The sequence below is a fragment of the Coffea eugenioides genome, chromosome 10 (genome assembly GCF_003713205.1).
Source record: "Coffea eugenioides isolate CCC68of chromosome 10, Ceug_1.0, whole genome shotgun sequence".
Taxonomy (NCBI): domain Eukaryota; kingdom Viridiplantae; phylum Streptophyta; class Magnoliopsida; order Gentianales; family Rubiaceae; genus Coffea; species Coffea eugenioides.
In genome coordinates this window covers 12,105,332-12,166,279 of record NC_040044.1, presented here as the reverse complement: position 1 = coordinate 12,166,279, position 60,948 = coordinate 12,105,332, and the positions used below count along the sequence as shown (strand labels likewise).

Below are 60,948 nucleotides of genomic sequence, written 5' to 3'. Positions count from 1 at the left end.
TGCATATGTTGCCTTGTTTTTCTTACGAAGTCATAGAAGTCTTCTTATATGTTTTTCCGAGTTTCTCCTTGATATTGCTCAAAAAATTATTTTCTTTTAAACTGATTGTAGTTTGCAAAGAATTCATATCTAAGTTTTTGCATGTCGATTTGGAATTCATGAGGTTTGTTTTTAAGTTTCTTTTGAATGAAAATTGATTACTCGATCCAAACAATTCCGGTTTCCAGATCATTTACTGGTTGGGTGTTTAGAGAGGATTTGAGAAGGTTAGACTTTGTTCTATAAAAAGAAATCATAAAATAAAATAAAATAAAGCAGATTAAACCTGTTAAATGACAATAATCCTCTTTCCTTTGGTACAAAATCCTTCGAGATCTATGGTGTGGCGACCCCACTTCCCCCTAAGGCGAACCAGAGGGTTGGCGGGCCGTCTGCCTAGCTCTCGCCAGGACTCACGCAAGCACACTAACCCAAATCCTTCCGAAAATTAACCTAAACTATTACAATAGCGATTCTTCCAAAATAAATCGATTGCTAACACCACATTAACTTCAAAGATAACAGCATCCGAAGTTAGCCAATCGACGACTCTTAAACATTTCACGCGTTAATTACAAGGATTAAAGCCATACCATCCCAAATACATATAATTTCACACAGACCGAATATATACATACCAGCCAAATGACAGAATTAGGGTTTACACATTTTTCAGGTTCAAGTGGCAACCCAAAACAAAACTATATCGTTTAATTCAAATACATTACAAGCCACAAAACGAAGTAATGAAGTCCAAATACATTCTTAAGAAGATATAAGTAGCTCAGATTTCTCAAACCTCAAGATCTGTCAAGGAAAACAAATAAACGTGGGGTGAGCTAAAACTCAGTGGTGCCCCAAAACATGCAATCAAATAAACAAATAGCAAGTATTGATTTCGATTAACGTAAACAAATAGGAAAGCGAATAACAGCACAAGGTAGGATACAGGGGCTCTCAGGAGCCATTTGCCTCGGTTGATCAAAAGTTATCATAGTTGACCCTCCGTCAACTCTCACTACTTACGGTCCATGTAGATTCTCTTATTTTTCTTTCTCCAGCCACCAGACATACCCCAGCTCCGGGCCCGCACGACAAAATAAAGGAAGCAGTATACTCGAGATATACCCTCAGGAAATTGGGAGCAGTATACTTGCGTATACCCTCAGGAAATTGGGAGCAGTACACTTGCGTATACCCTCAGGAAATTGGTCGAGGGATTCACCCAGCGACGTCACAACACTTGGATTCACTAAAATATTTCACACAAGTCACCGCTCGAAAGGCTAGTGCGATAAAGTACACACTGCTCACTTCGATGGATCAGAAACCATTTTTGCTATTATCACATATCAAGTCAAGAAAGCACTTTAATCACGTAGGCATAGAACAAGCAAGGACACTCACCAAGAGTGAAGTCACAACTCACGCTGGGAATCGAAATCTTCGTCCTTGCTAAAACCTAGAAAACCAAGTTTTTAAAACTATAAGTTTTCTATTAAAGTTCTAAATATAAAAGGTTATCTAGTATATTACTAGTTTATTTTCTCAAAATAATTCGACCATCCACTTAGGATTAAAATTTAGCAAAAGTAGGAAATGTTTTATATGGCTTTCCTTAAAATACTTTTCTTTATAAAAGTGCAGCTAGCACTATTTTATTTAAAGTAGGTTTTCTTCTATTTTTAGTTAGAGTCACTAAAATCTTGTATTTTGGAAATTTTCCTCTAGACAACTAGCCAGGGACAATTTTAAGGAAAAGAAAGGAAATAGATCAAGACTTAGGGTTTTAGAAACTAGTGGAATCATTTTCTAAAAGTAATAAGGCTAGTTTAAGCTTAAAGGAAGAAATATCGAGTCGGCAAGGTTTAGAAAATCCCTACACAAAATTTCTAACTTTAACATACCATACTAAGTTTTATCGTACCATGCTAGAGTGAAGATATATTATAGCTTGTTTAAAACTTTCTCAAGTTCACAGGACCAAAACGGATTCCTTACAATTCCGATTCACAAGCACGTAATATTTCAGATTCGTCAATATAGCCAACTCACATTTCAAATAGAAATCTCACTAGGGCTTCGTCAATCATTAGCCCTAGGTTTTAACAGATTCGTTGTTGATCAAGAATTAAACAAAAGACCAAGGTTTCGTCAATCATTAGCTCTTGGTATCCAACATACTCATATCAGATCACAATTGGACAAAATAAATGCAAGGCCTCCAAACAATTTCATCAACTAAATCACAAGGGTTTTATCAAACCAGTAAAAATAATAACAAGTCACTCCAGCAGTTAAATTCCATCAAAACTGAAATACTTGTAAAAGTTATTCAAATAGCCAAGGGCTTCATCAATCATTAGCCCTTAGCATCCAACAAACATTTCTGACAACGAATAAACAATAAGTTGGTGTTTTACAGCCCCAACATTCATGAAAGTTTAATAAATAGTTTCTTTATCCAAACTCGGCTAGGAATGGAAAATTTTCCAGCAACTACCTTTCTACATTTCTGGTTTAAATCCTCCAGCACATCAGATGTTTCACTACTAAGTATCTTACAAAACTTATGACAACATTTTTCAAACATATCCAATCATTATACTCCAAAAAAACAAATTCAGAAACCACTACAAGGTTCAGTTTCATTCCCGCGGCCATTTGCAAGTTTTCCAGCACTTTGCTTCACCATTTTCAACCAAATTATCAATCGTATCAAAAGTTTCACATCTATGCAGCTTACTAGGCTTAAAACACGCCTTTCTCATGCATTTCTAAACCATTTGATTCCAAGGAAAAATTCCAGAAACAAGTTAAATTTCCGGTTCAACCTCTCGGTTTCCAAAATTTTCCAGCTACTCAATAGTCTTATGTCCAAATTTTCCTTCGGCTAAAACAAGGTATTAGGTACTCAAATTCGACGTGTAAACTCTTAACTTAGCCAATTAACGTTTCCAGTTCAAAATCATATGCAAACAACAACTATAACCGTCTAAATTTTCCAGCTCAAGTCTCTCGGATTACCAAAGAAAATTTCCAGCAGCTTGTTAGTCTTAAATCAAATTTTTCCTCGGCTCATTCAGTGATTTAAGTACTCAAATTCAACATGCAATTACTTAACTAGCTGATTAACATTTCTAGTTCAAAACTCAGATTCGATCAACAACAAAAATCATCCAAATTTCCAGAAATTGGTTCAGCTAGCCTCGGATGAACATGCATATAACAGATTTTCTTTTATTATTTTTTTTCTGTTTTAAACCAACCAAAACAACTGCAGGCAGAGCTTAGTTATCTTGTTAATGACTAGCTAATCACGGTTATTAGCTCAGAACATCCAGATTAAACCAAATAAAGCTTCGTTATTCTTGGTTAGTTCTCGGCAAAAAAAATCAGAAACTTTCCAGCATTTGCTCAATCACAATCCAAATTTTCCTTCGGCTAAAACCCTGTATTTTTCACTCAAATCTCACGTGCACAACTACTGAACTAATTAGCTACCATTTCCAGTCCACAATTCAGTTCGGCAACAACAATATTCATCCATTGTTCCAGAATTTTGTGCAATTACTCTCGGATGAACTTGCATGCAGCAGGCTTCTGCTTTATTCTTACTTCCTGGCTCAATCGAACTAATTTAACCTCATGCAAGACTTAATTATTTAGTTTTTTGTTGGTTAATCACAATTAAAATCTCAGATCATCACAATAGAGCAAATTTGAAGTTGCATTTCCTAATCAATCTCTCGGCCGAGCCATGACTTCCAAACAGATTTTCCTTTTCTTCCTCATTTCATCATCCGAGCATATAAACATGGCATGCATGTCTTAATCATCATGTTTTCACTTAGCTAATCTAAGTTTCAAATTTACCTCGGCTAGGAACTCAGCTCACGCACAAGAAAGCTGCAAAATTTTTCTTTCGGCTCACGCACAGGTTTGGTTCTGATTTTTCTGGTTGCAGCTGAAATGGTGTTGCGGTTGGACTGATGAAATGGCTGCAGCTGGTGGAGGTGAAGGTACAGAAAGAACTCACGCGGTGGTCTCCTGGTTTCTTCCCTCAGCTCGCGGACAGAACAGAAAACTACAGCTCGGCTTTCTTTTCCTTACTCTCGGTTGCAGCAGCAGCTCTCACTCCTCTTGGTCGATACTCACGAGGTAAGGGAATGAGGTGGTCTGTTGTTGTGGTCTGAGGTGAAATGGTGGAATGGAGTTGCGGTTTTGAGGGAGGTTGAGTGCATGGAAGGGTTGAGTGTAGAAATGGTAGAAGTTGCATTGGCCGGATGGGGTGGTGAGTGATGATGTTGTCCGAAAATGTGTTTGGATTGCATGGAAATTTTGAGATTGTATGGAGGGCATTTTAGTCTTTTCACATCTCTTCCTAATATCCACTTGAGTTCCTTAATTCTAACTTAACTCCAAAAAAAAAAAATTATCCCCAAGTGTGATTTAAACGCCTAATTATACGCTAACCTTGCAAGATTTTAATTATCGTAGTTTTTACGTCTTAAATATGTTTAGTGTACTTGTGTCAGGTTTATCTAGAATTTATCGACTTTGTCTTAACGTGAAAGTTCTTATTAGTATTTAACGTTATTCACTAATAAAAATTAATTATTGGAATTCAAGAAATTTTACGTTAAGGCGATAAGTTATTCTAACTCAAGCAATATTAATTTATCTTGACAAGAACCAAGTAATTTAATATTTTAGCACAATTAAGTTGTTTATAACATAAAACTACTTTTACATACTTATTTAAGAACAAGTAAAAGTAAAAAAAATGAAGTTTATTAACAATCTAAAATGCAGGTGCAATACATATATTTTATATATTATATATATATATATATATTTTTTTCCATGCTTGTTTGAGAACGAATAAGGTTAAGAGTAGAATTTATTACAAGTCCAAGATGCAAAGGCAATACGTAAGTACACCTTTATATTTTATATGTATATATATATATGTAGGCATTTTTTCGAGGTTCTCACATATGGAGGATAACTATATTTCTAGACTGATTATAACAAAGATAGTACGAATTTTCTAAGGTTAGATCTGGACTTTTGAAACAAGTTAACTATAAATAACGACTATATTTTCAAACAAATTATAATAAAGTTAGTATATGGATCTAGAAAATAAATTATTCTTTTGAACAGTTCACCGTTTTGGATTTAGAATCACAGAAATCTCAATATTCCTACACGACTTACTGCCAAATCTCATGGTTTTACTGCCTGGACCGAAGGTTGGCAATTACAGGTCCTATACTCATCATCACAGATCTATATTTTTAGATTAGTACTAACAATATTATAATATATGGATTTGAAAATATACCAAGTTAGCCAGTTTCATTAGTTAGATCCAAACTCGTAGATCTTGTACTAACAATATCATAATAAGTAAAGAAAGATAGCCATCAACCTACTTCCTCCTCTGACTCTGATAATATAGTTATATAATACACATATATATAAATATTAATTATACTAATATATTATATAATTATAATATATATAATACATAAAATATAATTATAAATATATTTTAATTATAATTGTAATATATTAGTATATACACAAAATATAATTATAATCATAATCATAAACAGAATAATTAAAACAAGTAAATGAATATGAATATTAGGCAGCTTAGCCCACCATTAGACAGAATATGATTGAATAAGAGAATATAAAAGTTTGTAAGAGAACTGGCAAAGTTTGAAACTTACACAAGGCTTGTTTTCTTATTTGAGTCTAAAAACTAAAACTAGTTTGTAAAGAGAAAGAAGAGAGTTTTCTTCAAACTAGAAACAGAAGTAATCTTGAAGAAATTGTGTATGTTTTGTATTGGATTTGAAGAGTATTTATAGCAAATTTTTTGTGTTAGTACAGTACCCGCTATAGTGATTTTTACTGTTTGCTACAGTGCATAGTTTATCTTTTTGTTATGGTATTTGCACAGTAACTTGCCGCACTGCTATCGTGACTTTTGGCGCTATAGTGTGAATAAATTTTCTCTATTTTTCTAATTTTGATTGAACCGGTTTGTGATTTTACAAAATTTGTAAAAAAATTTCGTAGCAATCATCTTCGTTTTGTTGTCCTCCGTATTAATCGAAATTCCTTTCAGAACTTATTTTTAAAAATTTTGCTTTTCCTTTAATTGGCCAGTTGTAACCCTTAGATCTATCCATAGATCTATCTCAAACAAACCATGAATCCTCTCACGAACTCCCAGCAGAATCAATAGATCCTTCAAAATCAATTCATATAAATTCAGCAAATTCATTTCAAATTATGAATCCATACTAGAATCTATAAACCTATCAGATCCGTAAAAAGTTTTGGAAAACAAATTTATAGATCTATCAAATTCTCCCATAAATCTATCAAACCATAAAGATTTACTAAATCAAGAATCTAACATTCTTGTTTTGAGAGAACCAATGAATAATTTTGATAATACCATTAGAAAAGACATAGGATATTCCATAATAAATGTCTTATCTAAAACTCAACATAGTATCAAACATATAACTGTTAAAGATCTTTAAATAGAAGTCGCTTCTCTCAAAAGGGAAGCTAAAACAATCGAAAAAAACAACCCAACCAACCACTGAAGAAGATATCATTGAAAATCCTCCTCAGTCAAACATAATATCTTACAAAAAATATTTTGTTCTTATAAGACTAATTATTAGTAACAATTATAGTGCAGAAACAGAAGCTTTATTTGACACAGGAGCTGATCTTAGCTATATTCAAGAAGATTTTATTCCAACAAGGTTTTTTGAAAAAATAAAAGAAAGCCTTAGAGGAGCCAATGGTTCCCAATTAAACATTCAGTTCAAACTTTCAAACATTCAAGTTCAATTTTCTTTTGTATCCATCAAAGAAACATTCCTCTTGGCAAAAGACCTTACCAACAATGTTATTCTTGGAACAACTTTTGTTACCAAACTTATCCCTTATTTAACCACTAATGAGGGGATCATACCATAAAAATATGGTCAAAATGCTCTCTTACCATTATCTAGAAAAATAATTCAAAAAACATTAAATTACCTATCCCTCAAACACAGCCAAATCAATTTTTAAAAGAAGAAATTGCCTACAAAAGGATAGATGAACAGCTCAAAAAACCAGAAATCCAGCAAAAAATCCAGAATCTACAAACAAGAATCCAAGGGATGGTTTGTGCAGAAGTTCCAAATGCATTTTGGACAAGGAAACAGCATATTGTTCACCTCCCTTATGAACCTGACTTTAAGGAAAAGGATATTCCAACAAAAGTCAGACCTATACAGATGAATCAAAAACTACTCCAACACTGCCAAAAGGAGATTAATGACCTCCTATCCAAAGGCATTATTAGTCCAAGCCAATTTCCATGGAGTTGTCCAGCATTCTATGTCAACAAACAATCAGAGATTCAAAGAGGGGTTTCAAGGTTCGTAATTAATTACCAAGCCTTGAATAAAGCTCTTCGGTGGATCAGATATCCTATACCAAACAAGAAGGATTTGCTTCAGAGACTTTATTCTGCCAAAATATTCTCAAAATTCGACATGAAATCTAAATTTTGGCAAATACAAATTCATGTTGCAGACAGATACAAGACAGCATTCACAGTACCATTTAGACATTATCAATGGAACGTAATGCCATTTGGTCTTAAGAATGCACCTTCAGAATTCTAAAGGATTATGAATGAGATATTCAGTCCTTACTCCTCATTCATCATTGTCTATATTGATGATGTCCTGATTTTTTCAGAAAATATTGAACAGCACTTCAAACACCTAAATACTTTCCTGCATGTTACCCATAAAATGGTTTGGTTGTATCCCAAAAGAAAATATACCTTTTTCAAACAAGAATCCGGTTCCTTGGACATTATATTCATCAAAGAACCATTACTCCCATCAATAGGTCAATCCAGTTTGTTGATAAATTTTTTGACCAGATTCTTGATAAACAACAGCTCCAAAGATTATTGGGTTGTTTAAACTATGTCTCAAATTTCATTCCAAATCTTAGCAATATAGCTAAACCTCTATATGATAAACTAAAAACCACTCCGCCCTTATGGACGGATATCCATACAGAAACAATTAGAAAAATTAAAACCCAAGTCAAAGCCATTCCTTGCTTAGCACTTCCAAATCCAACAATTCCAAAAATTATGGAAACAGATGCTTTTGATCTAGGATATGGTGGTATTCTTAAACAAACAAAAAATAATAAAGAACAGATAATTGCTTTTGCTTTCAAACACTGGAACAATTCTTAACAAAACTATTCTACTATCAAAAAGGAAATCTTAGCAATAGTTTTATGTATTACAAAATTTCAAACTAAACTATTAAACCAGAAGTTTTTACTTCGAGTTGATTGTAAGTAAGCTAAAGATATTTTACAAAAAAATGTCAAAAACCTTGCCTCTAAACAAATCTTTGCAAGATAGCAAGCGATTTTATTGATCTTTGATTTTGACATTGAATATATTAAGGGGTATTCAAACTCCATTCCTGATTATCTAACCAGAGAATTTTTACAGGGAAGAAAAGATGCCCAGGAAAAAGAAACAACAGGAGAAATCCTCAGAACAAACAGAGCCTTCCTCTCAAGCAATCAAACAAGACTCTTCAAGTTCATCCAGTCCATCCAATAAGGAAAAACAATTCTCTTCAAACTCACCATCAAATAGATTCCAAATTCTTTCCTCAGCTCAACCCATATCCATAACCTCTCCAAAAACATGGGCAAACATAGTTGAGGAAGAAGATGAAAAACAAGCATACTCTGACCATCTCAAACAATGGGCTGAATCTCATGGATATCAACCTGATCCACTAGGATATCCTGTTTGGGATACACCAAACCATTTTAAATTGGCTTTAAACCAAAACATCAAGCCCAAACAGTCCAAACCTATTGTGATCCAAGAATCTAAGACCTTGGCTAACTTTGAACCAAAACCAAACAAAACTTCTTGCCCATATGTCAAATCAAGTACCCACATTCCTGTGGTCCAAACCGAACTAGATTATTGGCATGATGACCCAAACATACTGGCCTGAACTATTCTTCCAAACACCTACAATTTCATACCTCAAACTCTTACCAAGACACTTGAATATTATAAACTCATTCTCACATATTCAAAGTCTCTGATCCTTAAATCCCACAAAATTGAAATGAAAGAAAAAAATGGAAACCCTACCGGAAAATACATCAATACTCATTCTAGTACCCAAATTCTAAAGGTTATCAAACCTTTAGAATGGGGAACAAATATAAGCAAACCTAAACCTTAACCTTTTTCCACTTTCTTTAATCCCCCAGATTATACTTATTGGGATTATAAGACAGCATGGTTCTATACCTTCACTTTCCAAAACAAATTAAGGTAACATTCTTATCTTTTCTATTTTTTGAAAATAAACAAGTATGATTTTCTAGCATGGAATGTAACATGGTGGAAAGCACTTGGACCTAATCTGAAAATTCTTCCTCCAGATATCCAACAAAGTCACAAATTATTCAAAGATAGATTTGAACTCTCAAACAACTATATACCAATCAGCCTGCACTTCTTTTTCATATTCTCGGTCATATGGGTCTATCAGTGGAAATACGAATACATACAACAAACACAACTCCCTCCATTATTAGTCCGACAAGGATATTCAAAATGGTGACCAACATTAAATAAAAGTTTCATTCAACCAGCAAACATCCAAGCATGGTTTCAGAAGAATTCTCGTTCAATAAAATCCGGATACAGTCAAACAAATCAGTTTTTGTAGCAGAAGTCTATCTCAACAGCCAAACTGTCATCAATCACTGATAAACAAGAGTATATCAAATAACTCAAAAATATACTTCTACAATTGGATCATTCAAAAGAAACTTCAAACAAAGAGAAGACCTCCAGTTCTGGAACAAAACTTAATGAATATGAAAGTCCAGAAAATGAAGACGATTGTTATGAAATTTTCTCACAAATTTCATAAGGTCACAAAACAACAAAGAAGAAAACAAGAAAACAATTTTTACTGTAACATCGGAAGCACTGTAGTAGTCCGGCAAGTTACTGTGCAAACACAACAACAAAAGACAAACGATGTACTATAACGCGCACTGTAGCAAACACTGTAACTGGTACTGTGGCAACACAAAAATTTTGCTATAAATACCCTTCAAATCCAACACAATGGACACATCATTCTGAACACCATTCTTACATCATTCTTCAAACTCTTCCTTCTTTCTAGATTTGAAGAAACTCTCCCCTTTCTCTCTACAAATTAGTTTTAGTTTATAGTTTTTAGAATTAAATAAGGGAGCGAGCCTTGCAAGCTTCCCAAACATTGTAAATCTTTTTACAAACTCTTATTCAATCAAATGGTCGGTTGAGCCGCCTCATATTCATATTCATTTATTTGTTTTATTTATTTTGATTATACTAACCATACATGGTTGGTTTACCTGTCTATACTAATTAGTGGCAGTCCAACTGCGACCCACTTCCTAACCTTTATACGTTCTATTTAAGAAATTCCTGAAAAAGAGAAAAAATAACTCTACCTAAACAAATTCAAAGAATCCTTGAACCAAACCTCAACCTCTTTAAATCCATTAGCCAAAGATCCAAAACTTCTCAAAACCTATAATCTCACAGACATTCTTGATAGGTTTCTCTCCAAACCTACCAAACCCTTAACCCTTCAAAATCTCCAAACAAAAATTGATCATTTTAAAGAAGAAATTAGGGCAGTCAAAGCTAAACAAGAACTTGACAGCCTTGTTCTTCAAAATCTAGTACCAATCAGAGAACCTATTGATTCAAATATTCAGGATGATACTAAATTCTTAAACCAATTATCCAAAAAATCCAAGAAAAATAAAGATCACTTGGTCCAAATTCGATTACTAATTAACAATAATTACGTAATCGAAACTGAAGCCTTATTTGACACTGAGGCAGACCAAAACTGTATTCTTGAAAATCTTGTTCCATCCTAATTTTTTGAAAAAATCAAAGAAGTTCTTAGAGGAGCTGATGGAGCTAAACTTGAAGTTAGTTTCAAACTAACAAATATTCAGATCCAATTCTCCTTTGCATCAATCCCAAATTCCTTTTTTCTAGCCAAAAAACTAACCAACAATGTCATATTAGGAATGTCCTTTATTCGACAACTAATTCCTTACCTAACCACAGAAGAGGGCATAATACCTCAACTCCTTGATCCTAATACTATCTTACCCTTCTCTAAACCATTTAAACTAACAAATTCTGTTTTGCAGGAAAATGACGAGCTCAACATCTAGAAAAATCAGCAACTGGAAGCCAACCAAGCTTGCTGATAGTACAATATTTTATATTTCAAAAGATTATTATTCATATAAACAGGAGTGTAGGAAAAACAAGATCAGATACTTTGATGTTGTATTCTACAACACAAAGACTAGACAACGAATCCCCCCATATTTCAGGCATGAACATGACAACATTGCTACAAAATCAACAAACAATACTGTCCGAAACTTGAAAGATCAAAGCTTCATGAAACGGAGAAAAATTCAAAGATTAATTCTCAACAAACATTGGCTCAAGGAATGAGAAATACAAACACCTGAATATGACAAAATGATTCAGGAGACAAAACAAGAGTTATCTGTAACAATCTGCTAAAAATACAAACAACTGGCTTAATCGAAACAAAATTCAAAAAAATTATTTTATTGTAACACCGAAAGTATTGTAGCAGTCCGACAAGTTACTGTGCAAACATGGCAACAAAAGACAAACGATTTATTATAGCGTACACTGTAGCAGTACTGTAACAATCACTGTAGCGGTACTGTAACAACACGAAAATTTTGCTATAAATATCCCTCAAAATCAGCAGAATTCACACACCATTCTGAGTACCATTCTTACATCATTCTTCAAGTTCTTCCTTCTCTCCAGATTTGAAGAAACTCTCATCTCTCTTTCTACAAACTAGTTTTCGTTTTTAGTTTTTAGAATCAAACAAGAGAGCGAACCTTGCAAGCTTCTCAAACATTGTAAGTTTTTTTACAAACTCAAATTCAATTTTATTCAATGAAATGGTCGTTTGAACTGCCTCATATTCATATTCATTTACTTGTTTTATTTATTTTGATTATACTAATCATACATGGCTGGTTCAACCGCCTATACTAACTAGTGGCAATTTGACTGCGATCCACTTCCTAACCTTTATATTTTCTATTTAATTTATATTATTTACTTTCATGATTTAAGGGGCTAACCCCTCGTTCCGTCGCTTAAATTCGTGATTACCATATTTCTTTATTTATGATGTTGCTAGTGTAGATCTACAAATTTAGATCTCTCTGATGAGACTGATTAATTTCGTGATTACTATATAATGTATTCAAATTTATTATATTATTGATAGTATTGATTTTTTGACTTTGGATCTGTCCGAGGGACATGGAGTCTGTAATTGCTAACCTCCGGTCCAAGTTGAGCCATGAGATTTAGCAGTTCTGTAGGGATGTTAAGATTCCTGTGGTCCGAGATCCAAGACGGTGAAGTGTCGAAAGATCAGATCTGATTTCATAAATTTTTACTATCTATATTATGATTTCGTTTGAAAATATAGTCGTCATGCATAGTTAATATTTTTCAAATGTTAGATGCATTCTTGTAGCCTCATCACTATCTTTATTATGATGAAAATATGGTCATTATATATAGTTAATCTTTCTCAAAAAGTTATATCTTTTCTTGTAGTTCCCTCATTATCTTTGTTATAATCGGTTTAGAAAAATTGTTATCCTCCATGGATCCCGAAGGATTCTGTGCCAAAGGGAAGAGGATTATAAGTTGTTTAAATTATTTATTTGTCTAATTATTTATTTATTTAACTTGTCTCTGCTTATGGCTTCATTTTTCAAGACAAACTCCAGATCTCCCATTTCTTCTTTAAACAATAAACCACTAGATGACCTTTAAACCAGAATTGCTCGAATTGAGCAATCAATCCTTATTCAAGTAAAACTAGAAAACAAACCTTCTAAATTTTGGATTGACAAACAATACCTTAGATCGGAATTCTTTGCAAACCACAATCATTTTAAAAGAAAATAATTTTTTGACAAATATCAGGGAGAAACCCGAAAAAATATACGAGAAAACTTTTATGACTTTTTAAGAAAAACAAAACAACATATTCATTTCTTTGACTGGTATGAGTCTCAAACTTCTCAAGAGTCCACAACAGAAATAAAAAATTCAGTCCAAAATATTTCAAAACATGCATCCTCTATGTCAAAAACTATAAACACACCAACTTTTATACAAGAACCCTTAGATCTATTCATAGATCTATCTCAAACAAACCATGAATCCTCTCACGAACTCCCAGCAGAATTAATAGATCCATCAAAATCAATTCATATAAACTCAGTAAATTCACCAAAATCTTTTTCAAATTATGAATTCATATTAGAATCTATAAACCTATCATATCCGCAAAAAATTTTGGAAAACAAATTTATAGATCTACCAAATTCTCCTATAAATCTATCAAACCATAAAGATTTACTAAATCAAGAATCTAACATTCTAGTTTAAACGAAATCATAATATAGATAGTAAAAATCCATGAAATCAGATCTGATCCTTCGACACTTTACTGTCCTGGATCTCGGATCACAGGAATCTTAACATCCTTACAGGACTACCAAATCTCATGGCTCAGCCTGGACCGGAGGTTATCAATTACAGGCTCCATGTCCCTTGGACAGATTTAAAATCATAAAATCAATACTATCAATACTATAATAAATTTGAATACATTAGATAGTAATCACGAAATTAACTAGCCTCATCAGAGAGATCTAAACTTATAGATCAACACTAGCAACATCATAAATAAAGAAATATGATAATCATGAAATTAAGTAATCTCATCAGGAAGATATAAACTTGTAGATCTACACCAACAATATCATAATAAGTAAAGAAAGATAGCCATCACCCCACTTCTACCTCTGATTCTGATACCAGACAGAACGAGGGATTAGCCCCTTAAACTAGGAAAATAAATAATATAAATTAAATAGAAAGTATAAAGGTTAGGAAATAGGTCGCAGTCGGACTGCCACTAGTTAGTATAGGCGGTCGAGTCAGCCATGTATGGTTAATATAAATAAAATAAATAAAACAAGTAAATTAATATGAATATGAGGCGATTCAGCCGACCATTTGATTGAATATGATTGAATATGAATTTGTAAGAAAAGTTACAGTGTTTGGGCTGTTTGCAAGGCTCCCTCCCTTGTTTGATTCTAAAAATTAAAAACTAAAACTAATTTGTAGAGAGAGAGGGGAGAGTTTCTTCAAGTCTAGAGAAAAGAAAAAACTTGAAGAATAATGTAAGAATGGTGCGTCTATTGTGTCAGATTTGAGGGGTATTTATAGCAAAATTTCTGCGTTGCCACAGTATCCGCTACAGTACTGCTACAGTGCGCGCTACAGTACATCGTTTGTCTTTTGTTACTTTATTTGCACAATAATTTGGCGGACTACTACAGTGCTTCCGGTGCTACAGTAAAAATATTTTTCTTGTTTCCTTCTTTGTTGTTTTGTGGCCTTCTGAAATTTGTGAGAAAATTTCATAACAATCATCTTCATTTTCTAGGCCTTCATATTCATCAAGTTTTATTTCAAAAACTGGAGGCCTTCTTTTTGTTTGAAGTTTCTTTTGATTGATCCAATTGTAGAAGTATATCTTTGAATTGTTTGATATACTCTTGTTTATCAGTGATTGAAGCTTGCTTGACTGCTGAGATAGATTTCTGCTGCAAAAATTGGCTTGTTTGACTGCCTTCAGATTTTATTAAGCGAGAATTCTTCTAAAACCAAGCCTGAATGTTTGCTGGTTTAATGAAATTTTTATTGAATGTTGGCCACCATTTTAAATATCTTTGTCGGACTAATAATGGAGGGAGCTGTGTTTGTTGTATGTATTCGTATTTTCACTGGTAGAGCCATGCTATCAAGAATATGAAAAATAAGTACAGGCTGATTGGTATATAGTTGTTTGGGAGTTCAAATCTATTTTTAAATAATTTATAACTTTGTTAGATATCTGGAGGAAGAATTTTCAGATTAGATCCAAGTGCTTTCCACCATGCTACAAACCATGTTGAAAAATCATACTTGTTTGTTTTCAAAAAATAGAAAAAATAAGAATATTGGTTTAATTCATTTGAAAAAGACTGATTTTCTTTTGGAATACAACCAGACCATTTTTCTGGGCAACATGTAGGAAAGCATTTAGGTGTTTGAAGTGTTGTTCAATATTTTCTCAAAAAATAGGAAAATACATCAATACTCATTCTAGTGCCCAAATTCTAAAGGTTATCAAGCCTTCAGAATGTTAGTATAATCAAAATAAATAAAACAAGTAAATGAATATGAATATGAGGCGGTTCAGTCGACCATTTGATTGAATAAAATTGAATATGAGTTTGTAAAAAAACTTACAATGTTTGAGAAACTTGCAAGACTCGCTTCCTTGTTTGATTCCAAAAACTAAAAACTAAAACTAATTTGTAGAGAGAGAAGGGAGAGTTTCTTCAAGTCTAGAGAGAAGGAAGAGTTTGAAGAATGATGTAAGAATGGTGTGTTTGTTGTGTTGGATTTGATGGGTATTTATAGCAAAATTTTTGTGTTGCTACAGTACCCAATACAGTGTTTGCTACATTACTGCTACAGTGCGCGCTACAGTACATCGTTTGTCTTTTATTACCGTGTTTGTACAGTAACTTGCTGGACTACTACAGTGCTTCCGGTGCTATAGTAAAAATATTTTTCTTATTTTCTTCTTTATTGTTTTGTGATCTTGTGAAATTTGTGAGCAAATTTCATAACAATTATCTTCATTTTCTAGGCCTTCATATTCATCAAGTTTTGTTCCAGAACTGGAGGCCTTCTCTTTGTTTAAAGTTTCTTTTGATTGATTCAATTGTAGAAGTATATCTTTAAATCGTTTGATATACTCTTGTTTATCAGTGATTGATACCAACTTGACTACTGCGATAAATTTTTGCTGCAAAAACTGACTTGTTTGACTGTCTCCAGATTTTATTGAGCGAGAATTCTTCTGAAACCATGCCTGGATATTTGTTGGTTGAATGAAATTTTTATTGAATGTTGGCCACCATTTTGAATATCCTTGTCGGACTAATAATGGAGGGAGTTGTGTTTGCTGTATGTATTCGTATTTCTACTGGTAGACTTATGTTACCGAGAATATGGAAAAGAAGTGCAGACTGATTGGTATATAATTGTTTGGGAGTTCAAATCTATCTATGAATAATTTGTAACTTTGTTGGATATCTGGAGGAAAAATTTCCAAATTAGATCTAAGTGCTTTCCACCATACTACAAACCATGTTGAAAAATCATACTTGTTTGTTTTCAAAAAATAGAAAAGATAAGAATATTGGTTTAATTCATTTGAAAAGGCTGATTTTCTTTGGGCATACAACCATACCATTTTTCTGGACAACATGCACGAAAGTATTTAGGTGTTTGAAATGTTGTTCAATATTTTCTGAAAAAATCGAAAAATACATCAATACTCATTCTAGTGCCCAAATTCTACAGGTTATCAAGCCTTCAGAATGTTAGTATAATCAAAATAAATAAAATAGGTAAATGAATATGAATATGAGGCGACTCAATCGACTATTTGATTGAATAAGATTGAATAAGAGTTTGTAAGAAAACTTACAATGTTTGGGAAGCTTGCAAGACTCGCTCCCTTGTTTGATTCCAAAAACTAAAATAAAACTAGTTTGTAGAGAGAGAGGGAAGAATTTCTTCAAGTTCAGAGAGAAGGAAAAGTTTGAAGAATGATGTAAGAATGGTGTCCAGAATTGTGTGTCTATCGTGTTGGTTTTGAGGGATATTTATAGCAAAATTTTCGTATTGCCATAGTACCTGCTACAGTATTTGCTACAGTACTGTTCCGGTGCGCGCTACAGTACATCGTTTGTTTTTTGTTGTCATGTTTGCACAGTAACTTGTCGGATTACTACAGTGCTTCCAGTGCTACAGTAAAAAAATTTTCTTATTTTCTTCTTTGTTGTTTTGGCTCTGAACACCACTTCCCACTACCCTTTGGCTCTGATACAAGACGGGACGAGGGGTTAGCCCCTTAAACCAGAAAAGGAAATAATATAAATTAAATAGAAAATATAAAGGTTAGAAAGTGAGTCGCAGTCGGACTGCCACTAGTTAGTATAGGCGATTCATTTATTTTATTTTTAAAAAATAAAAAATAAATATTTTATTTTTAAAAATGAACAAAATAATAATTTTTTAATAAATAATAAAATATTAGAGATATATATATAATTTTACTATTAAAATAAAAAAATAAAAATATATATAATCGAGCTCGCGAGCCCAACAAACTTAATGTTTTTGAATTCGAACTCGAACTCGACTTGATTAAATCGAGCTCAATATTGACCGATCTCGAATCGAGCTCGTATTCGAGCCGCTATTCTCCGCATGCATAACAACTTAGTTTATTCATATATTTTATATTTAGTTTATATTTTCTAACACGTTTTTCTTTTTGTAAGTATGATTTTCTAACTCTAGATTTTCTGAGATAATATTTCTTCTTAGGATAATATTTTTTCTTTTTGTATTTTTTCTTTTCTGGTTTATCATAATTTTGTATTGTATAAATATTTTTGCAAAAACTATGTTTTCCTTTTAATTGTTTTTGTATTACTATCATTGTACACTTTTCTTCTAGTTCTGTCATTATAAACTTTACTACTACTATTATATTTTTAAGTGTTAGTTCAGTCCATTCTATTTTCTTATATTTTTCATAAATTATTTTTCCCAATTGTTCTGGGAGTTTTAATACTAATTTTTCTATTATTCCTTCATCATAAAAACATCCGACTAAAAGTGTATGATATGTATATTCTTTTATAAATTGTTTTACTTGATTCTAGTTACTAATACTAATTTGTTCTAATTTCCTGATTGCTTCTTGTTGCTGCATTAGAGTTCCTCTATTTGGACTTTGTGCCGTTAATAGTGATTGAATCCTATTTTGTAAAATTATGGAAATTATTTCCTAACATCATATCTTCTGCTAATATATTGGGATATTTTTCTTTATATTTTTTCCATGCTGCTTTAACTGTTTCTCCTAAAAATGCTTCTAAATATGTATACATTTCTGTAGTACTATGATCAAATCTTTTTTGTATATAATGCCTAACTACTTTATATTTCCAATGGTCTATAATGATATTCCAAATTTGAGAATCATGTGCTGTTAAATTTAATATTAAGCCATCATCTATTAAATTCTTTTTATCCAATATTTTTAGAGGCTGTTTTATACCTCTTGGTTTATATTTTAGGGTTAATTCCACTTTGTCCCCCCAAACTTTGGACGATTATCCACTTAAATCCCTAAATTTCAAAATGGGACACTTAAGTCCCTAAACTTATAAATACCTCCCACTTAAGTCCCTGAACTTATAAAATGGGACACTTAAATCCCTAAACCCTTATAAAATGGGACACTTCGACCACCAACGGCATTCAGGATTTGTTAACAATTTTCCTTAAGTGGGAGCTATTTATAAGTTTAGGGACTTAAGTGTCCCATTTTGAAGTTCAGGGATTTAAGTGGATTATCGTCCAAAGTTTGGGGGGACAAAGTGGAATTAACCCTATATTTTACTATTGGTTCTTTATACTCATTATATGTTGGTCTAGATAAGTTTCCTGGGTTATATACTACTGGTTGCTATAGAGGTTGTGCACAACTACTACTACTTGTGTCCATCATTTCTTCTGTATTTATTTCTATATTTTCTATATCATTTTCTTCTTTTATCCGAATATTTCCTTGGTTATCATAATATATTATTTCCGTTACACTTATCTGTCCTATAATTTCTAGTTGTCTTTCTAGGTCAATTAATTCTTTTTCTGTCAATTTTATTCCTAGTTCTTTGGGATATAAAATTTATGTCCTGTCTCAATACTATCTATATTTTCAATATGTTCTTCTAGTAATATATTTTCTTCAGTATATTCTATTTCATCATTTTCATTTCCTAGATTAGTCTTTTCATAGTTTAAAAGCCTCACGCTAGTTCCCTTATTTCCTTTATATATTATACTATCTTTTGGGATTAGAGGAGTTGTTTCTTCTAAGAATTCACTAAGGTTCCGTTCTTCTCTTGCTTATTTTTCTGATTGCTGGTCTGCTTCTCTTTATATAGAGTAAGTAAGAGTAATATGCTCTGGAATATTCTTTTGTTGAAGTCATTGCTTGAGTTAAGAGAGTGCTTGTTGACGTCATTTCTTATGTCATTTTATCTTCTTTTGTTTAGGATTCTATTTTCTGATTGGTCTCTTGAGAATTGTTATCTATCTTTTTTTATTGGCTGGGTTCGGGATGAATAATGATCTTGATAAAATTTCTTAATTATCTGGAAAAATAATTAATTCCTTGAATACTAATCTTGTTAAAATTTCAACAGAAAATTCAGGAAATTCTATTCTTGATATAACAATGGAGTGCAACTTGTTTTTCCGCGTAGTCATTGAAAGTTGGATCCCTTTTGAATAAGTCATAATCTTCGCGAAAATTGAACGCATAATTTCAAAGAGTCCTCCAAAATTGTGCCACTAATTGTAGAACCATATTGAAAAATCATGGGTTACTGACAGTAATGATTGAATGAAACGAAAGTGAGAGAAGGGTCAAAAATAAAATATACATCTCCATGCTTTTATGTAATCATAATAAGTGTAAATTGCAGGTTTATTTGGAGTAAAGAATTAATTTTAGGTTTGATAACCTGATATTGGCCAGTTGTTTGATTTGATGATTCTTTTGCCTTTTATTTTATGATATTTGGCTTGATCTATGGAGTATTATCTGGATATCAAGTTAAAGGCTCTATGGAGTCTATTTCTAAAAGAATTTGTTCACAAAATTTTCTGGCTTTGAAAGGAGTTTCTGTAAAATAAAATAGATTAGGATGAAAAAAGGTTTGAATTGTGAGAGTTCGAAAATTTTCATTTACACTTTAATGCATGTTTACATGTTTATTGCTCCTTTTAATAAACAAATGAATTAATATATCTTAGGAGAAATTGTATCATTATACCATAAAATTCTAATACTAGTCGAATTTTGTTGGGAAGTAAAAAAAAAAAAAAAAAAAGAGCAACAGCAACAACAAAATATGTAGGACATTTGTCCTTACCAACTGTCCAAAAGACATGCAAATGTATTACTCATCATCGAAGAATCAGAGCTAGTGCTCTATATTTCAGTCGATCAAGAGAAATGGTAGAAACTATCCTTAGCTTTCTTCTTCCTTAGTTTCTTAAAGTAGCCTAAAGACAATCAAGAGGAAAAGGAGAGAACCACACACAAGTAGAAACTCATTTCTTACATTTCTTCAACCGTGAAAACCAGTTAAAAATCAAGAAAAAATTTGTAGTCTATCTAACTAAGAGTCGGGAAAAGAGAGACATCAGCAATCTTCCTAACTCAAAGCCATTAAGAACTCGAGGTAATCTACTAAATTTTTTTCAATTTTCTTCTGTGTTTAGTTAGCAATGTCTCAGGTAAAAAAATTTTGGTAAATGTTGCTACAAGCTACCCGATGAACTAAGCTGCAAATTCTTACCTGTTTCTTCCAAAAACTTGTTAAAATTTTATTGCATGTCTTATATATACTCCTTAATTTACATATCTTGGCATGCATGCAACTTATACCTTTAAACGAAACCTATTAAGATGAGATTATAATGAAATGCTGGTTGGAATTCTTGATACAATGAAGAATGACTGCCGATAGAGTAAAGTTGAAAATTTTCAGTTTCTTGCTAAATGTTTTTGTTGAACCTGATTAGGATTTAGTTTAAACAACACCTATGGCTTTAATCTGATCATGCATGTGATATTTGGAGTGTTGAAAGCAAGAAAAGATGGACTTTTAAAGCAGCATCAAATCTAGAATTTCAAGACAGCAAATTAGGAAGAAAAATGCTGCAACTTTGGTCATTTTCTTGAAAAATATTACTAGATCATGATTGAAATTCATGCTTTATGCCTTGTCTAACGTTCCTAGAGTGATGCATGTGAGTTTAGAGCTGGTTTTGTTGTTTTATAGCTGGTTTCTTGCTGGAAATTCCAGTTTTGGCCGAATGAAAAGAAAGCTTATATTTTTTTGATCTTTCTTGCGAAATTTCTGAAAGTTTAAACTAAGAAGCTCCTGCTAAATACTTAATACCATCTTTCAGGATTAACTTTATTTTTTAATTGAAAAAGAGTATGCTTCAACTTGCCCCATGACATGGCGACCTACGTGTTCCTTCGATCTTACAGTTCCATCAGGTTCCAATTTCTCATTTTACACCTTTTCTATTCCTGCCCTTAGTGTACTATATTTTCATCTAATATTCTTGCTTGTCATTTCCACCACCGTGATACCAAGTGGTTGACATTATCCGGTAGGGACTCGAACAAAAGAGATTAGTCTATCGATTTTTTTTTTTTTTTAACTAAAAAATGTCCAAAAGTATTACAAGTAAACTTAAGCAATTTTAACACAAGTAATAATTTATTTGGATTAAATTCGTAATTTGAAGTTTTAAATATGAAACCTCTTTTATAAGTACAATTAATTACACTAACAAATATTAGTGATTTAACTTGGAAACATTTTAAATTGCCAACCACTAATACAATCTAATATGTTAGTTGAAATATTTATTGTTTGTAACATAATATCCACATGGCTTAAGAAAGGCGATCGGAAGACAAGCATTAGGATTAATACTAGGCATTTTTAACTACAGAAAATTTAAATAAATTCTCTTTGCATAAATAAATACATAATACTTATTATAAAAAGATTAGGAAGATTTTCAATTTTCATTACTCTTCACTGGAAGACCAAATGGATTTGGACTACATTTCAGTTTTTAGACGATTTTTTCAGATCTTCCTTCCATGTTTGTCCTGACCAAACCAATCAATTAAAAGCAAGAAAATCTTTCCCACGATCCACCGGAACAGACCAAATCTTTTTTTTTCTTTTTTAACCTTAATGTCCACAAATTACAAGCCCAATAGCCCAAACTGATCCAAAAGGTCTTTCCAGTCAAATTGGTCAAAATAACTAGTTGAGTCAAGAACTCACCTGCTGAAGTGAGAAATGTCGTTTTTGGGCAGAGTCGCCGGCGGAGGCCAAGACGGAAAGCAGGGACGGCTTTCTTCCTCGCTTCTCCTCTTCCTTTCCCGACCAGCGACTCTCCTCTCCTCCCCGATCTGATGAATCCCCGTTCATTTAGCTCCTGCAGCCGCATTCTTTACTTGCCGGAGGCTCTCTCTTTCTTTCTCTCTCGGTGGATGAGTAAAGTTTTGGCATCTATCTAATGAATTTGATTCCATGACTGTTGCGCCAATTATTGTCCTTTGCTGATTATTGTCTAGTGGATTTACTGTTCATTCATTTTGGGATTTTTGTTTTATCATGGGATTTTCGTAGTTTTGTTTTTTCTGAATTGATTCCTGACTATCGTGTCAATTACAACTTTATCCGATGGATTTTACTGTTCATCCTTTTTTGGCTTGTTATCGTCGGTTTCTTTTTTCAATTTTAGAAGAGCAAAAAAAAATTTTTTTTTGCGGGGGCGTGGGGGGGGGGGGGGTGGTGGTGGTTCTCCTGTTGAATCGGGATGACTCGCTCTATTCGTCTGTTTTTTTCCTATCTCACCGAGTCTAATCAGTACCCAGTCCGAGCGGGTAAGACCGCCTTTCGCTAAAATTTGCTACTCTGTATAGGCTTTAGAAATAATTCTGTGGTGGGTTTTATTATTTGAGTTAGCCTCTGTTGTATTGCTCTCTTGGCTTGCAAAGAGATTATAGATGTTATTACATTGCTATTCCTGTTTAGTGATTATTATCTCTCTCTTGATGAATTTTTTTTTCATTTCCTTTTCTTCCTTCAATTGCTGAATTCTTGATTATTTTTTTTTTGTGGGCTTTCTCTTTGGGAAATTCCAGGTGCTGTTATCTGTCTGGGGTCAATCTGTTTTCAAATTTGAGTATGTATGTGCTTAAGTACAAAGCATGCTGCTAGAAACAGCCTCAGGACTTGCAATTTCTCATGCAAGAGGAGAGAAAATCACTGTGCTATTTCATTACGAATGGTGGAGGTAGTCCTGATGCTGCGGGCTGCAGCTGCAGATTCTCAATTCTACGTACTTACAAGTTCAATTTTGCCTGCAATTGAATGTACTTCTTCAGATACCTCAATTCTATGTACTAACAACTTCAATTTGGCCTGCAGGTTCTCAATTCTATGTAGCAACAAGTTCATTTTTGCCTGCAATTGAATATACTTCTTCAGATACCTTATTCATTTCAGTAACCCTGTATTTCATTACGCAAATCTGGTTGTTTTTAAAAAAAATTTCAGTAACCCTGCATTTCTCATTCAGCCAGAATTACGTGATCAAGACTTTAGGCAACATAGAAAAGCACATACATTACGTCCTTATTTGTCACTGTACCAAATTTTATTGCTTCCTAACATTTCTTTGCAGCCATCGAAAGTACAGCTTGCAGTTCGCGGTGACTACATTCTTATCTGGAGTTCCAACTCTTGGCCCCTTTGAGAAAATATTCAATGCAATTGAACCATGGATGCCAAGTGAAGCCTTGTTTTCTAGAGAAATCTCAGGACAAATATTCTGTCATATCTGATTGCATAGTTCTATATCAGCAAAGATATGGCATGTAGATTTTTTTGGATGATTGAATAGCAAGACTGAGACCTTTCTTTTAGAACATCCGGTTGGATGGTGAATTTCTTGGGTGGTTGTATAAAACTTTATTGTAGTTTATTAGTGGATTTTGTAGAAAAAATATTTTGAGATGTGTAGGACTTTCTCTTTCTTTTTCTTTTTCTTTTTCCTTTTCTTTCCTCTCCTCTTTTTCTCCCTCACCCCACCAGTGCTCTTCCTCCTCCCCCCCCCCCCCCACTGCCGGCTGCCTTCCCCAGCACCTCTGATAGCGATCGAAGCTAACAGTCTTTTTTTTTTTTCCTTTCCTTTCCTTTCGCCCTCTTTCTCCCTCCTCCATCCCTCTCCTCCTCAACAATTATGCTCACTTGACCAGAGGCTACAAGGGGAGGGGGAAGGCGGTGAAGGGAGGGAGAGGGTGGAGAGGGAGGAGGAGGAGGAGGAGGAGGAGGAAAAAAGATGGAGGTTGCTTGTGGAGGAGCCGCCATTTTCGGCAAAGTGTTAGCCGACGGTGGAGATGGTGGGTTGAGGTGTTGGGAAGGAAGGTAAAGAAAGGAAAGAAAGTAAAAAATTTTGTGTGTTTTTAAATATTTTGAGGTGTATATTTTAAAAAGTTTAATAGAGATTTTTGAAGTTCAAGGTTATTAAAAAACTCGTAGAATGCCGTACTGGCTCATGGCAACTTCTGCCACTGTTCTCCTGCAGAGAGGTTTGCCTAATAGCATCATATGCACTTCTATTTGAGAATTTTCTCATGCTTATTGAAGAATATTAGGCAAAGATAAAATAATTGTAACTTCCACGGGACATAGAGGATGGGATGGATTCCCATGTTATTTGGATGATGATGATTCGGTGGAATCTTGCATCTGTGATGTATAATCTACGCCTGACACCAGTCAGCTTTGAATCTTTAAAAGGCGATGTTTCTATAGAAAAGATTCCCCCTTTTTAAGTTTCTAAGTGGATCCAGAGGATTTTAATTGGTGCTCGTTGATTCATTAAAGAAGTCTAGAGTCATAAAAAATGGATTAATCTTGAATATAAATGACATAAATTTGAAAATTAACTTTTATACATGTACCGTAGATTTAATTGTAATAATATAAATACTATTAATATATATAAAATTTATTTTAAAAAATATCCATTCAGTCGGTATTTCCCTAATCCAGACATACGAATTAGTTTTAATATTTGGATGATTATATGAATCCAGACATACGCCACAGGAAAGATTCAGAACCAGCAAGATTAGGGAATTTGACCCTTGGGGTTGCATTTTGCAGCCTTTTTTATTAGTAGCTTGCACCCAAAGTGCCCGAATCTTGGCCACAAAAGTGGTCTGCGACAACCAAGACAATCGATGTGCTATTAATTGAAAAGTTGGCTAAAAAGAAAGGAAACAAGTCTTTCTTTTGAAGGAGAAAGGAAACAAGTCTTTTGCCACCCGAACGCAAAGTCTATGAAGAATCCAGCATAGACCACAGCCAGACCTTTCACTCTCCTTTCTTCCCCAGAAGTCCCACTTTTGCATGAGGACCATTTTTGGAGTTCTGCTGTCTTAATCATCAAATTTTTGTGGTTGATGATAAGCATTTATAAAGTTGAAAAACTTTTTTGCAATTTCATAACTTTTTTTTTTTTTTCAGTTTAAGGGCGAGGTTTGTAAGGTGAAAGCAAAATTTTGATAGCGGAATTAGGGACCTTGCTTCAATGACCCTATTAGAATTAATACAATTTGAAGTACATAAGAATTAAATAAATTAATCCTTTGCTTTTTTTTTTTTTTTTTTACTTTGTTAAGTGATTATGAAGCAACATAATGGTTTATTTGTGAAATTTATATTAAAGGAATTGTGCGAAGAAGTATATCAAATTTTCAGCAGGACCTCCCTTACATTGTAGTAATAAAGTTTAACCACCAAATTCAGAATGTTTGGTATGATTTCTCTATGTATAGGATACCAGAACATCGAATTCTAAAGAAGAAAGGGACTAGTGATTATGAGGTCTCAATTTTGGACTAGATTCCTCTTTAGAAATATCCTCTCATTGGCCTTTAATTTGTCAATGCATCAATTGGTCTACTCAAACTTCAATTGTTTACCGATTAATGTAATTATGACATAAAAATTATCTGTATTATGTATGAATTATTGCTCTTTTCATTCCATGATTTGAGTCCTTCATTGAAAAAATAGTTTTTTTTTTTTAAAGAACTTGTAATTAATGATAAGTTAATATTGAAGGAATTTACAATGCAGCTGTATTTAAATTCTATTATTTTGAAGATTGCACTAGTATGTGGGAAGTAACTTTTCTAAGTGACAAAAAATGAGAAAGCTAATAAAAATTTATGCTGACTTTTAAAAGTTGGCTCTTATTTTGAGATATAAAACAGGTGAAAATAGGAGAATAATAATGCGACCAAGGGAGTATCTCATTTGTACTTTTTCATCAAGGATATAAAAAGCTCGAGCACCCTCAGTGTAAAGGTTTGTCTAATCTGTACTTTACAGAAATACAATAAAAGACTAAAAAGGAAAAAGGTGAGCTCACTTTTCAAAAACCTAAGGTTGTGTTTGGATTGCATTTTCTGTCATTTTTCATGAAAACATTACTGTAGCGATTTGATATATATGAGGGAAAAAGGTGATAGTGAAATGTGATCACGGAAAACGACAATATTTTCTTACAGAAACAAGCAATCCAAGCAAGGCTACCATTCACTCTCCTTTTATTGTAAAGTGACATAAAGCCCACGTCTAATATTTGTTGTACCTTAAGGCTACTTAATCGAATGACCCATGACATAATATTTTCTAAACAAACGACGGGTGCAATTTTGCCACGCTAAATGCACGTGTGGCCGTTCTATTGTATAAGAATACATGACCTAGACAAGGCAATTCATCATACAGTCAATTCATACTTCTATTGTTCAACAACAATAGATTATTTTTCAAAAGAAGATAATGACATAACCTAGGCATGGCAATTCATCACACAGTCAATTCATACTTCTCTTGTTCAACAACAATAGATTATTTTTCAAGAGAAGACAATGGTGGTTGGATCAAGTGTCATTGATTTTCATACCACTTTGAGTAAATTTTGGGTTCCAATCTTGTAGAGGGTGTGAATAACATTAGGAGAGCCACTCCAACGGTAACCCGATGGTGCTCGACTTGAGATCAATCGGACCCAATGTAGTCAATCATCCATCGAAAGGAGTCGAGATCAATCGGAATCCAATGCGATCGGTCATCCACACAAAGAAATTTAATAGTGCTCGACTTTAAATTAGTCGGAACCCAACACAATCGTTGAATACAATACGATCAACCACTCTTCTAAAAAGAATCCGATAGTGTTCGACTCAATACAATCATTGAACATCGTAAATTAACATCAAAAAAAATATTAACCTAGCCTAAATATTAACTTATTTGTTTGCTCCAAACTCAAATGCCATGACAACTCTCCTTCTCTATTCCTTTTACCACGTATATCGAAATTGACGGTGATAAACACTAGTAGGAAAGCACACGCTAGTGACCCTCAACTACACTGCCCATCCTCGCATAAATCTTTGAGATATTGTAGAACGTTTCCCTCTCTCACGCTCCATCTTCACTCGCTTCTCCAAATCTCCCATTAATACGGAGCCGAAAACAGCCTCTTCCAGAAGATTCAGATAAAGCTGCATCGTTAAATACAATTTCCATAATCTCGTTGACCATATTACACTAACAGACCATCCGTAATTGGAATTTGGCAGTTACGCGCCCAGCTGCGTGTTCGATTTGATAATTGAAGTGAAAAGTTCGGCGGAAGTGACATTTTATACGTCTGTAACCGTACACGCACCCGTTTCCAATCGGGCTATTGTGCTCTACGCGTGTACCGTTCATCTAAGGGATTGTTTGGAAGGTGATCTACTGTATTTTCATTTTCCTTCTACTCAAAATAGAGTACCAATTATTTGTCCTCCAACTAGTTTTTTTCATTTTCCTTTTGTTTTTCCTAGAATTAGTCTTGCAATTCTTTCGGGTATATGCTTGTTCAAATTGTCCAAGAAGGGCATATAAGAGATTGGCTTCTCAATTTTGAGTTGTCTTTAAGGCATGTGATAATGTAGGAGTATTGAATATTAGTGAATGAACGATTAAAAAATTTAAAATTTTATTTATTTCTTAAAATTTACCCTTCAGTGCAAAAATGAGTTGAGTTCAACCATTTATTACGTGTTTGGAGACTAAAAATAGAAGGATGCAGAATTCCGTGTGATTTTAGAGGAATATCTTGACATAATTTTTGAGTTCTTGTTATTCTTAAAATTTGATATTCTTCTATGTTAAATTCAAGGGATTTTAATATAATTAGGATTTCAAACTGCTCAATACATGTGCTATGAAAATTTTAGGTTATTTTTACGTCCCTTGCCATTTTCATGAAGTTCTTGTGTTGCTTTCGAACTCTCATTTTTAAAAGCTCAAAATCTCCTTGTAACTAAAAAGAAATATATAAAAGAAAAAGAAGAGTTAAAGACTAACTTGGACTTCAAATCTTGAAATGGTCCTTAAGCTTTCTTCTCCATGTCAAAAAGTCAATTTAATTTTGTCACCATTATAGAAAATATCTAAAAACCTTACAGTGTCTTGCTACCCTTCAAATGAAATATTCAAGGAAAATAACTGAATAATTAAGCAAAGATTTGAACAAAATCAAAACTTAAGCATTCTAATATAAGAGTTTGGAGTTGAGATGCATATTTGCATGTAAATTATTGTCCAACACCTCCGCTCCCCCCCCCCCCCCTCCCAAAAATACAAAAAATAAACAACTTGCAATAGTCAAATTGGCTAAAACTTATAATAGAAAATTTTTCTTTTCCTTAGCAAATATATGCTCTTATCTCTTACTCAGCTTCTAGTTTGTAGTTACATCTTTGTATCAGATGTTGCTAAAGAAAAAACTTTGATTAAATTGCAATTTCATTGAATTATATTAAAGAACTCAAACTTTATAAACAAAAGATCAAAACTGAAACCATATATTTGTGTGTATATCACAAAATCAAACAAACACGAAGAATGATCACAACGGATCTTTTGTCCCACACCCTGTGCCATTCTCTATCCCACTTTTTATTATATTGCTATTTCTCCTTCATAAACATCATATTTCAGTTTTTTTTTGTTTCATTAAGATCCAATAAATATTAATTCAGTAATAAATAAATACAACAGCTTCAAAAAAGTAATATATAATAGAAAATTAAAACATACAGCAGAAAATTCATAAAAAATCTCATTTTTTATGCATTTTGATTTTTTGAGTTTGTTAAATTTTGTGTATTACTGAATTAATAGTTATTGGATCTTAAGGAAATAAAAAAGAACTAAAACATGACGTTTATGAAGGAGAAATAGCAATATAATAAAAAATGAAGAAAATGGCACAGGATGTGGAACAGAAGATCCGTTGCGATGAATGACACAATTTGCATGGACTTATTTTTCAAAAACATTTTTTTCAACTAAGTTTTTATCTCAAATACACACTACCTAAAAATCAACTATACTACTACAATTTTTTTCCAAGAAATGAAAAACACCACAAAAATTATTCTTGAAAGGCAAACATGGTGTTCTTAGGCTGAGATCCAATGGTCCCCATCATCGTGTAAAATGAGGTAGACATACACACACATGACCACCCTACGTGTATGCAACACAAAGCTATATTTACCATAAATTAAACTTACCTCCCAAGCGTCCTTCTTTACCACTTTTGTATGAACACGGATAATAATACCCTCCACTCCAGAAAAGAAAAAGTCCAGACACCACCACAATCTAAAATCCAACCTGAAACCAACCAAATAAATAGCGAAATCCCATAAAAAAAAATGATGATAATCAGAAGTACAGGGAGAACTATCTAGTAGAGCTTCATCTTTTTCTCTCTCTCTCTCTTTTTTTTTTTTTTGTTCCCTGGTTTTAGTAGTTAGTTCACTATCACAGGAACTACTAGTAAATTAGTTTGTTTAAAAAAAAAAGTGAAAAAAGTAGCTGAAGAATAAGAGGAGAGGAGGGCAGATGCAACCGGCTGGTGGCGGTGGAGTCGGATTAAGCAGAGGTCTTGGTGGAGGCGGTGGTGGTGGTGGAGGTGGAGGTGGTGGTGGGCTTGCTCGGTTTCGCTCAGCTCCGGCGACTTGGTTAGAAGCACTATTGGAAAATGATGATGACAACGACGTCGTTTTGGACCCACCGGTTTTAGCTTCGAGTAGTAATAAGCCACCTTTGCACCCGCCGGCTTCTTCTCCAGTTCAGTCAACTCAGCAGCAGTCGAGCGCGGCTAGTAGTAGATATGCGGCCGATCTGGGGATGTTGGACACGGTGGGGAGTGGTGGAGGTGGGCTCAGTGGGTTGCTCCGGCAGAATAGCTCCCCGGCGGAGCTTTTGTCTGATGGGTACTTCTCGAATTTTGGGATTCCGGCCAATTATGACAATTTCTTGATGTCTTCTTTGGACGTTTCGTCGGAGTCTCCGTCCAAGCGGCCCAGAGAGGCTGATTCCAATAACCCATCTCCAAAAGCTTCTTCTCAAGTGGTATGTTGTATAATCGAGTACAGTTTAGCTTCATTTATATCTAAGGATTCATGTCCTTTTGTTCTTGTTTTTTATTAGCTTGAAGATTTTGTTTGGTAAATGTTGATTTTGTTAGTTGGTGGGATTTCATTTTTGTAAAGGGAGGCTTTGGCTAGTAGCAGTAACTACCTATTAGTATAAACATTCAAGTGGAAACTAGTTGACAAGTGGGCATACTTAATTTCCAAATTGGAAATCGAGAGAAAGGTGCAAAAAGGAAAAGGAAAGGAAGAAGGAAGTGGAGTGGAAACATCTGAAATTAATTATGAGATCTAAATGCTTTCTTCTGGCAACTTGAATTGCATGTTTTCTCTTTGGATCTTGCCTTTGGTTGATCTATAATATGGACATTGTTTGATGGTTTTTTGAAGGGAAGGTAAAAGACGCAGAAGCTCCAAGGAGTGTAGGTAAATATTAGTAGCTGAAACTGTTTCATTGGATGAGATTTAGGAAGATCATGCAACTTTTGCTTCAGAGGGAGTTGGAGTTTTACCACATATACGTCCATTGTAGAATAGTTGGAGTACTTATGCTACAGATAGTGCTTTTGATGTGAATTGCAAGTTTAGGAGAGCAGAGAAAAGTTTGGTGGAATTTGAGCTGCAAGTTAGGAAGGTGGTGCCTGTTCAGTACGAAATTGTTGTGCCGCATTTTCCTTTTGCGTTTTGCCAATTGAAAAACTTGACTTGTACTAATTACATACTTTTAAATTTGATTTTGAACTCCTTCAATTATGTCACTGTTAACTTTACCCTATAAAGCAAAACTCCTGCTTGATCTTTTCTTTGTATGCTATTCGTGGATTGTGGATTTATGTGTAACTTTGAATACTTCTAGTGATCTTTGATGGTTACCTGTGGTTTGGTTTTTTTTTTTTTTTTTTGGGCTCACTCCTAAAATTCTCCTGTGCTTACATATGTGTTTATGATGCATCCATCATTGTCAATTTGGATGTTTTTCTATTTTTGCTAGATATGTCTTTGGTTTTGTTTCTATAGCTATATATATAAAATCAAAGTTTCAAAAAGAACTCACACAGCTTACATATATCACGTCATATTTTAGAAGATGAATCTTGACTTGATGTATATGTTGATGGTGAGCATGTTTGGCTTTTGAAACAGTAAGAGTGGGATTCTGAAGTAATTACTGTTTGTTCTTTTAATGTAAACTATCTTACCAAATTGAGAAAAACAGAAAGGAGGTTTTCCACTATATATTGTAAACACTAGAATACATTTACCTAGTTGTACCTTTTGGTCTGCACGTAACTACGTATTACTTAACAGAGGACTTTTTCTAACTACTTCCTCTGAGTTGTGTGGTTGATTGGTTACATGGTATGCTTATGAACCTAAATAAGCACCGTTGACCCTGTTGTCTTTGTACAGTCTATTTACATATGCATATCATATATTTCCTGTAAATCTTCATTTTTCTCAAAGTGGATAGTGATGATACCTTCACTCTTCATGTCCATTAACTTGATGATCTAACCTTCTAACCTTAACCTGCCCAGCTTTCCCTTTATATGTATAATTGTGACCAAAACTTGTTTTGCACTTCATAGAAAGGAGAGCAAAGTGAGCAGTTGCATGCTGGAATGGGTAGATTGTTGGACTCTGAAATGGAAAAGCTTTCAGAGGATGCTGTTCTGTGTAGGGTTCGGGCAAAACGAGGTTGTGCTACGCATCCTCGTAGCATTGCTGAGAGAGTAAGATTTTGGCAATTATTCTAGGTTCTGCTTCATTTTATTTGTGTTAAAACTTTGACTAGCAGTTTGTAATTGACAGTTTCCTGTCATTAGTTTGTACATGGGGTCAAATTTTTTTTTTTGGGGGGGGGGGGGTGTTTGTGTGTGTGTGTGGGGCGGTGACAAATAGTTGGGGAAAATTTTTATTATATTATGTTTTCCACTATTTGGCTTGAAGAGTTATTTATTTCTTGAATTAGGTTCGAAGGACACGAATCAGTGACCGGATAAGGAAACTTCAGGAACTTGTCCCCAATATGGATAAGGTAATTGACCATGCTAGCGTGATTGATTTTTTATTAGAGAAATTGGGATTTGTGAAAATATATCAGAAGACCGTCAATGCAGGAATAAAAACCAAATCTGGTTTGCTGGGTGGCTTTCAAAGATTGAACCTAAATGTGGTACTGTGCATTAGATTTTAGCAATTTGAGAGCGGAGCTACTCACTTTGAGTTTACATTTTAATTGAAGGCATTTATATTACAGATATATACCAAGACTGTATCGATTTTCCTAACTTGATGTTGGGAGTTTTTGCTTCTATTGCATGCAGCAAACAAACACGGCAGACATGTTAGAAGAAGCAGTAGAGTACGTCAAGTTTCTACAGAAGCAAATTCAGGTAATGGAGGCACTGGTCTATAAGTGAAACTTATATGAGAAGTTTCTGACTAAAAGACCAGACAGAAGAGAGTGTTAGGATGCAATAATAACAAATTTCGTTACCATCTTCTCTCACCGTTTATGCTTTAGGGACAAACAACTTGACAAGAAGTATGCACTAGTACAGCTGTATATTTTTTTAAAGATATTATATATTGACTAAATAAGAGCAAGAATTTCAACTTACAGATAATTGTAAAATGTGGCAGGAACTCAAGGAGCAGCAAAAGAAATGTAAATGCTTTGCCAAAGAGTAATTGCAGAACCGAAACTTTTTCCGAGTGAACTGAAGTGAATTGGCAATTATGTCGAAGTATTAGCGAAAATATGGTACACTACTGTGCTTCAGTTTCTTCTACACCTGTGGATGCTGCTACTTAAAAAAGAGCTTGGTACTATAAGATCTACACCGTAGTGCCATCACTGTCTACCACCGAGTCTACTTTCTTGGATGCTTTTGTGGTAGATGTCAAATATCATGTAAATTACCTCTTTGCTCAAGCATGTTGTCCGGAAACTATCTATGTTTTGCTTCTTATTTTAGGTGAAATTCGTTTGCCATAAAGACTGAATGTACCATGGCGATATTAATCAATAAAAACTTTTGGTAGTACCAGAAGTTTGTAATCAATTATGTAATCCTTGCATGACATACTTATGTCCCTTTTTGACTCGTTCAAGTGAAGGGGCTTCCTTTGGGAGCTACTCTGTTTCTTGCATCTGCTGCAACTAAAACTGTGAAATTCCATTCAAAACGCGCAGAAATACAAAATGCACTGATACTTTGAAGGTTGCTGTTTGAGAACAAAACGGCAAGCAAACACATCCAATTTGAGACTGAAGCAGTAATATATACAAAGCGAGGAATTTGTCTCATAGTTGCAGTATCCTAGGACCAAATGGTATAGTTACTATTTTTCCCGAAGTACCGTCTATATGTTTTTGTGTCTGTAATGCTTTAGGTCTATATGTTTTTGTGTCTGTAATGCTTTAGCTCTGGACCCTGCTTTTTGATACGTTGATTATAAACTTGGGTGGTTTTATGTGTAAACCTGTTAGGCTTGCAAAGTTAACTGATTGTCCATAAGAGCTTATTGTTGTCCATTCTAAAGTCCAAGTCTCTTTTGAACTGTGGTATCAAATCTTCAATCTTGGGAAAAAGGAAAAGAAGTGGTCTGCATTGGTGAAACAAACGAGTCTTGTTTCTCTATCTTAGTATGAAATTCTGTAACTTGTCCTGAAGCTGCAGAATGTCTTAATAGAGTCTTTACATAAGAAAACGAACGCAAGTAACTGCATTGGTTAAAACTCCAGTATGGTCTTCGTTAGGGTCATCAGATTATACATAGTGATAGTAGTGTTAATAGGTAGGCTATGTGCTAGATTGGTTGAAGACTACAAGCTTTGGGGTTTGACAGTTTAACTTGAGGAATAGACAAAATGGGCGTTTGAGGATCTCAATTAACCAAAATGTAGTGTTGCTTCAAAGATCAAACTGGTAGAAGTAACCATTTTCGATGTCTCCACAGAAATTAATCTTTCGTAACAAGCAATTATTGAAACTGATTGATGTGGGTGATGTGAAAGGCCTGTATCTATGTGCAAAGACATTTCTGTCTTCTAGCTTTTGGAAGTGTAGGTCTTTTTCCTTGCGAAATAATATACTGGCTGAAAGCTTCACGGTCCTATGTAAATTGGGCGACATGATGTGATAAGGAAAGATTTCTGTTACGTTTTTGTTCTCTTTGATATCTGATGCTTAGAAAAGGACCTGACAAGAAAGATCAATCAAAAGAAAGTACACGATCTTGGCGCAGTTGTTTGATTTGCTGCTGGTGAAGGTGAACTAATGTTCTGAATCAGTTAATTAATCAACTTAGTAGAATAACTTGTGCCATGAACAGAGTTCGATAATCAATGTTTTATTATCTAAATACAGCTCAAAGACTTGAAGCTTTTTGGGTCTAGCCAAAGAAATGGGAGCACTGAAAGATGTAGGGAGGGATTGGGGAATTTTGGTTGCTTTTAGTTTCCAAACACAACGCGAATCAAGTTAGAAAGGGCAGTACTAGAAGAGCCTAAATGTTGCCCAGATTCAACAGCTATGGCTCTCATCTTCTTGCTCAGCTCTCTAAGTTCTTGTCCTCTCTCTGAATCCATCAATTCTCTAATCCTTTTTTCGACCTCCTCCGCACTTGCAATGCCATCATTGCCTTGCTCCACTGGAATTGCCATCTTCATGTCTTGGACCAGTGCAGCCATGTTAACATGCTGTTCAGCATGTAGCGGCCAAGCCACCATCGGCACACCTGCAACCACGGCTTCCAAGATTGAGTTCCACCCACAGTGAGTTGCAAATCCCCCCACTGCAGGGTGTCTCAGCACCTGCATCTGAGGTATCCATGACTTCACAACCAGGCCTATACCTTTGGTTTTCTCCAGAAACCCCTCTGGTAGTATGCTGTCAACCTCAAAACCACCTGATCCATTAACCTGTTTGCTTTTGTAGTCGCCTAGAGGTTTTTTGACAACCCACAGGAATCTCTTACCACTTCTTTCCAACCCTTTAGCAATCTCCGTTATCTGCTCAACTGAGAAAGTTCCTCGGCTTCCAAAATACAAGAACACCACACATTTGTTCGGCTGTCTATCAAGCCATGAGAAGCAATCACTCTGATCCAAGTCAATGCCTTCATCACCATCTTCAGCTGGTCTACTATCAGCTTCAGCTATCAATGGCCCAATGTTGTATAGGGGTGGAGTAGGAGCATCAGGAACACACAGACCATCTGTAATTGCCTTCAAAGCAATAGGTTCTAGCTCATCAAATGTGTTAACTATGATACCACTACTCTTAGGGAGATGAACAGAAAAATATAGTATATCATCAGAGGCAGGGTCAACTCTGTCCAGCACTGGCTCAGGCATATGTGTTGCTGGTATAGGAGGCAACCCTGGAACATCAAACTTAGTCTGAACAAGATCTTTAAAGCTTTCACTTGTTTGCTTGTGGATTGTGGGAAAGTACAGATAAAGAGCAAGAGCTGCAGCACCAGAAGTAAAGAAATAGTAAACCGGGGTGCCAAGATTATTGGAATAAGGCATCGCTGATGTGCAGAAAAAATCAATGATCAGAGCCCTAATTGATGATGTCTTAGAATTTCCTGGAGAGCATGGTGGACATTGGGAGCATTCTTGCGGATGAATTTGAACGCAATGGCAGGTGGACTGAGATTAGAAGAGAAATCCGCTTGAAAGCCGGTGGTGATGAGGATGTGGATTCTTGAGAATTTGTTGCTGTAGTGGCGAAGGATTAACTTGGCCAGCTCCAGCATCGAGATCATGTGGCCTATTCCTGGTGCTGGATACAGGACGAGGGTGTTCTCCATCTTCTAGCTTCTGATTTGCAGTTGTTGAGAAGAGGCAGAATGGTACTGGAGATGGGTATACGAGCTTATGAATGAAGATTCTTGCTACCTTAAATGTGCCTAACAACTTTAGTAGGTGCCTGCGAGCGGTCTTGACTCTCCACACGCCTTTACCAAAATAATTTGTACCAGGTAGGAAGTTAGGAACTACCATGACTTCCTCCACCGGTCCGGTCCGAGTGCAGTAAGACAGGAGGAGAATTCCTCGAAAGAAACTAAAAGTTGTGGGCCATGTCCAATGACGTAAACGAGAACATATATTATTTATGAGATGGGATAAATTCGTAAGAGGTTTTTAACAATTTTACTCGACTCCCCTAAGGTTTATATAATTACGGGACCTCTCTTAATGCAATAAAAAGATAACAATATCTTTCATTAATTGTTAATTCATTGAAAAATTTTAACAAAAATTAAAAATTTCTCATCAATTATCAATTATGAATTGATGACTCAAATTACAGTAGTTTACATTTAATTCTCTATCACTTTCCTCTTATATCTTCTTTCCTTCTAATTCATTTTTTCAACTCATCGACCTAATATGTATTGTCGCCACCAACAAAATCACCATGCATACCGACCATCAGTGCATACCTCTCTTAGTGTATATTCTCAATTCTTTCTTTTTCATTACTATTAAACAGATTCTTTGTGCCCATTTTTATTTTCAATTTTTGATAGGTATTAGCAAGTTGAAATTGTCAAATGATAAATGATGATTTCGTTATCAAACTAGATAGTGATGAAGATGGTGGCGGTGATAAAAAATAAAAATTTAGGGGATGGGAAGTGGAAGAGGGACTAAATAAAGATTATAATATTATGGTTGTTATGGAAGCAATGTTCTGGGTATATTTATCATTGCATTGTTTTTCTATTTTTGATTTGTAGTTATTAGCAATTGCATTCCTACAGAGAGAATTTGATTGATTTTGAACTCTATTCTGATTGAGTATATTGGATGTTGGTATTTATGGTAATGACTTAGTATGTTTTGTATCAGAAAGATGGAATTGGAGTTTAGGGATATTGATGAGTATAGTATTGCTAGATATTAAGCAAAATTTGAGGTTGATATGAGATTATAGGTAAATTTTTATGTATCTGATATGACATTTTTAATTGATTCAATGGTTTTCACTAGAAGTCTTTAGGTAAAAGAGAGACTTTACAACAAAGATGAGTATTTACTTGGTAGTGATTTGAATGTTAATGGGTAAGCAATGGTAATAGCACACAAAATGAATGAAGTAGAGCTAGTGAATCATTTTTTTCCTTTTTATTTTTGTTGTGATTTATAACCCAAGCGCATTCTAGGATTTTTGCTAAAAAGTCTAGCCTTGTGGCCTAGAATGTCAATTAAACAATGAAAATGGGGGAGGCAAGTGTAATTTTTAGAACATCAGGGAAGCTTTCTACAATTGTCAAAAACCTTAGGGGAGGTATGCGAAATTGTCCCAACATCTCTTTAGCTTGAAATGTAACGTTTAGGAAGAGCTCGAATGTAAAAGTATAGGCAAGAAAACTCTTACAATATTAAACCATTTACATAACATAAGTGGATTTGATTTTGAGTTTGTATTATTCTGTAAATATTTGATTCCACGATTTTAGGCAAAATCATTAGTTTAAATACACTTTTCAAGGGTAAGGAAAACTGAGAAGCTTTTCCATATTCCTTTTGACACAAACATTTACTCATAAAATTACAAGAGAGGAAAATGACAGATTCAATTGAATATTTGACAAATAAAGTAGAGAAACTGCCTCTACTAATCTAAGTTTTTATTTTGGTAACACAAATGACTACCCACTGTTTTGAGTAATTGATTTGTTGAAATAAAATTTGAAACAATAGTGGTTAGGGAGAAAGTAAAAGTACACTACTAGCCATTTTAAAATTGGAAACCACCTAATTTCTTAAATAATTTGATACCCAAATGTAGTTTTAATCAGATTCAGGCCTATGTTAGTGAAGTTAAAAAGTATTCATTTATGAGTTTACCTAAAAAATCCAATTTTTTTTTAAAAAAACACGATATGTGTAATTTTAGATACAAATATAGAAACTCCTAAAAATTAAAGACGGATTGTCTTCTAATTTAAATCTATTGTACAAGTCATATGTCTTTTAGAGTAAGATTTTTTTTTCTCGTTTACGTGGGGTTTTGGTAAATAAAACTTTAAATAATATTTTACTATAAAATGAATCATGTAAACGGTTAATATTTGACCTCCATTAATAGGGATTATTTATGGTGTGTTGCAAAGGCACTGGTGATAATTGTTTCCCAGCAACAGCATAGGCTAATAATGAGTACCCACCTAGAGATAATTCTAGATAGGACACTTTTTTTTTTTTTTTGGCAAAAAAAACATTTGTAGACCAAAGGGTCACTCCTGACCTGCCGTCCAAAAAGAGATTTAGTTCCTTTTTTTGTGGTCACTGAACCAAAAGTCAGTGGTTCTAAATAGAGCACATCAACATTTATATGTTCTATTTGAGCAGGACTTTTCAACATGGGAAAAATAAAAAATGGTATCTCATGCAATTTAAGTGTTCAACCAACAAGATCCAATTGGTCTACACCTTAAATTTTATTATATTTGTTATTTGATGTGCAATTATATTACATTATTTTTTTGTATTCTTATTGAAATAAAATATTTCATAATAGTCACTAAGATAATGTGATTATTTACTTCTCGTCAATCATTATAATATTAATCACATTATATTATTTTATTATATTCGTGTTGAAATAAAATAGTTTATATTAGTCACTAAGATAATGTGATTATGTGCTTCTTGTTAGTTATTGTAATATTAGTCACTAACGTAATGTGATTACATACTTCTTATTAGTCATTGATTAATATAATGTAATTGTACACCCTCGAGATAACTGTTCAAATACAACCAGAGGCACCTTTGTAACAGATGCACAAATTCTCGCAGCAAATGTACAATCTGGTTTATATACGTACACATTTTATACACAACTTTTGTATTTTTACGTCATCTCACAAATTAAGTGAAAACTAATGGCAGAGAAAGCTAATAGTATTGTTGCAAAAGTGTGATTACCTGATAATCATTCCATTCCCTTTTTTCTAGAATTTCATTTTTATTTTTCCTGCAAAAAGAAGCTTGGATAAATAGAAGATTTAATTGGGCAACAAATCTAAATTACTCTTAAATTATATAGTTGGTCGACTTTTAACCCTCCAACTATTAAATATATGTTTTTTGCCCTCTAAACTTGTAAACTTTCTATCCTTTTGATTAGAAATAATTTAAATACCTCCTCTAAAATTCATAATAATATCACTCAACACCCTTAAAATTTTAGACATATCACTATCATACATGACAACAAAATTATCTTCATCACTTTAACAAGGCTTTACAAACAAATTACCTACCACACAAGAAGACATTTTTTGAAAAAAAAAAATTTCCTAACAAGGAAAGGATGAAACTTAAGACAAGAGGATTTAAACCCAGAATCCCTAATTTCTAGGACTTCAATCTTAACTATCAGAACCAAGACCAAGACCTCCTCAGCCAACTAAGGCTCTTTAATTAAATTCTCAGACCAAGACCTCCTTAGCCAACCTAAGGTTCTTTAATTGAATTCAATGATTCATGCATGAAATGTAACTACAAGAATTTGATGCAACTGGATCAAAATGATTAAATATCATACAAACACTAAATAACATACATTACCATAAGTTGGTTCCTTTTGCAAGAAAATTTTCATGCTTCACAAATTCTAACAAATCAATCAGCTACCCCAAGTAAATCCTATAGCAAAACGTAGACCATCTATAGAAGGCTACAACTACGATAAAGTTATACAACAAAAACCAACATTGTATCGGCATTCTTATCAACTAGATGCGTGAAAGCAGCTGTCCCAAATGTACAAGGTGCCAAGTGAGGGCCATTAGAGTCAAGACATTGAGGAAGGATGAAATTGTATTCAACTTCCTCAGTGCCTCACTCGATCTGACTATCTCACATTGTGAAGCTGCAGCTTCTGGCCTTTCATGAGGAGTAGAGGAAGATGGACTCGTCTTAGTTGCGGTGCTTGATGCCTTTACAGACGATGGCTCGGTTATTGAATCAACCACTCCGTCAGACTGTTCTTCTTTAGAGCTCTCTACTCCTCTACCTTCTTCTTTCTCCAATTTCATCCTCTCAAACATAACCTGCAATTAGTTCAAAGTGAAAATTAGTAGAGCTACAAAATTGTCTTTGATTAACCCTAAGCTTATACTAATCAATCTACAATAAATGGGCATGGCAAATTAAGACCGTTGTTTCTCCTGCAAGGATTAAGGATCCCTACCTTGCACATAAGGAATAGGATTCTTGAAATTGAGACAGGAATCTATGTGCTACATATCAAAGTTCAATTGTCTAATCATTTGGTTCATGAATATTATTGACCGATTGATGACTGTAACATTTGAGATTCGAAAATCGATCAGTGGATTTTAAAATTTCATACATAACTGATCAATACATCATTGAACAATGCAGCACCAAGTCCAAATGGATAATTAAAGACCTCCAAAATTTTGGTTAGGCCCAAGTAGTAGTCCCAGAAGAACCACATTCATGAGTGAAATGATGTATCCCTGTCACATACAACCGTGTAGTACTACCCCCAAAAATTTGCTTTTCAAGGTTTTCAACGCTAAAAACATAGCCCACAAAATGAGAACTAACTTTAGACTTGGGACAGCACCGCAAAAGTGAATAATCATGCATTTATTTACACCAAAAAAAAAAAATTAGAAATTAGCCAAATCCAATATTAAAACCAAAAAATAATCAGAAATCCGAGTAAAGAAATCAAAACATACCTTAGTCGCAAGAGGCTCCAAGTACTTCAAATTTATCAAAAGCATCAAAAGAGAAGCAAGAAGATTGAAGCCTTGCAAAGTGTCCCCTGCGCCAGAGGACACTCTTTTTCTTCGACTTAACAAATGCCCTACCAACAGCAACCCAACGCTATAAGCCATAGCCTGGAAATAAACAGGATATATTTTGCTTTGCAAGATAGCAAACTGCTGCCTGGGCAATGCCCTAGCCAGAACATAACTAGAAATAAATGTCACCCAAATACTCATCCCATATGCACCCGCCAATCCCAATAACTGCAATATTCTTATACCGAAAGCCAAACTTTCCGGTGAAAAAACATAGCCAAAAGAGCCATACACAACTTCTCGGCCTCGCCGGAGAATTCCTTTCAAACCTTTCTTTCCCTTCTCCTTAACCCTTTCTATAACTTCTTCACCTTCTTTTGAAATCCCTTCAACCTTTTCTTCTGCTTCTTTTACCTTTCCTTTTGTAGCCTTCACTAGTTTCGACAAATTTCCCTCTACATCTCCTTGGAGGGTCTTGGCTGTATCAACCGCTTCTCCCACTTCTCCTTTAACTTCATGCACTTTTTCCGCTACCTTTTCTTTCGCCTTACCAGAGACCTCATTCGCAGCATCCTTCACCCTTTCCTTCGCTTCTTTTACTTTACTAGCCGCACCAGTCGCGGCATCCATCACCGACTCCTCCGCTTCACAAGCCTTTTCACTCGCCGCATCCTTCACCCTTTCCTTTACTTCATGAGCCTTGTCTCTTGCAGCATCCTTCGCCCTCTCCTTTGCTTCATGAGCCTTATCAGAAGCCTCGTGGGCTTTTCTTTCAACCGTACCTTTCACTCTGTCATAAGCATCCGTCACAGCCTCCTTGGCTTCTTCTTCAACTTCATAAACTTTATCAGCAGCTTCATGGGCATTCTCAGACACCATCTCCTTCGTTTTCCCAATTGCACTCGCTATCTTATGCTTACACCTGCCCAAAGCATCACAAACAAGTTCTCTAGGAGTTGCCTTATGAGGATCACCGGCATCTTCTTGCTCATCCTTCAAATTCTCCTTGACATTTTCCACCGAGTCAGAAACCTTCCCTTTTACAGACGAATCATGAGGGCCCTTTTCATCAACTCTTGAGGAAGAAGGTTTGTGAACAAAACCCTCATGCACAGCCTCTTGAGGAGAGATTGAAACTTTGGTATTCCCATCATCTTTCTCAAACTCAACTACCACAGTTCTGTGGCCTTCCTTCAATACAACATCTTCTTTGTCGTTGTTTACTTTTTCTGGGGTTGGAGACCATACACCAGCAGTTGCAAGTGTAGTTAAGACCAGACATAATGCAACAATGTTCATCATTTTTCTTATTGGTCTTTTTTTTTCTGTGTTTATCTGGACACTAGATTAGATCTTGAAAATCTCTGAATTGGGGATGGAATTAATGGAAGCTAATCTTTTGCGAGGATCTTGGTAGTGTTGCGAGGGATCGGTTGGTTGAACGTGGAAATAGAATTAGGAGCCCACGTAGCATACGAGGGTTAAACATGCAACACGTATTCTGCCACATGGCTGAGTAGAATTCTACGTGTCTGTGAAGGGCGTTTTATGATTTTGGTGAAAGTAGAATAATATTTTTCAAAAAATGTGGATTCCAATGTGGTGATTATGCTTTGACAAAAAGTGGTGATTATGCTTTAATCATATCAATTCTCCACATACACACAGATCAACTCTCCCCCCACACACATATATATCAACTCTTTCACACAAAAAAGGAAAAAGAAAAAGAAAGTACTAATAGTAAATCTTATATACACTGACAATGTATACACTATTAACGTTGGATCCATGACATATGTACAAAAGTTGGAGTTCAAATTCAAATTTTGCATAATTATCATCCATCCAATGCTGACAATGTATACACCATTAATACAGGAAAGATTAATTCAAATACTAATAGTATTACTCCCTCCATTCCAATTATTTGGTCATGTTTGGGGAATCCAATTTTTTAAGAATAAAGGTTTGATTATGATGTTTGTGTTTCTCTTTCCAATTTTATCCCCATAAATTCAAGTTTAAATTTGAATGGTAACATGCATATAATTAGAAAGAATGACTATATTGGAAAGAGAGACTAAAAGGTATTTTGACTTTTCCAACATGACAAATGTTTTGGGATATTTCAAAATAAAAAGTATGACACTTTCAATGAGACGGGAGAGTAATATATTTGACACGTATTCTGTGTGTTCTGAATTTTGGACAACTACAAAAGTCATGGCTTTACTCTTTTTTTTTTGTGTTCTTTACTAAAAGTAAAAGGTAAGTAGGTATTAATAAATGAGAAAGGCACACTAATGTGTGTTTTAAAAAAATTATGAAAAAAAAGATAATTGTGAGAGTTCTTTATTAAGGTTTATTTCTTGTAATCACTTGAAGTTTTCTTTACTATCAAATTCAATATTCGAATCCTATGCCTAGCCATTAGATATATCATGATGACAAAAACAAAGTTGATAAAAAGAGTTTATTTCTTGCTATTATGGGGTATTAGTTTATCTTTGATAGATTTTCTTTTTATTATAAAAAACTTCAACGAGGACAAAGTAGAACTTAAGAAAAGACATAAATTGTTTCAACCAAAATTCTTGTTGTGCATACAGATTAGTTATATTGGCAAATTCTATGTCTGATCAATTTAAAAATTCTAAAATATATAATCCATAAATACACAATACGTTAACTGATGGATAATTTAAAAGTAACTAATATTTGTAGGTCTTCTTATTTTGTAAAGAAAGATGTAAAGAACGTAGTGGTAGGAAAAGGTCGTGATTAAGCATTTGTAGTTAGTACATCTTTAAAGGAACAAAATAGAGTTATCGTTTTACAATAGAGGTGTTGCCTCTCCTTTGTATTAAAAAAAAAGTATGCTTTATTACCTATAATACATCGATCTCTAACTTATCCTTATGTGACACATATTTATATTTATTGTTCTTTAAATTAAATTTAACTTATTATGTAGCATGTATTCACATTTATTATCATCACATGTACACACATTTATTTTCCAATTAATTTTACCTGTGTAAAAAAATAACTTGATGTCTGAATTAGTTTCACTTTTAGAAAAAAAATTAACCCTTAGTGTTATTGTCAAACCAATAATCCATCAAGACCAAGTTTCCTTGACAAAATTATCCTCCAAAAGTCACCATGTCTTTCAGGGTCCACTTGTTAGGAAACAAGGAGGATACGTCGTCGCTTTAGCTAAAGAATGCATCTTGTAGAAACGGTGTCGTACTACTTAAAGAGTTAGTTAGTCGGTTGCACCAAAACTATAAAAAGGAGCTCTATGATTGGCTAATGTATCTGACATGTAATAATAGAATTCTGTTAACAAAATTTCTCTCTCTCTCTCTCTCTTCTCTCATTTCTCCTGAATCTCTTCTTCAACTTTTCCCTTTCCCTCCAAATTCCCAATCTGATTCAGCCAAGATCCTGACAAATTGGTACCAGAGCAATCGATCCTTGGAAGTTCCAATGGCGAAAAGAACTCGTCTGAAATCCTTGGAGGAACACGTCAAGAAACAAGAAGCAAGGTTGCAAGAGGCTATGGAGGCATTCCACGCTTCTCAGCAGCAGTTTCAAGCTGATTTTGGCAGCGAGATTAGGGTTGAAATGGAGAATTCCAACATGAAGTTGGAGAAACTAGAGGCATCAATGACTGGACTGGAGCAGAAATTCAATTCCTTCCTGCAGATAATGATGAACAGAGAAAAGAGTTCTGTGGAGGAAGCAAGGGAGAGACCACTCCTACCAACACCACTGCCTCAACAAAGGCTCAACAAGGAAGGCGAGAGCAATGGAGGCTTCATCAAAAGGGACGAAGGTAGGATCTATGTACCTAATCCTCCAAAACTTGAGCTACCTCTTTTTTATGGGGAAAATCCGCATGAATGGCTAAGAAAATGTAATAAGTACTTTCTAAATTATCAAGTTCCTGAGAGTCAAAAGATAGATGTAATTGAAATGTTTTTAGAAGGAAAGGCAGATAGGTGGTTTCAAAGACTTAAAATGGAAAGGACAGGCCTCAGTTGGAAGGAATTTGAGGAATCAATGTGCAAGAGGTTTTGTAATAAAATTTGCAGAGATATAGTGGAAGAATTTAACAAGATTCAGCAAATTGGGAGTGTTGAGGACTATCAAGGAAAAGTTTGAGGAGATCAAGCCACTAATGTTGATGACAAATCCCCAACTAGATGAAGGCTACTTTGTGTCAAGCTTTATTAGCGGACTTAAAGAAGAGATTAAGCCAATAATCAGAATGCTAAAGCCTACAGAACTATCTGCTGCCTATGAGATGCGCAATTACAAGAATACTCCCTACAGTTGCAAAACAGGCAAGGAAAGGAAATGCAGAAGAATTCAATGGAAAACAAGTTTGGGATGCATAAAAGTTAGCCTCCAAACACAACTACAGGAAATCTATATAGGATTCCCCCTGTTAGCCAACACCAGTACTCCAGTGCAAGGAAGACAGTTCCAGATAATAGCTCCACCAGAAAGATCTCAGCACAAGAAATACAGTACAGGAGGAACAATGGATTGTGTTTTAAGTGTGGGGAGAAATATGGGGCAGGACATCAGTGTAAAATGGGACACTTAAACTTCTTCATTGGGGAAGAAGAAAAGGAATCAGAATTTGAGGATGCAGTTGGGGAACAGGATGAGCACACAGGGAATCCAGGAACTGTTATGGAAATGTCTTTACACATATTGTCAGAATCTCTCAAAAGAAAAACCATTACAATCACAGGACGTCTGGATGGGGAGGAAGTATTGATTCTAGTGGATACAGGTAGCTCTGATAGTTACATTGACAGTGAACTGGTGATTGCATTATATACCTTATAGAATGGTTTCACCCTTCTCTGTCATTGTGCGAAATGGAGCATGTGTAACCAGCAAGGCTATCTGTCCAAGGGTCAGGTGGGAAGTCAATCAGCACAAGTTTGGTTTTGATCTGAAGTTAATGGAATTGAGTGGATGGCACATTGTGTTGGGAGTAGACTGGATGACTCGTTTTAGTCCTATCACTTTTGATTTCCACAACCTCAGGATCTCTATGGAATATCAAGGGGAAATGGTTCATTTACAGGGGAGTTCTGAAAATTGCGAAATGGACTTAATCAGAGGCAAGGATCTTAGGCACTTCATAGAGTATAAGAAAATATGCTTTGCTATGAGGACCATGGAGACAGAATTAGCCTCAACAAATGCCTCAGAAATGACAGAAGGAGACCAACATCCTCAAGAAATCAGAGACCTACTGGAAGAATTTTCAGTTGTTTTCCAACAACCTGTATCCTTACCACCTGTCAGAACATGTGACCATGAAATCCCATTGAAACCAGGAGCTCAACCATTCAAGTTAAAACCCTACAGATAGCCCCATTCCTAGAAGGATGAGATTGAAAAGTAAGTTACAGAGATGTTACATCATGGGATTGCAAGACATAACAACAGTCCATTTGCATCACCAATCTTGTTGGTCAAAAAGAAGGAAGGAACTTGAAGGTTTTGTGTGGACTACAAGAAGCTGAATGAGATCACCATCAAGGATTGTTATCCCATTCCAAATGTGGACGAGCTGCTAAATGAGCTATCTGGATCCAAATTTAAGTCTAAGTTGGATCTAACAGCAGGATATCATCAGATAAGAGTCAAACCTCAGGATGTGCACAAAACAGCATTTCAGACTCATTGTGGCCATTATGAGTTTTTAGTCATGCCTTTTGGGTTAACTAATGCTCCTGCAACCTTTCAGTCTTTGATGAATCAAGTTTTCCGACCATATCTGAGGAAGTTTGTTCTAATTTTCTTTGATGATATTCTGATCTACAGTAAAACCTGGGAATTACACCTGTATCACCTGAGGCTGGTACTGACTGTACTTAAGGAGAATCAGTTGTTTGCTAAAAGATCCAAGTGTTCATTTGCACAGACTAGAGTGGATTACTTGGGACATACCATCTAAGAAGAAAGGGTTAGCATTGATTCTTCCAAGATTGACAGTGTTGTGACATGGCTAACACCCAAGTCAGTGAAGGACTTGAGAGAATTTTTGGGGCTCACAGGTTACTACAAAAGATTTAAGATTTATTAAGGATTATGGGATTCTGTGTAAACCACTGATAGATCTGCTAAGGAAACATGTATTTGTTTGGACTGACACAACTTAGCGAGCATTTGACCTACTCAAAAAGGTGATGACCTTAGCTCCAATACTCAGGCTGCTTGACTTTAAGCAACCATTTGTGGTAGAAACTGATGCGAGTGGAGGAGGAATTGGGGTAGTGCTCATGCAAGAGGGTCACCCTATAACATTTCTTAGTAAATCATTGAGTCCAAGGAACTTGGGGTTATCTACCTATGAAAAGGAACTGCTGGCATTAGTGATGGCAGTGACAAAATAGAGACACTACCTAGTAGGCTACCATTTCATCATAAGGATTGACCATCAATCTTTAAAATACCTACTGGACCAGAAGCTAACAACAGCAATACAGCACAAGTGGTTAACTAAGCTATTGGGACTGGATTATGAGATTCAGTACAAACGGGGCAGTGAGAACTTGATAGCTGATGAACTTTCAAGAAGAGCTATAGTGGAAACCTGTTTGGCTCTAACTTTTGCTAAACTAGTTTGGATGACAGAATTGATCAAGAGCTATGAACAAGATTCACAATGTCAAGAGTTGATTGCCAGGTTTCTATTAGAACCTGAGTTCCCAAATCAATATGAACTCAGTGATGGTATTCTCAGATATAAAGGGAAGCTCTTTGTAGGTTCAAGCAATGTAGTTAGGGAACAGATAATGGAAGCCTTGCACTCTTCTTCTATTGGAGGTCATTCAGGGCAGAGGGTGAGTTGGCACAGAATCAGTAGTATATTCTATTGGCCTGATCTGCAACGGGATGTTAGGAGATTTGTACAGGCCTGCGATAATTGCCAAAGGAATAAATCTGAACATATTCAGTATCCTGGGCTTCTGCAGCCTCTCCCTATACCTAGCCAAGCATGGACACAATCTCTATGGATTTCATAGAGAAACTTCCAACTTCACAAAACTTTGACACCATCCTGGTAGTAGTGGATCGACTCACCAAGTATAGTCACTTCCTATTACTTACTCATTTTTTTTCAGCCAAACAAGTGGCACAAGTTTTCCTGGATCAAGTGTATAAACTTCATGGACTACCTGAAACTATAGTCACAGATAAGGACAAAATCTTCACTAGCAATTTCTAGAAGGAGTTATTTCGATTGGTTGGGGTGAGTTTGTGCTATAGTTCTACATACCATCCAAAAACAGATGGTCAGAGTGAAAGAGTTAACCAGTGTGTAGAAGCATATTTGAGGTGCATGACTGGAGAGTTCCCAAGTCAGTGGAGCAAGTGGATTCCTCTAGCTGAATGATGGTACAATTCGGCTTACCATTCAAGCCTGAGTGTGACTCCTTTTGAAGCCCTCTATGGCTATAAGGCTCTATCCTTACCAATAGGTCTCTACTGTGATTCTATAATTCCTGCAGCAACTCAAGCACTCCAAGAAAGAATAAGGATTTTAGCCAGTATCAAGGAACATCTACTTAAGGCTCAGCAGCGAACAAAGTACTTTACAGACATGCATAGAACTGAGAGGAGCTTCGAAGTTGGGGATGTGGTGTTTCTCAAATTGCAACCATATAGGCAGCAAACCATAGCTATTCGAAAGAACCTTAAGCTCGCAGCAAAGTTCTATGGCCCCTTTGAAGTTGAAGAGAAGATAGGTGAGGTTGCTTATAAGCTCAAATTGCCTCCTGCAGCCAAGATACACCAAGTATTTCATGTGTCCTTACCGAAAAAGAGAGTTGGACCACCACAGCAAGTCTCCACTACCCTGCCAGAATTCGATTTGCAGGACCAATGTCCCTTAATACCAGAAATGGTCTTGAAGAGAAGAGCTATTCTGAGGAAAGGATTGCCGGTGGTACAGTACCTGATCAAGTGGCAACAGTTGGAATATGATGAAGCATCCTGGGAAGATAAGGATTTCATTGAGCAACAATTTCCTGAATTTGAGACTTGCGGACAAGTCTAAACTGAAGGGGGAGGAAATGTCATGAAACAAGGAGGATACGTCGTCGTTTTAGCTAAATGATGCATCTTGTAGAAACAAGAGTTTGACCAATAAAATATATTATAAAGAGATAATTTTGATAAATATTTTTTTTATTAACATGTGTGCCTCAAGCACTAGAACAATAATAAAGGGAGAGAAGCGATGGTTGAGGTAGACATTTTATATCATTTTTTGAACTTTCAATTTTACCCTTGAAAAAGTTAATTTTTATCCTAATCACCTAATCACGTTTGCTAATATAATCTCCCATAACTCTCTTAAATATTGTAACTACCAAATTAACTATGACTATATTAAAGAAAATATTACTAATAAATTGTAATTTTTTACTGAATAATTTATATAAAATTTAATTTTGTAAAAATAAAATTAATATATTCATAAAAATTAATAATTATTTTTAAACTGCACATACATTGGGCATATCTTTAACACTAGTCTATACAATCTATATCTATATGTATTGCAGAGTAGGTTTTGGATAAGGAGCTTTCAAAATTGTCAAAAGTTTGAATGATATTTTAATAGAATTTTACATTTTTATAATTAAGTAATGTTTATCTCTTAACTAATCTTATAACCGCTCTCACAAATCCTATATTCATGCTCACATTTTCCCCATATTTCCCCCACGTTTCCCACCCCACATTTCTAAAACAAAAACCAACAACTACTGAAATATTTAATATATTTTTAAAAAATTCTTTTAAATTTGCACCCATATAAGGTGTGCCGTTCTCACCAGTATTAAATAGCCTATGTTCATAAATACTTTGTTATAGCATACCATTTATGATCATTATTTTTCTAATAACAAAAGGTAAAAAAGATAGAAATAAATAAAGAATATTTAAAATGATTAAAATTAATATCTAGATAAAAATAGCAAAGACAGGAAAGTATTTGATTATATGAGAGAATGATGAAAAATTGAAAAATATCAAGAAAAGGAATAAGTAGGAAAAGGGCAAAAAAAGAAAATATTAAATATTAATGAATATAGAAGAGGCATTTTTGTCCTAAAACATAAAATAGACAGGCAAAGTGTCCATTTATTGAGTTGAGGGGGTAAAATGCAACTAAATGTAAAGTTAAGGGACTTACTATATTTAATCCTAAAAAAAATTGCAAGAGTGGAACAATTGATTTTGTTTTCCCTTTAGGATAGCCGGACATCCATGTGTAGTGACCAAAAAATTTTCCCTTTCTTAATGAACGTAAGATGGCCAATTTATTTATTTTTTTAAAAAATGGGGGGCTATTTCAGATCCAAAAAAAAAAAAAAACAAACCCAGGTTCCTCCATTGTTATGATTTTTTTCACCATTATTCTAAGAAATTTGCTGAATTGAGTTCTTTAGGGCAAAGAATGAGATGTGTGACCAGTCCCTTTTTTTTTTAATTTGCGTGACTAGCCTATTGTTGACAAAAGTTTAAATTTTTTAAAAAGTATACAAAAATTAGGGGAGATAATATTAGGAGTTTAAAGTAAATTTACCACACTTCTGGTATGGTTTTTGCCTGTCCAATACCATGAAAGAATAGAATAAGTCATTATCAATTATTATACGCTAAGTAGAATTCGGAAGCATTCAACATGATCAAGAAACAGCAGAAGCAATTAGGACTAGATTTTGACCCCAAAAAAAATTAGAACTAAATGCCACTGGCACGTTGCCGTAACTTGTAATGAAATGTGTGGCGACCCCACTTCCCCCCTGAGGCGAACCAAAGGGTTGGCGGGCCGTCTGCCCAGCTCTCGCCAGGACTCACGCAAGCATTCTAACCCAAAACCTTTCGAATAAAAATCTAATCTATTACAAAACAATTTCCTCGAATAGTCTCATCACGAAACCACACTAACTACACAGATAACAGTAATTAAAATTTCCAACCTACTGCTCTTAAACTTTTCACGCATTACAACCAAGGAATAGGATCGCACAATCCCAAATACATATAAAACTATACAACCAAATATCGAACTAGGGTTTACACATTTTCCAGCTTCAAGTGGCAATCCAAAATAAAAAGTACATTATCCGAATCAAACACAGTACAGCCCACAACATAAGTCATAGTATTCAGTACATTCAAGAAGGAAAATATAAGCAAGTATTCCAGCTTTCAACTTCCAGAACCTGTTAAGGAAAACAATAAACGTGGGGTGAGCTAAAACTCAGTGGTGCCCCAAAACATGCAGTCACGTAATTCAAACAGCGGGTAATAACTTAAACAAGTTAAACAATTAAGAAAGCGTATAACAACACAAGGTAGGATACAGGGGCTCTCGGGAGCCATTCTCCTCGCTTGATCAGATACCCTCGTAGTTGACCCTCCGTCAACTTTCACTACTTATAGTCCATGTAGATCCACTTATTTTAATCCTAACCCGTCACCGTTCATACCTCTGTTTCGGGCCCGAACTTCGTCTACCGACGCAGTATACTCGAGATATACCCGTAATAGAATTTGTCGAGGGATTCACCCAACGACTTTATTGTAGATCGATTCACGTGTCGAGGGATCCACCCAACGACTCACTACAATTAGATTCACTGTTGTTGTAGTTAGATTCACGTGTCGAGGGATTCACCCAACGACTAACTACATTTAGATTCACGGATTAATTAGAAAACGTTTCGTACACATCACCACTCGAACGGCTAGTGCGATAAAGTACACACTGCTCACTTCGATGGATCAAAAACCATTTATCTCATTTTGACAATTATCACATAGCGAGTTGATAAAGCACTTAACCACGTAGACATAAAACAAACAGGGACACTCACCAAGAGTGGAGTTCAGATATCGAGTTGGGAATCGAATTCCGCGTCCTCGCAATATCCTAAAAACCAAATTTTGAAACTATAAGTTTCTACTCAGCTTTTAAGCTTATAGACATCGAGGTATATTTAATATACTACTAGTCTACTTTTCCTTAGACGAATCAAGAGTTTCCGTAGGTTGAATCTTGACGAAAGTAGAAGAAATGTTTATTATAGTTTTCCTTAAGATACTTTTCCTTATAAAAGGTAACTAGTTTTATTTTCTTGAAATAAGTCGACAAACTTTTTAATATGAATGTTAGAAAGTTACTTTGAACATTTCTCTAAAGTTACGGCTTTTGCAAAAATTGTCCTTAAAAACTATTTTTCCTAAAATAGGGTTTCTTGCCGAGCAAGTTTCCCAAGCTTTTCACTAAGATTAGTAAAACTCGTATTTTGGAACTTTTCCTATAGTTAACTATCCAAGTGCAAAGCTTAAGGAAAGAAAAGGAATTAAAATAAGACTTAGAGTTTTCAAAAGCTATAGAACTTATTTACTATAGCTATCAAGGCTAGATTGAGCTAAATAAAATTATCGAGTTGGAAAGTTTTAGGCAAAACACTAGATATTGAGTTTTTATAATTTAATACTAGCTGGAGAATATTTTTGATTAATTTGATCACAGTTACTCAAGTTCGCAAGGTCTATACAATTTCCCCCCGCTCCGATTCCATTTTGAGATCATAATATGGATCAAAATATGGCAAATAATCACATAGCAAATTACTAGGGCTTCGTCAATCATTAGCCCTAGCTTTCAGCAAGTGCATTTCTGAATAAAATAAAATAGTCAACCAAGGCTTCATCAATCATTAGCACTTGGTTTCAGCAAACCCAACATAAGCACATAAAATAAAAGTGGAGTCCCAAGACATTCCAGCAATTTTAATTTCCATCATCCAGTAATACTTTATAAAATCATTTCAATGGCTAAGGGCTTCATCAATCATTAGCCCTTAGCACTCAACCAGTAATTCCTGTGACATCCAAGCTAACATATCAAATATTTAAATCCGCTAACAGTTATTTAGAACCAAAGATCACATTGTCACCCCAAATTCCAAGGCATGACCATCTCAAGGTATTATAAAGCAAGTTCAAAAGTAGTACAATTTTTCCACAGCTCCAAGATATATATAAAGTAATCCATACGTACTACTTTATCAAACATGACCAAGGCTGGAAAATTTCCAGCTTATCTCCATAACTGCACATTACTTATTTCGAAAACGAATTCCCAAGATATCAAATGGTTTATTGCCAAACAGATTCCACAGGCTACTTGTGCATTTAATCATGCATTTCGAGTTCCTAACAACTTAAGGAAATAAATTCTAAAGTCAAGCTGAAGATTCTGGTTCATAATCAAATTCGAGCAACAGGATTAAGCATCCCAAAAGAAATTCAAGAATCTGTTCAGCAAGCTACGGATGAATCATGCATGAAGAAACTTTCTGCTTTCATTTTATTTTCTTGATTAGCCGAGCTACTTGACCCTATGCAAGCTTTAATTAACATGTTGTTAACTAGTTCATCATATAAATCAACTCATATCATCACCATAAGACAGATTGAGAGTTAAATATCAAATTTAAGGTCTCGGGAATTTTCAGCTCATAGGAATTCCAGTTCACAAAACCAGAATTTTTCCAAGTTCCTAGCTTCATTGTCCAATCGTGCAGCTCAACATGCAGGTCCTTAAGCATTTTATTTTTACTTGGATAGTTAGGATTATAACCACAATTTGTCACAATTAAGCAAATTAAGCAATTCATTTCTTCATCAATCTCGGCAGTGGATTTCCATCAAACCAGAATTTCCTCAATTCCTTAATTCATCAATCAACTTCATAGAATTAACATGCAGAGTCCTAAGCATCTTAATCATTAAGTTTCACTCGGCTAATTACACTTGAGTGCTCAGGTTATCACATGAAAACAGAATTACAGCTACCCTTCCAAATCATTTCCTCGGCAGAAACATTTACATCAAAACAGATTTTTCTGAAACTTTGATTTCCTCTTCCGATTGCACAACCAAAGCATGCATGGTTAGATTAACTGATTAGCTATCAATTTAATTTCCAAAATCAGATTCTAATTCAGCATCAAGTTCGGACAGATTCAAGAGAAAGAAAAACAGGTCATCAATTGATCCAAAATTTCCCACTCCACTCTCGGCAGAAACATGCATGTAGCAGATTTGGTTTCTTTTTATTTTATTTCTCTTGCTTAGCCGGTCTGATAATTTCATGCAAAGCTTAACTTTCTGATTTTAATTAGTCAAGCACCTACCCAAGTGAAAGACAACCATTCTCCAGCAAATTTCCGGAAACAAGCTGCAATTCCAGCTTCAATCTTTCGACAGCTTAAATTCTTATCTAAGTCAGATTTCTTAAGTCATAAATCCTCATCTAACCTCACAAGCACCACATGCAAGTCCGTAGCTGACCTCACTTGCCTATAACCAACTAATTTCAGCTCAGAAGTTACCTCAAATGGAGCTCACACGCACGATTAGCAGCAGAAATAATCCTCCTCCCTTCAGCAGCCCAGAAAATGCAGACCACTAGCTCTCCCTCTCCCTTGCTCTGGTGGCGGCTGGAATGGAGAAAGTTCAGCCCTCAGTCCCTTCACCAGCTCACGGTTAGAAGGCAGAATGGATCGCAAGTCCCTCTCTTCCCTCTCTAGCTTACGGACAGAAAGAAAGGAAACAAGAAGCTCGGCTCTCCCTCACTACTCTGGCGATGGAAACAATGTGGAAGCAGAATGCTATCTGCGGTGGGAGGTGAGCAGAGGTTATGGCTGATGTTGTGGGGTGGTGCTGCGGTTTTGGAGGGTGGTTGAGTGTTGGCAGGGCTTGAGTACGGCAGTGGTGAAGGCTGTGGTTGGTTAGCTTGGCGGTGGAGCTGCGGTTGGCCAGCTTGGGTGGCTGTGATCATGGTGTCCGGGGAGCTGTTTGGTTGAGCAGGGAATGGTTATGTCCGTGGGTATTGTGTAGCATTGGGGGGTAGATTAGTCCTTTCACTACTTCTCCAATTAGCCACTTAAGTCCTTGGTTTAATCTTAGTTCCAAAAATTGTCCCCAAGATGCTTTGAACGCCGAATTGAAACGCTAATCTAGCAGGACTTTGATTATCGAAATCTTAGGTCCTAAAAAATGATTATAGTACATGCATTATTTCTATTTAAAAGTTGTTGACTACGAATTAGTATTAAGCCTCCCTTAATGCAAACATTCTTGTTTAATTAATTAGCCTATTAAAATCAAGTTTGACCTTAATATAAAGATTTGACATTCTTAATATTCGTTTATCCATTTATATCAACATTTATTAACTTAGTCATTAATAACGCTTAAGATTAGCTATCGGAATTCAAAGGATTTATTTTAAAGTAATAGAAGTAATCCAACTCAAGAAATATTAATTTAGTCTAGCAAAATCAAGAAAATTCATAACTATTGAAAATTATATTATTTCTCACACAAAATTATCTTTACGGACTTGTATGCAGGCAAGGGAAATTAATGCTAAAATTTATTAAAGAGTTAAAAGAAATGCAAATGATCTACAAAATGGTATTTATGTATATATTTTTCAGGGTTCTCACATCCTCCCCTCCTTAAAATGAATTTTGTCCTCAAAATTCTTACTTTCTCAAGAGATAGGTCGGGGTATATATATAAATGTATGTAAATTCAATTAGGCCCTTAATTTAACCATTTATTTGTTATAATATTTCTAATAGCAAAGTAATTAGAGTAAAGGATATTCTTAGCGTACATATAATTCATAGCGGAAGATTACCATCTCCAAAAGTGCTATTCTAGTTTAGGGTAACTATAACCTCTATTCCTCGAGTGAGGTCAAACCCTCTTGATTTGTGAAACATTCACTACTAGGACCCCGTTCATGGCCATTAGCACGAATTACTTCCATCTGGCACTTGGTCGCTCTGTAGCGGACTTAGTTAGCTGCTGAGTTCTTCCTCTTTTTAAATGCTCTAGGACAATCCGAAATCTTATGCTTGGTACTACCGCACCTCAGACACTTTCTTTGCTTTAACCAACACTCGGCCTCAGTGTGGTTAACCTTACCACAATATCCACAATTTCCATGAAAAGTGGCGGCCTGGCTCTTTCGAGGGTTTTCTTTATTTTCCTTCTCCAGTTCTACATTTTGGCGTAACAGCTCAATTTTCTCTGTATATTCTTGTTTCCATCGTTCTTCCCAGTAATCAGCCAATTTCCTTTGGAATTCTACCTCATCTCGGAGAATGTCCATTTCCTTACGCATGTCTTCCAAAGTTGTCATCTTACTAGTTGGCTTAAGTCAAATAGCTAGCCTGCCAGACAAACCATAAGATCAAAATAAGCAACTATTCATACTGGAAGCTTAAGCCGTAATACTCCATCATCGTTTTACTGATGGTTACTCCAAGATATAAACCTTACTACTTTCTACTTAATCCAACGAGTTCTTAAATGTCACCGAGATTACCATCGTTAATCACTATCACGACAGAATAAGGAAGCCTTATCCCAAAGAAAAAAAAATTTCATGTCTTAGTGCACTATTCAATACTTACCTTCAAAGTTGTTTAAAACAACAGTCATAATTCTTATTCTCACTAGGGCCCTATTGTATTCCTTCGATTCAATCTTACTATTTTGAGGTCAGATTTCCCATGAAACCTAGATAGACGAATTTCAAGAGTCATTCCATTTTCGCAACTCTTTTGGTTCCTAGGTTAGTTGATTGGCCTAGAGCTTTGGTATTCCACCAACCGTTCTAAGATATCAGTCATATGGTCAATAGGGTAGCTACATGGGTGGGTTCCTTCTAAATTCCCGTTGATAGCATCTTTGTCCAAGTCTGACTACCATTGGCCCTTGCAACAATTATAACCTCATTATAGGCTCAACTTTAACAATATTTTTTTTTTTGACTAAATCAAATGACTCAATTATGTAGTTCAAAACTCGAGTACAAAGATATATTTTCTATAAAAGACTTCACTCACCAAATTGTCGTACTCCAATTGTCCAAAATTATTTACTAGTGTGTGATTTTCAAAATTAACAATTTTAGAATTCACCCAGTTCTTTTGTCCCAAACCGAAAATCTTATTCGTTTGAGGAAAGTTTTTTTTTTTTTTTATATCCAAACTAATAACAGAATATCAAATATACATTTGAAAAAAAAAATGTAGTCTATGTATATATAAATAAAATGGCTATTCGAATGGAAGACAAGAAGATAAGAAATTGGTTCTGATCTTGATAGTCAAAATTTCTAAATACATTTGGCTTTTTATAAGAAGTTTAACATTTGTTATTTGGACGTTTGATCAAGAAAAATCATTTAACCCCACAAATCACTTTTGAGAATAAAATGCTTTTAAGAAAATAAGCAGACATGCAGGTTTGTATATACTTAAACTTTGGTCCAAAGCCTCTACTCTTCACACCTAATCTGAGAATTAGCTTTTATGCCACATAAAACTTAACTATTTACTCTCCCATTTCACGACCAATATTCATTCTTATTTATAAGAGAAGTGCAAATATTCGTAAAAGTTTAAAACATGCCTATAGGGCCAATCACAAGATATATGTAAAATAATCATTAAGTTCACAAGGAAGAACCTCACTAGTTACTCAACCAGGTCAATTCATCATAATACCAGTAGATCTCATCTCCTCGTTCAGTTTCAACTTAGATCAAATGCTAGGATCCCATTGGATTGTACAAGACTGTCTATCGATCTTTCCTTCTATTATCCGTACAACTCTTCTAACAGTTTCAAACCATTAATACCCTTTAACGAGTTAATCTTAACTTTTTCTCGTGTCTCTTTCGAGTTCACATCGGATCAATATTTTCAAATTTAAGGCCATAAGTTTAAAAGGACACTTTTAATTCAAACTAAACTTGTTTGTATTTTTAAGTTCCATAAATCCAAAAAGCACCAGTCCTATACCACTCAAAAGTTCTACATTTGTCCCAAAAGGCATTCTTTCAAGATGAAATTTGTAAATAAATGGATCTTGACCTTAAATTACAGCTTTAACAAATAGGAAAAATAAGAATGGATTTGACATTTCATTTATCTTAGGAAAATTTCCGATGCTCATAGAATTTAAGAAAGTTTGGAAATTTTTACACGGTGAAAAGGGCCATTGTCAACTCTTAAATCTAATAAACGAAACTCTTTTTTTTTTTTATAGTTCTATACACCACTTTGGTCACTAAAATTCACTTAGGTTAGTAATTATTTAATTCTCGGGACTAATCAATATTACAGCGTTACAAAAATTAAACACGTAATCATCAAATTATATACTCACAATATATGTCACATTGCATACCAAATTCATACAACTTCAAAAGTCAAACAATTCACGGATACATCCAATATTTCATACATAACTCAAATTTCAATCTTTATAAGCATGAAAGGAAACAATACAACAACACACAAATTATTATAATCACATAGCTAATAGCCTAACCCTTAGTTTAGATTCAACTTAACCTTCATTAGTTTAGTCCTGGACAATCCCACTAGACCCCCTTAGTAACACTTATCAAATTTCCTTAGTAAATTGTAGATCTACTACGTCTAGTGTCAAATCAAATAATATGATCATTACTTAAGTACATCAATGGCTCTTAAGTATTCTAAATGAACTCAAACATTTCATTCATCAAGTTTTCTAATAACCTAACAACTAGGTATCTTTATCCCATTGGATATTAGCCCCGAATAACCCTTCAATAAAATTCAAAAGACCACAATGTCCTCTAGGACTCACCTTTAATTATTTGCAAATGATAGCATACTATTCATATAGCAAATTTATCGAACTTATCTCTCCTCCGGGTTTTAAAACCATTCACAACTACATAGTTCTTATTTAAACTGTTACTTCACTCAAATTCTAGGTCCGAAGCCACATTTTGGAGTAAGGGAGGGTATAAAGTTCATTTACTATCAAAAGGCTAGTAAGGCCACCAATAAAGCCTCTTCACTTATAACTTTCAAAAGCTAGCCTTAGCCTCTTCGATTCTACTTCTCCAAATTTAATCGAAATTCCTAGTCATATCATAAGGCAATATACTAAATTCTTCCAAATTTGCAAATACACCCTTGAATGAAACATCTGGTATTCGGGTACAAGAATCCGACAATAGGATAATTCACATCTCAGGCTGGCCAGTCCCAAGAGTAACTTACCTACATTCGAGATTCCTACCCAACATACATATCTAATATCCCCAACTATAGACTTTTGTTTCACACTTAACAGGTCAATCCCCACAGTCCGAGAACCTTTTCCCGGTTTGAGCTTGATAAAAGCTCTGATACCACCTGTGGCGACCCCACTTCCCCCTGAGGCGAACCAAAGGGTTGGCGGGCCATCTGCCCAGCTCTCGCCAGGACTCACGCAAGCATTCTAACCCAAAACCTTTCGAATAAAAATCTAATCTATTACAAAACAATTTCCTCGAATAGTCTCATCACGAAACCACACTAACTACACAGATAACAGTAATTAAAATTTCCAACCTACTGCTCTTAAACTTTTCACGCATTACAACCAAGGAATAGGATCGCACAATCCCAAATACATATAAAACTATACAACCAAATATCGAACTAGGGTTTACACATTTTCCAGCTTCAAGTGGCAATCCAAAATAAAAAGTACATTATCCGAATCAAACACAGTACAGCCCACAACATAAGTCATAGTATTCAGTACATTCAAGAAGGAAAATATAAGCAAGTATTCCAGCTTTCAACTTCCAGAACCTGTTAAGGAAAACAATAAACGTGGGGTGAGCTAAAACTCAGTGGTGCCCCAAAACATGCAGTCACGTAATTCAAACAGCGGGTAATAACTTAAACAAGTTAAACAATTAAGAAAGCGTATAACAACACAAGGTAGGATACAGGGGCTCTCGGGAGCCATTCTCCTCGCTTGATCAGATACCCTCGTAGTTGACCCTCCGTCAACTTTCACTACTTATAGTCCATGTAGATCCACTTATTTTAATCCTAACCCGTCACCGTTCATACCTCTGTTTCGGGCCCGAACTTCGTCTACCGACGCAGTATACTCGAGATATACCCGTAATAGAATTTGTCGAGGGATTCACCCAACGACTTTATTGTAGATCGATTCACGTGTCGAGGGATCCACCCAACGACTCACTACAATTAGATTCACTGTTGTTGTAGTTAGATTCACGTGTCGAGGGATTCACCCAACGACTAACTACATTTAGATTCACGGATTAATTAGAAAACGTTTCGTACACATCACCACTCGAACGGCTAGTGCGATAAAGTACACACTGCTCACTTCGATGGATCAAAAACCATTTATCTCATTTTGACAATTATCACATAGCGAGTTGATAAAGCACTTAACCATGTAGACATAAAACAAACAGGGACACTCACCAAGAGTGGAGTTCAGATATCGAGTTGGGAATCGAATTCCGCGTCCTCGCAATATCCTAAAAACCAAAATTTGAAACTATAAGTTTCTACTCAGCTTTTAAGCTTATAGA

General features: G+C 34.9%; 3 protein-coding genes and 2 long non-coding RNA genes across 5 annotated transcripts; 2 read left to right on the top strand and 3 right to left on the bottom strand.

Moving 5' to 3' along the window:
- Positions 1-599: 599 nt before the first annotated feature.
- Positions 600-22,414, bottom strand: LOC113749651. Its single transcript, XR_003464558.1, has 3 exons — positions 22,336-22,414; positions 1,447-1,501; positions 600-846 (listed from the first exon to the last, which is right to left on the bottom strand). It is a non-coding gene; the product is annotated as an uncharacterized LOC113749651 (long non-coding RNA).
- Positions 22,415-22,463: 49 nt separating this feature from the next.
- LOC113749650 lies at positions 22,464-24,100 on the top strand. Its single transcript, XR_003464557.1, has 2 exons — positions 22,464-22,548; positions 23,202-24,100. It is a non-coding gene; the product is annotated as an uncharacterized LOC113749650 (long non-coding RNA).
- Positions 24,101-30,048: 5,948 nt separating this feature from the next.
- LOC113750443 (transcription factor bHLH81) lies at positions 30,049-33,737 on the top strand. Its single transcript, XM_027294415.1, has 5 exons — positions 30,049-30,561; positions 32,171-32,314; positions 32,554-32,619; positions 32,909-32,977; positions 33,228-33,737. Exons 1-5 carry the CDS (start codon positions 30,049-30,051, stop codon positions 33,273-33,275), a joined length of 840 nt encoding a protein of 279 aa, XP_027150216.1. The 3' UTR covers positions 33,276-33,737.
- A 1,121-nt stretch (positions 33,738-34,858) lies between these two features.
- LOC113749457 (UDP-glycosyltransferase 88F5-like) lies at positions 34,859-36,549 on the bottom strand. The gene is given in 2 exon segments (XM_027293207.1): positions 34,859-36,179; positions 36,182-36,549. Coding segments are annotated over 2 exon segments (1,362 nt in total). The 5' UTR covers positions 36,408-36,549; the 3' UTR covers positions 34,859-35,043.
- Positions 36,550-40,157: 3,608 nt separating this feature from the next.
- Positions 40,158-42,695, bottom strand: LOC113750057. The gene is made up of 2 exons (XM_027293975.1): positions 41,328-42,695; positions 40,158-40,667 (listed from the first exon to the last, which is right to left on the bottom strand). The coding sequence occupies exons 1-2, from the start codon at positions 42,693-42,695 to the stop codon at positions 40,350-40,352; spliced, it is 1,686 nt and encodes a 561-aa protein (XP_027149776.1). The 3' UTR covers positions 40,158-40,349.
- Positions 42,696-60,948: the final 18,253 nt, after the last annotated feature.

Coding starts and splice junctions, on each gene's coding strand:
- LOC113750443 (XM_027294415.1), top strand. CDS start 30,049: ATGCAACCGGCTGGTGGCGGTGGAGTCGGATTAAGCAGAGGTCTTGGT. Junction 30,562..32,170: donor CAAAAGCTTCTTCTCAAGTG/GTATGTTGTATA, acceptor TGCACTTCATAG/AAAGGAGAGCAAAGTGAGCA. Junction 32,620..32,908: donor TTGTCCCCAATATGGATAAG/GTAATTGACCAT, acceptor TATTGCATGCAG/CAAACAAACACGGCAGACAT.
- LOC113750057 (XM_027293975.1), bottom strand. CDS start 42,695: ATGATGAACATTGTTGCATTATGTCTGGTCTTAACTACACTTGCAACT. Junction 40,668..41,327: donor TGGAGCCTCTTGCGACTAAG/GTATGTTTTGAT, acceptor AACTAATTGCAG/GTTATGTTTGAGAGGATGAA.